General features: G+C 38.3%; 3 protein-coding genes across 10 annotated transcripts; 2 read left to right on the top strand and 1 right to left on the bottom strand.

The window, feature by feature from the left end:
- Positions 1–37,156: 37,156 nt before the first annotated feature.
- LOC136218434 (uncharacterized) lies at positions 37,157–38,240 on the top strand. Of its 3 annotated transcripts, none has more exons than XM_066005293.1 (6): positions 37,157–37,290; positions 37,351–37,482; positions 37,547–37,609; positions 37,712–37,728; positions 37,817–37,870; positions 37,940–38,240. In XM_066005293.1, the coding sequence occupies exons 2-6, from the start codon at positions 37,378–37,380 to the stop codon at positions 38,061–38,063; spliced, it is 363 nt and encodes a 120-aa protein (XP_065861365.1). In that variant the 5' UTR covers positions 37,157–37,290; positions 37,351–37,377; the 3' UTR covers positions 38,064–38,240. The 3 variants fall into 3 exon arrangements, with proteins under 3 accessions (XP_065861365.1, XP_065861363.1, XP_065861364.1); XM_066005291.1 differs by having other exon boundaries at positions 37,169–37,290; positions 37,681–37,728; XM_066005292.1 differs by lacking the exon at positions 37,157–37,290 and having other exon boundaries at positions 37,336–37,482; positions 37,681–37,728.
- Positions 38,241–39,412: 1,172 nt separating this feature from the next.
- On the bottom strand, positions 39,413–43,786 carry LOC136218433 (RNA-binding KH domain-containing protein RCF3). 5 transcript variants are annotated; one of them, XR_010683793.1, is made up of 9 exons: positions 43,051–43,786; positions 42,218–42,619; positions 41,854–42,108; positions 41,505–41,768; positions 41,292–41,359; positions 41,056–41,123; positions 40,089–40,211; positions 39,959–39,996; positions 39,413–39,461 (listed from the first exon to the last, which is right to left on the bottom strand). XR_010683793.1 is itself a non-coding variant. In XM_066005290.1 (7 exons), exons 1-6 carry the CDS (start codon positions 43,633–43,635, stop codon positions 41,078–41,080), a joined length of 1,620 nt encoding a protein of 539 aa, XP_065861362.1. In that variant the 5' UTR covers positions 43,636–43,786; the 3' UTR covers positions 40,427–40,880; positions 41,056–41,077. The 5 variants fall into 5 exon arrangements, 2 of the variants coding, with proteins under 2 accessions (XP_065861362.1, XP_065861361.1); XR_010683792.1 differs by having other exon boundaries at positions 39,413–39,467; XR_010683791.1 differs by having other exon boundaries at positions 39,413–39,996.
- A 9,142-nt stretch (positions 43,787–52,928) lies between these two features.
- LOC136218436 (uncharacterized) lies at positions 52,929–55,690 on the top strand. 2 transcript variants are annotated; one of them, XM_066005294.1, is made up of 6 exons: positions 52,929–53,299; positions 53,372–53,470; positions 53,555–53,773; positions 54,145–54,241; positions 54,996–55,058; positions 55,147–55,688. In XM_066005294.1, exons 1-6 carry the CDS (start codon positions 53,042–53,044, stop codon positions 55,338–55,340), a joined length of 930 nt encoding a protein of 309 aa, XP_065861366.1. In that variant the 5' UTR covers positions 52,929–53,041; the 3' UTR covers positions 55,341–55,688. The 2 variants fall into 2 exon arrangements, with proteins under 2 accessions (XP_065861366.1, XP_065861367.1); XM_066005295.1 differs by having other exon boundaries at positions 53,161–53,299; positions 53,361–53,470; positions 55,147–55,690.
- The last annotated feature ends 16,399 nt before the right edge of the window (positions 55,691–72,089 follow it).

Below are 72,089 nucleotides of genomic sequence, written 5' to 3' on the forward strand. Positions count from 1 at the left end.
ATTTCTTCTTTTCCTTTTGAATTTCCTATATATATATATGTTTTGAAAGTGCTTTGGTTGGGTGAATTTGGGTTTAATTCATTAATTGTTGTAATTATATTCAAATGAAGGTTAATTGAGTGAAAAAGGGAAAATAAAACACAAAAAGAGAGTTCAAGTTGCTTATTTAAATTAAAGCTTTTCTAGATATTCCTAAAGTGTAAATAAAAGGTTTTTTTTATCATTTTAAACCATTTCCGAAATATCATGTGTTAAAACCTTAATTCGTTCCAACGACGGATTAAGCGAACCTTGTCATTAAAATCGTTTTCATTGTAAATAATAGAGTTTTGAATCGTTTTCCTAACTAAACGGGTTGGTACAAAAATAAATGGACTTGTATGCTTAATCACGTTTTTGGGTTAAAACTTTTTGCTCAACGTTTTCAAACGCTCGAGTCGTTCCAACGGCGATTCAAGTGAACATCATGTAAATTAATGGGGTGTTGAAACATACTTAAATCGTTCCAACGCCGATTGAGGTACGAACCAGGTAAATAAACTCTTTTTTGGGAGTGAGATTAATTTAGATTTAATGAATAACTTAAGACACAATTCATGTTGTAAATAAATCAATTCGTTCTTCTATCTCCCTCTTTCCTCCATATACTCTAAATTCATGTAAATGGGTGATTCTTTACTAATATGGCTTTCAATAATATATGCTCAAAACGGTTTTCAAAACGAGAAAGAAAAGGTTTCAAATGAATTTTAAACTTAAAGAAATATGTGATTAGTCCGTTAGCGCCTAACATGCTAAGTAGGAGGCCGATGGTTCATAACCGGGCGATGTCGGGGTGCCTAGTAGCCTTTCTCCGGAAAGGAGCTAGCCTTCTCGGCTCGTACCTAAGTTTTCTGAACCCTCACCGGTCTCCCGCAAGGGATCGGTGTTCATTTCCCATTCGTGGGTGGCGACTCTTCCATACTCCGAGCTCCGGCCCTGCCGAGCAGCTTGATTCCGCGATTGGTTGCTTTCGGTGCCAATCACAGCATCTGTCGTCAATGGTGTCCACCCCCCGGTCCGCCTGGGCGAGGCCGCATCACCTACAAGTGGCGACTCTACTGGGGAAGCGAGAAATTTGATTCCGGAAGGCGTGTATTAAGCCCATAACGGGGACGGATCGTATTATTTCTTTTCGTATACATTCATAAGCATTATTGTAAACCTTTTGGGTAATTTCTGCAAAACCTCTATTGAGAGTCCATTCGTCGCTCGAAAGAGGCTAGTGTAAGTTCCCCCTTGCAGTAAGGTGCCAAAGGGTCCCCATCCATTCGTTAGGGGCGAATTTGTGCGGTCCTGTGAGGTCCCGCGATCAGCCGTGTCAGCATATAGTAGCCTTAGAAGTTGCCATAGGATTACCCGTTACTATTTTTGACATGATGAATGAATCAATTCATGTTTTCAAATTGCCATGATACATGTCTAATCCTGAAATATATAAAGAAAATGAAACGATACGTTAATATATACTCTTAAACCGATATATAAACTACCCCAAAGCATCGAAACGATTCGAACTAAAGACGACTTAGTCATCTCGTATGAATGAAATTGTGCGACCTGCCTGGTCCCTTTCCGTGTCCCGAAGAAGGCACATGTTCAGGAAATACGTTGTGACATAAGCACGTATTAGTACAAATTGGTTTGGTATTAAGGATAGTTATATCTCGATTCAAAAGACTATATTAACGGTAGCCGTTATTCACATTCTTTAAATACGTTGGGATAAAGCGAGATTATGACAAAACGAAAACGAAGAACATTTCTTTTTTGAACGACCCTGTTGTAACGTAAAGAGTTTCATAAATGTGGCCCATCCCTTCTGAATAAAAAACGAGCTCTTACGTTACACCTTGCGTTATTCTAAGGAGAAATGGACTTATCAGCAAAAGTGACTAAAGAATAAAAGAAAATAAAAACGACCAAAATCATTCCGTATCTACGATATATGTCAATCCCGAGAGTAGTTAAAGAAAATGAACCAATGTCGTTAAATACGTGCCTCGAACTGGTATATACGCCGTTTAAAAATCACGAAGCCGAATTAAGCTAAGAAACCGCATAATTGCACCATATGGACGAAACTGTGGGTTTGATTAATGGCTCGATCATTTCGACCATTATCAAAACTACAAGAAATATGGCATGATCTGCGTGTTTGCTTAGTTCGTGCCTAAATGAAAAAGAACGGTAATATCCCTGCTTCGAATAAGCATGCGATTAAATGAAACGTTGATTTTCTATAACCACGCTAGGATGATATATCCCGTAAATTGGAAGAAATAAAGAGTTGTAACTAGCCGCAAGATTATCGTGCGCTCAAATAAGACTCGCCGTCTTTTCACGTAGCTAAAACGAGCAAGCGGATTTTGACGCTAGAAACAAACACATTACGCGATGAGTCCATTCCCTAAAATAAAATCCAAAAGTGATATCTTCACTAAACAAACACGTGGTTACGTCTCTCGATAGATCCAAAAGAACTCGTCGTAATCCAAAAATCAAGATACGAACCCACGCGAATAAAAGGGGAACAAATCATTGCCCATAACGAACGATTGAACCAAAAGAATAACTCGTACCACGTCTAAAATCCGAGATACGCTCAAAGGGTGTCAAAACCCGAACTAATGCGTCTCGTGAAATAACGAAAGACGAGTTATTCGAAAGGACAATCCATTTGGTCGATATCTTAGTCACTAAACGCTGATGCGTTAAAACGAATTATATTGTTTGATGAATGATTTATTTCTCCGCAATAATCGATGACATCACGCGTCCCCTGGACCGCAATGTGAGCCCCAAACCAAAATCCTAGGAAAGAGACTTGGACCATCGAGTGTGTGGAGGAATAAGGGTGGAAGAGAGATGTTTTGATACGTGCAATTAGACTGGCGTTTGTTCTTCTTATCTTATATATTCGTAAATAAATAAACGCACACACCACGAATCATGCATATAAAATCATGCATACATACTAATGGATACCGTTCACGCAGACTTCATCATTAAGCGGTTGTGGTTCCGTGAGAGTAGTCGGCTAGTCAGACAGTTCGACCAGTTGCAGATTGTGAGTTCCAAACCATCACAGTTAGTAGTTGTGGCTTCTGAATCATCTTCGTCCGAGTCATCTCACTCATCGATCAGTATGTCTATGACAGAGGAGAAAATAGCTGGTCTAGAGATATGGGTGGACAACATCAAGGGTCAACTAGCTGCAATTTCGGTCCAGGTGGCTGAGCTTACAATGAAGGGTAACAAAAGTGGCAGTGAACCAGCTGGGAACATTGTGAACACCGGTCCCCGTTTTGGGGGTAACTATCAGGATTGTATAACAAGCAGTTTGGGAAAGAGAAAGCAAAGGGAGGTGAATGGAAACCACACATCACACCGGAAGTGTGAGACCCACGTGGAGTTCAGACTCCCTGACATGAAGAAGTTTGATGGAACTGGGGATCCTACTGCCCATGTGAACCAATATGTGGCCTCGATGAAACACATAATCCTGACTGAGGAACAGATCCTAGGGCTGTTCAGTGCTTATCTGGAAGGAGCGGCCCTCGTGTGGTTTCATGCATTGCCGCTGGGAACGAAGAGAAATTGGAAAGAACTGGCGAAGGCATTCATCACCCAATATAGCTTCAACACTACGTTTGAGGTTACTTTGAGGGAGCTAGAGAGCACCAAGCAGCAGGCTGGGGAGTCCTTGTCCGATTTTGTGAGTAGGTGGAGAGCTAAGGTGGTAATTATGGAACAAAAGCCGTTGGAGCAGGATCAGATCCGGGTGGTAATCGACAATACTTTGCCATATGTTAAGAATAAGCTGCGGTGTATGCCATTCACCGATTTTAATCAGATATATAGCTACGCTTTGACAGTTGAGGGGGATCAAGAGCCGAATAAAGCTTATACCAAGTGGACGAAGTCTGGATATAGTGCTGGAGGGCCAAGTACTAATGTAGAACCTACCGCGGTAAAGGTGCTTGAACTCAATACTATCAAGAAAAGGCAGTTCACCCAGTTTGATCAGACTTATGCAAAAGTTTTCGAACGATTGCAGAAAAATGAGTTATTGAAAGCTCTTACTCCCAAGAACAAGACAGGACCCACACCACGGATGATAACCAATGGGTATTGCGAGTTCCATAGTAACTACGGGCACACCATTGAAAATTGTGAGAGGCTAAAGCATGAGATCTAGGATCTGATTGATAAAAAGAAAATAGTCGACCCATCGTCAGCAAGCCCTCCCTCTAAGCACAATCCATCGCCTAGTCATAGGGTGAGCGCAATTGGATCTGGGTTGGAGGAGAGCTTTGTGGTGGAATCATTCTGTGAATTTAAGGAAGAGCTTTTGAGTTCCGAAGACAAGTTAAATGTGGGAAATGGATTGCATGTATCCGTCTTAGGAGAAGGACTAATAGAGGAAGTGATAAATAACGAAGGAAAATCCGAAGAGGTGTCATCTTAGAGGGCCAGGCCCGTGTTGAGTTTGTTCAGTGGGGTAGAAGATCCCGAAGCCTATTTGTTCGGATATGTGCGCACTATGTTTAGAGAGCCACACAAGGTGAAAGATGTCGCTCCATGGTTTTATCTATCGCTAGTGGGCGAACCGTCGAGGTGGTTTCAGTCGCTACCTGAATCAACTAAGCATGATTGTTCACTGATGTCAAGCTTGTTGTTGATGAAGTATAGAAAATCCAAAGCACAGGTGATGAAACATAGCGCGATGAAAATTGGGCCTATCAGCCGCCCGTTGCCAACTGTCAGCAAGTATAATAAAGGTAAGGACCCCATGGAGCACCTGCATTTTTTATCTGTCCGCTATGGGTCCCCTGGACTTCGAAGAGGAGGAAATTACGAGCTTGTTTTGCAACTCATTGACAGGAGAGTCACTGGTATGGTACATGTCTCTTCCAATGCATGTTAAAACGGATTGGGCAGAAATGACTAAGAGGTTCATCAAGAAGTACACTACATGGGGACGCCCAGAGGAAATGCCTGAGTCACCCGATGAGGAGACACCGGAGGCGGTATTAACCATGGCTAAGTACAAGGGAGATGAGAACCCCATCGACCACGTAAACCATTTCCGGACCCACGTGTATGACGCAGGACTCTATTAAAGTGAGTTGGTTCAACATTTTCCAAAGACACTCACAAGAGAAGCTTTGATATGGCACCGAATGCTCTCGGGGAAGACAAAAGGGGATTGGGGATCCCTCATGGAGGCCTTTATACGGAGATATGAGACATACATTCCGTGGACAGGGTCGTTGGAGGATTTAGAAAGGATCAAGCAGTTTCCCGAGGAAGCATTCGTGGATTACACAAGAAGATGGAGGTTCAAGTATGCCTCATGTCAGGTCGCTTTGAGCGATCAAGAGCAACTTATGTGCATTCGAAAGGGGGCTATTCCACTTGTGGCAAAGAGGTTGAGCATGGTGTTCTTGAAAAATTAGGATCAATTGATAGGCTGGGCTCGGTATGGATCGTCGGACCCTTCCTATATAAATCCGAACGTCCCTCACATGATGGATCTGATGGTCGTGGATATTTGGGGAAGTTCCTCAGACGAGGAAGGTATCAATCAAAGAGCTCCAATCAATATCTGGGATGAGTCTGATGAAGAGCCGGAAATTTTTGTTATGATGAGGTCAGACCAAGTGGCCGAAGGAAAGATCCTGCCAGGATTTGAGATCTTCAATGATGTTACCAACTGGGGCAAAGGAAAGACAAGCTGCTTCATAGAGGAGATCATGATGCTAGACCTGAATGCTGAGGAGCAAGTTATCACCACATAGGCAACCGTGGGAGCAGTGGATGAACCAAGCACCCCCAAGGCCCATGAGAACCCCGAGAACCTCGATGATGACAACTATATTACCACTTTGTTTGAATCCGATGATGTACTCACCAAAACTATCAATGAAATGAATTCTGATTTTGCTTACTTGCTTAATGTTGATTCTGATCATTCCATGCATTCTCATTCATATAACATGCCTACATTTGAAATCAATACAATAGGAATGTCAAATTTCAATCTTGGCACGGATGAAAATCCTAAACTTATACAAATTGCTCAAGAATTAACTATTGAAGAGAGGAAAGAATTTGAGAGAATAATTAAAAAATACGAAATAGTGTTTGCTTGGACGTACGAAGACATGCCAGGAATTGATAAATCCATCGTAGCTCACCGCATTCCGACATACCCCGATGCTAAACCCGTAAAGCAAAAGCTCCGACGCATGAGGCCAGAATGGGCGGATAAGATCAGAGAAGAGGTGAAGAAACAGTTAGAGGCAGGTTTTATCGAAGTGATCGACTATCCTCCTTGGGTCGCAAATGTAGTGCCAATCGCAAAGAAGGATGGTAAAGTACGAATGTGCGTCGATTACAGAGATCTTAACAAGGTTTGCCCCAAAGATGAGTTTGCGCTGCCTCACATCGATGTATTGATTGACAGTGCAACATCAAGTGTCTTACACGCAAATGTGGATGGTTTCATGGTCTACATACAGGTTCAGATGGCCGAGAAACACAAAGCAAAGACCTCGTTCACTACTAAGTGGGGGACATACTGCTATAGAGTGATGCCATTTGGTTTGAAAAATGCTGGGGCAACTTATCAACGAATGGCTACGTCACTGTTCCATAATATGATACACAAGGAAGTGGAGGTTTATGTGGAGGATATGATGGTCAAGTCGGATATAAGAGAAGGGCATTTCGTAGCACTTGAGAAATTTTTGGCCCGAATCACAGAATTCAAGCTAAGGTTAAACCCGAAGAAGTGCTTCTTTGGTGTTTCATCGGGGAAGATCCTAGGCTATATAATCAGTAACAAGGGGATTGAGGTGGATCCCAACAAAGTGAAGGCCATACAGGAAATGCCAGCACTGAAGAATAAGAAAGAAGTAAGAGGATTCTTGGGGCAGGTTCAGTACATCAGTCGATTCATAGCAAAACTCACCACGATCTGCGAACCAATCTTTAAACTGTTACGAAAAGATCAACCCACGGTTTGGAACGATAAGCGCCAGTAAGCGTTGGAAAGTTTCCGGACCTATTTGACCAATCCATCGGTTTTGAGGCTGCCTAAACTCGGAAAACCACTTCTCCTCTATGTAGCGATCGAGGAGCGATCAATTGGAGCAATGCTGGCCCAGGAAGGGGACACCGATGTGGAGCATGCGGTGTATTATCTGAGTAAGAAGTTCCTAGAATATGAGCTTAAGTATAACATGATCAAAAAGACATGCGTGGAAGTAGTATGGCTAACAAAGAGGCTGCGACACTATTTTCAGTCTTACAAAGTGATCATCATTTCCCGGATGGATCCCGTGAAGTATCTGTACCGAACTCTATCCCTAACAGGGAAGCTAGCCCAATGGTTGTTGTTATTGTCCGAATTCGACATCGAATATGTAACGAAGAAGGTTATCAAGGGGAGGGCCGTAGCAGAATTTCTGGCCAATCAGCCTCTAAATGCGGAAGAGGAGGAGATAAACTATGATTTCCCCGACGAGCACTTGAACGCAATAGAAGTTATACCGTGGAAAATGTTCTTTGATGGAGCGGTTAACTCAAATGGAGCCGGGGTAGGAGTGCTGCTTATCTCACCAGAAGGAGAAAGGATCCCAATGGCAAAGAAGTTGTCATTCCCTCTCACTAATAATATGGCCGAGTATGAAGCGTGCATCTACGGGTTAGAGTCGTTAGCAGCACTCGGAGCATAGTGTGTTGAAATCTGGGGCGACTCAAAGCTGATTATCGAACAAGCACAGGGAAATTGGGAAGTAAGGGGAGAAAGGTTGCGCCCATACCTAGACCAGCTAGGGGGGTTGGCACAGAGGTTCAGCGAGTGCCGCTTTTATCATATTCCTCGAGCGCAGAACCAAGCGGCGAACGCTTTGGCCACCTTGGTGTCGGTATGGGATAATCCTCGGAACCTTGCCTTAAAGACGTTGGTGCTGAGGAGGTCTCACAAACTATGCTGTAAAGATGTAATGTTGTTAGGAGCAGATGGAAAGCCTTGGTATTTCGATATCGTGAACTTCATGAAAAGTGGAACGTATCCGGCAGAATCAGAACTTAGGGATCAGGCTGTGATCAGAAGGTTAGCTCAGCGATTCGTCATCCACAACGATTTGCTTTACAAAAGGCACAACGATGGGTTACAATTGAGATGCTTAGACGAGGGAGAAGCTCATGAAGCGATGGAGTCAGTGCACTCGGGAATTTGTGGAGCCCATATGGGGGGAGCGGTGTTAGCAAAGAAAATCATAAGGAAAGGCTTCTATTGGCTCACCATGGAAAGAGATTGCAACGAACATGCGAAGAAATGCCGTGATTGTCAAATCCACGGGGATTATAATCACCTGCTAGCTATGGAACTACATGTGTTGGCACCCGTTTGGCCGTTTGCAGCTTGGGGCATTGACATCATCGACGAGGTGAGGCCTAATGCGTCAAACGGACACAAGTTCATCGCAGTTGCCATTGATTACTTCACCAAGTGGGTAGAGGAAGAATCGTTTAGTAAGTTGGGACACAAGCAGATGAGGAAGTTTATTGAAAAGCATCTAATCACCAGGTTCGGGGTGCCTCACCACATGATCACGGATAATGGGGTCCAGTTTCAGGGAGAAGTGAAAAGTCTTTTTCAGAAATATGGTATTGAACATCATAGATCTTCTCCATACTGCCCACAAGCTAATGGGGCAGTGGAGGCGGCAAACAAGAACCTTGGGGATTCTCATAAAGACCATGGAATCACATCGGAATTGGCACGAGCAGCTTCCACTTGCTTTGTGGGCCTATCGCACGACTATTAGAACTTCAACTGGGGCAACGCCGTTCTCCTTGGTATATGGGGCAGAAGCAGTTCTTCCGATTGAGATTAAAAAGCGATCGCTGAGAATCGCGGTAGAAGCAGAGATTCCCGAAGCAGAATGGGTGAAGAAGCGGTATGAACAGTTGGCATTGGTCGACGAGAAGAGGATGGATGCCCTTTACCATGTGCAGCTGTATCAAAGGAGGATGGCCCGAGCCTTCAACAAAAAGGTTAAGGTTAGTCCTATCAGAGAGGGAGACATGGTGCTGAAACAGATCCGGATGACGCACACTGACCCTAGGGGCAAGTTTAGGCCAAACTGGGAAGGATCGTTTTTCATGAAGAAGATCCTAAGCAAAGGGGCGGTGAAGCTAACTACTATGGACGGCATGGAGTTCTCCGAACCTACCAATCTGGATAGGCTTAAGAAATACTTTTCGTAAAAAAAAAAGAAAAAAGAAAGAAAAATTCCTCATAGATTGAAAACCCGTAAAGGGCGATCTATGCAACAATAAGGGACATCCCAATGGGTGAAAACCCGAGAGGGCGCTCATTTGAAAATTCCGGGATAATAAAATGAGAGTTGAAAAAATGCTGGGATCTGAAAATCGAAAAAAGGCGGGTCCTGGTAACAGTAGTTATATCTTGAGCAATTACAAAAATAATGTATAATTGGCTAAGCATTTCTGTTATTTGTAAATAAATAAAGGCATGAATATATTTGAAGAGAATGATTGGAATCGTTATAATCGACTGAATGCATTGTATTATGAATCATGAGTTATACATTTCCTATCTCTTTCACATAAAAAGCTTATACCTCTATCTACCCCTCTCCCTACATACAAAGTATACATCGGAGTAATGCTAATAAAAGAAAGCTACAAGGCATGATAATGGTGAGCTCATCAAGGAGGGAACGATCCAAAGTCCCAGAAGTCCTCAAAGGCCCTCATATGTGAGGCCCGCTCCGCTGCCAAGGTCTCCTCGGCGATCCGGCGCCCCTCCTCAGCTACACGGCGGCCCTCGGTCTCAGCGCGCATCCGCTCCGTCCAGATAGCATCCCTCTCTCGATATACATGTCCAACCCGAGCATCGGCGTCTCGCTGCAACTCGCTGAATCTCTGATCATTAGCGTGAAGATCACTCTGCAAAAAGAAAAAAAGAAAAACAACACCAAAACAGACAACAACAGAAGTCATACATACATACGTGCATCACATGCATACATTTCACTACACTATAACAGAATAAGAATACTCACCAGGTGGCTAGCACAACGCAGGTTGAGCTGCTCTCGCAAATAATCAGACAATCCCACAAAGTCGGTGCACGTCTCCCTCGAGGTATGAAGGGCATCAGGGGGGTCGAACGGCACCATCGAGGTAAAAACTGGAGGGGCTGCCTCAACGCCGGAGTAGGCCACGCCCGACTCACCATAACGAACCACCGAATACTCTCTCCCTGAGGTCGGGAAAGATGCGCCAAGGTAGAGCTGCTCTGGTCGGGCAGCGCCCGAGGACTCGCCTGCATAAGATGAAGGCTCGCTCGCAGATGTCCGGGCCCGGGTACCATCGAAGAAATCCGACGTTCGAGCGCTCCTCAAGGAACCCTCCTACTAACAAAGGCAAAATGAATACCCCCAACTATCTCGTAAATAAAGAATAAATAAGTCAAGCACTCACCGGGACCTCCTCTAGGCCAAAGACCTCAGCGACGGCCGCCGTTGAGAACACGTCCTCCGCCGGATCAACATCCATCGCTATCTCAGGAGGGTCCATCGAAGTCAAAAGCGTTGATAAATAGCGAGTGCGACCCCCTGCATGGTCCCATACGCCCCGGGGCACTAATCGGCGAACCAGATCACGACGTATGTCCCGCAGAGGCAGGATCCTCACCGCAAACATGGACACGGGGATCTCGCCTGGAGTCCAATGTGTGGCGTCAACCCCAGTGAAACTCCGATCGCCCAAATACCACACGTGCACGCACGGGCCGGTAAGTACACACTGGTGCCTCTAGATGCGAGTGACATATGCGTAGTCAGGACCGAAGTCAAGGTCATCCCATCCGAAGGAGATCTGAAACGTAAGGAAAATCAGATAAGAACGAACAAAAATCCAGCATAGTCAGGCGACGTTCACCTGTCCCAAGCTCCGTGTGTCAATCCGTGATAGGAATCGCGCCACTGTCCACCTCCTCTCGACGGTCAAGTCAAAGTCCCTCCACCTCGCCATAAGCGGAAGCGCAGCCCCGCGCGGACTGCTCCCGCGGGCGCTCGGGAGAATCCTCCTCTCATAGGCCCAAACCTGCTCATAAAAACCGGAGTCAGAAACGGAAATCATGAAAAAAATAAAAGACAAGCCAGGGATAGAAAACGCACCAGGAGGGCGAATGTGTAACCACCGAAGTCCTTGTGTGTCCGGCAAGTCAAATCCAGGAATTGGTAAAGGTACGCCAAGCTAGCTCCAGCCCAATCGTACGAGGACACCACATCTAAGTCACGGAAGGCCTGGATGAGACCATCATGTATGGTCCCGCTCTTGGTGCGAAAAACCGTCTCACCTAAGGCATACAGGAGGAAACTACGGGTGGCCCGGTCTGTATCGTCTCGATCACAAAAGTCCCGACGACTCAGCAGGCTGTAGGTGGTGATGAACTTCGCCGATGTAGACCCGGCACCTGTGAAGACTCCGAGGCCAATCAATGTGGCCACCTCATCAGGGTCGACCCTGGGACGCACCATATCGTAGCAAAGAGGGACTGGAGTACCACTTCCTCGTAATCCGGTCAGTAGGGAAAATTCGCGGGGCGAGATCGTCATCTCTCCGAACAGAAGGTGAAAGGTGTGAGTCGAATCCACCCACCTCTCACAAAGGGCGTGCAAGTCGCGCTTGTCGCACACACCGTTGGCACGGGGCAGCGCCAGAATAAAGGGCTCGAAACCCAACCCTCGCACACGGGCTCTAACCGCCGTGGGAAGCAAGGCATACCAGGAGTGGATGCCCTCAGTAGATCCAGTAACGCCGATAATCTAGAAGGAACGGTACAAGTGAGAGATGGACTGAGCCAAAGTCATTATTCCTTAAGTGCCTCACTTCTGATAGAAATTCATTTTACATAGTCGTTCTTTAAATTTCGTCTAAATTTAACCTAGCAAGTTCTCGTTGTTAAGATGGTCATTCTCTAGAGTTTCGTCCATAGGGTCATTCGTTTAGAGTTTAATTTGATTCATTATTCTTTGGGATTCCACTCTCCCGCGTGCTTGCGAAGAGCTTAGGCCTATACAAGTTTTTAAGGATGTTTTAGTATTATTCACATTTTTACTATTCACGTGCATTATTCATGTTTTTACTATTCATGTGCACTATTCACGTTTTTACTATTTACGCGCACTTTTCACGTGCACAATTCACGTTTTTACTATTCACGTGCAATATTCACATTTTTACTATTCATGTGCACTATTCACGTTTTTACTGTTGGTATGCATTGTTCGCATTTTTACTATTCACATGTATATAGTTCACATTCTTTCCAAAAATCGTAAAGTATTGCTCACATGCATAAGAGTTCGTGTTTTCTAACTAAAAGGCTTATAACCAGTTTTAAGGGTTAACATGCAAATAACGTTCAAATGGGGTTGCTGAAGTCTAGAAGTCTTCACAAGTAAAAATAAGGAGGTACTTACTCGGTTAACGTTGGTCTGACTGAGGTGAGAATCAGGGTTCTGGAAAGGAACCACTCTAGCCAAGTCCTCGAAAACCGCCTCCATACCCTTTGTGTCATCGTATCTACTCGATCCCATCACGAGAATACTCTAATGTTAGTGAGAGAGAGAGAAGAAGAGAGAGAAGGTGTGGGGTTGGAAATGAACCCCACCGCCTTTTATAGGAAGAGGAAATGGCATATCCGTAATAATGAAAAAGGTACGACGTGACATAAAGGTAAAAAGTAAATAATCAATTACCGAGTGCACAGACCTCCGATCTGCAGTCCGTTTCAGCCTGCGTTTCTGCCAGGCGGTGGCCAATACCCCAAGGGGATGACTCTAGACGACAGCCGAAATTTATAGAACAGTGGCGCCAGTTAAAATACAGACAATAGTCAACAGAAAAATAATTTTTAGTCTAAAGTGTTCCAGACGAAAGGATAAGGACATTCCTATCAACAACTCTAGTACACGAGACAGTATCTCCAGTCAAAAATACAGACGACAGTGTCTTAAAAATTGCTAGAGAGAGCCATTTTACCTGCGGTCGATTTAGAGACCAGGGTTGCTAGAGAGAGCCATTTTACCTATGGTCGATGACCAAGGTTGCTAGAGAGAGCCATTTTACCTGCGGTCGATGACCCAAGTTGCTAGAAAGAGCCATTTTACATACGGTCGATTTAGAGACCAGGGTTGCTAGAGAGAGCCATTTTACCTGCGGTCGATGACCCAGGTTGCTAGAGAGAGCCATTTTACCTGCGGTCGATGACCCAGGTTGCTAGAGAGAGCCATTTTACCTGCGGTCGATGATCCAGGTTGCTAGAGAGAGCCATTTTACCTACGGTCGATGACCAAGGTTGCTAGAGAGAGCCTACCTACGGTCGATGATCGGGGTTACTAGAGTGAGCCATTTTACCTACGGTCGATGACCAGGGTTGCCAGAGAGGGCCATTTTACCTGCGGTCGATGACCAGGGATGCTAGAAAGAGCCATTTTACCTACGGTCGATTTAGAGACCAGGGTTGCCAGAGAGGGACATTTTACCTGCGGTCGATGACCAGGATTGCTAGAAAGAGCCATTTTACCTGCGATCGATGACCAGGGTTGCTAGAAAGAGCCATTTTGCATGCGGTCGATTTAGAGGCCAAGGTTGCTAAAGAGAGCCATTTTACCCGCGGTCGATTTAGAGACCAGGGTTGCTAAAAAGAGCCATTTTACCCGCGGTTGATTTAGAGACTAGGGTCCCCAGAAGGAGCGTCTGCCGGCAGCCGATTCAGAGGAAAGGACGGGATAGCCGAAGTGAAGATTGAAGGCAAGATAGGAACTTGCGACATGGAGATCAGGTATCTCTCCTCCCACTCTATATGTGTCTTTTACTTTAATATGTTTTCCATTGCATGTGTCGCATTCGCGAAAAAAGTTTTTTCGAAAAAGCACACACATCACTATCAAAATAGAAAAGTAGGGGCAACTGTACACACCGAGTCGGAGGACCTATGATGAAAATCCATAACAAGACGGTTGAAGCGGTTGATTCCAATAACTTAAACAATAAAAATCATGAAAGGGTCCGGAAGGATTGCGTGTCGTCAAGTGACGACTCGCGAGTACTCAGCGGCGTTGGGCGAGCGCCCAGTGGCAGCCGGCGCGCGCCCGACGGCAGTTGGGCGCGCGTCCAGCAGCGCAGGACGCACGCCCAGCGGCAGCTGGGCGCGCATGCCCAACCTACGTTGGGCGAGCGCCCAACATCCGTTGGGTGGACGCCCAACATCCGTTGGGCGCGCGCCCAACGTTGGTTAGGCGCGCGCGCCCAACAGAAGTTGGGCGTTCACCAAACCAAGGTTGGGCGTTCGCCCAACTGATGTTGGGCGTCCGCCCAACCTGTTTTGGGCGTCGCCCAACTCTCGCCGGGCGACGCCCAATTTTTTTTGGGATCCGTGCCTATAAAAGGCACGGATCTCCATGCATTTAGGAGGGGGATTTCTTGGAGCTTTCTCACTCTAGACATTTTTAGAGAGAGAAAGTCAATTTTTTGGGAGAAAATATTTTTTTTTCCTAAAAAAATCCAAATTTTCTAAAACTTAAATATTTTACCAAAACACCGAAAAATCATAATTCGTGGGATCAACCGACTTCAGCTGTCAATACCGATCTTGAGGTATTATCCGAGGACTAGACTCATTTTATTTATTTATTTTATTTATTCTATTCATTTATTTATTTTTAGGACATAGTTTTATTTATTTATTTAATTATTTATTTATCACGTTTATGTACTTTTCCGCGTTTATTTAATTCCCGTCTCGTATTAAACAAATATTTTTGTTTTAAATAAAAAACCATCGTTTTGACATCCCAACACGAACCGTGACCCAATTTGAGGGTAGTTCGGGATCAAAACGTTGTGATTATAAATTTTAAAAAATATTTCCAAATAACGTTTTGAAATAAAACATCGTTTTAGGAGTCTCCGTTATTGACTATGATCCAATTTTGGTAGTTCGGAGACCCAAAACGATAGAATAGCTTAGATTTAAAGTGTTTGAATAATTCTGAAAAGTTAGGTACTGTTTCTGTAATTCTGCCATTTTCTGTCGCTAAAGGCTGTTTACCGACGGATTTTCCGTCGGTAAACCTGCTGGAACTTTAAAAAGCCCATTTTTGAACATTTTTCTTACCTTTTTGGAATTGATTCTTATATATGTATATATGTAACTATGTAATATGTTTATCAAAATTATTTTTGGGGTATATAACTATTAAATACTAATTATACATCTATTTATTCGTTATTTTGATACCATTTATACTAAATTAGCTTTGGTAAAGTATATGTATATATATGTATAGTTTTTTTTGGGGTTTTGGGATAATCAATTAATAGATGATGTTGGGAGGTATTAAATCTTGGCTTAGAGTTTATTAGGTAAAAACTATTTTGGATTAAAGGTTGTTTTTCTACGAACTTTGTTCATTATTTTACATAATTTTAAATTTGAATAAAAGTATATCATATCTAATAGTATTTTCATCATTATTTTCACCTATTAATATGTATTAGTTTCTCTCTTTAGTTTTAATGGGTATTATTACTCATTTTTATGTATATATATATATTTCAAATGTATTTAGGGTGGGGTTTGGATTTAATTTGTTTATTATTGTAATTGTGTTTAAGTAAGGAGTAAATTGAGTGAAAAAGGGAAAAATAAACCACAAAAGAGATTTTAACTTGATTATTTAAACTAATGGTTTCTAGAGGTTCCTAACGTAATTAAAAGGTTTCTCCTTAATTCTTTATCGTTTTCAAACGATTTCTCAAATATCACGTTTTAAAACCTTAATTCGTTCCAACGACGGATTAAGCGAACCTTATAATTAAAATCGTCTTTTAATTGTAATTAATAGATTTTTGAATTGTTTTCTCAATTAAGCGGTTTTGTACAAAAACTAATGGACTTGTATGCTTAATCACGTTTTTTGTTAAAAGCTTCTTATCTCATATTTTTAAAACGCTCGAGTCGTTCCAACGGCGATTCGAGTTGCTATCATATAAATTAACGGGGTTTTGAAACGTACCTAAATCGTTCCAACGGCGATTAAGGTACGAACCGTGTAAATAAACTCGTTTTTTGGGAATGAGATTAGCTTCGAGTTAGTGTATAGTTTAAGCATAAAATCACACTGTGAATAAATCAATTCTTTCTTCTCCCTCTCTCTCTTATATACTTTCAATTTATGCAAAATGGGTGATTCTTTACTAAAATGGCTTTCAATAACATGCTCAAAACGGTTTTCAAAGTGAGAAATAAAAGGTTTCAAATGAATTTTAAACTTAAAGAAATATGCGATTAGTCCGTTATCGCCTAACACGCTAAGTAGGAGGTCGGTGGTTCATAACCGGGCGATGTCGGGGTGCCTAGTAGCCTTTCTCCAGAAAGGAGCTAGCCTTCTCGGCTCGTACCTAAGTTTCCCGAACCCTCACCGGTCTCCCGCAAGGGATCGGTGTTCATTTCCCATTCGTGGGTGGCGACTCTTCCATACTCCAGGCTCCGGTCCTGCCGAGCAGCTTGATTCCGTGATTGGTTGCTTTTGGCGCCAATCACAGCATTTGTCGTCAACGGTGTCCACCCCCCAGTCCGCCCGGGCGAGGCCGCGGCACCTACAGCAGTCAGTGTGACTGTTGTGGGAAAAGAGGACACACCATAGATGTGTGTTGGTATACTCGGCGGAATGTCCAATGTGACTTCTGCGGAAAGAAATGTCATACCACTAAGGTATGCTGGCAGGCTCAGCACAATCGTGCTGACCAAACTCAACATCACCCTCAAAGGGTAACTTATTGTGACTTTTGTGGTAAAAACGACCACACCATAAATATATGTCGTCACAAATTAAAACATGATGTAGCACCTGTCTATGCTAACCAACGAGGACCCAAAAAGAATTGGGTACCTAAAGATGAATGATTCAAAATGCAGGTGAGCCTGAGGTGCATAGAGAAGTCAAAGCTTTGGTATATTGACAGCGCATGCTCGAGGCACATGACTGGTGATGAAACTCAATTCATCACACTTGAGCTTAAACGAGGTGGAAGTGTAAGCTTCGGAAATAATAAAAAGGGCAAGATAGTCGGTTCAGGTACTATCGGAGGTAACCCTACTATTGAGTCAGTCTCCTTAGTCAGGGGTCTCAAATATAACCTATTGAGTGTAGCTCAGCTGTGTGACAATGGTAGAAAGGTTGTATTTGATGCCACTGAGTGTCGGATACTCGAGGGAAAAACAAACAATTTGATTTTAACTGCCCCTCGTGTTGATAATGTATACATGTTGAGTTTAGAAAAGAATTTTTCAAAAAATATATGCTTAGTGTCAAAGGAGGACAACTCCTAGCTATGGCATAGGAGACTTGGTCATGTAAGCATGGACCTCCTTGCCAAACTAGCAAGAAAGCAATTAGTTGAGGGATTGCCCAAACTTATATTTGAGAAAGATTAATTATGTAATGCTTGTCAGCAAGGTAAACAAACTAAAAAGTCTTTTCAAAATAAAAATATTGTCTCAACCAAACGCCCATTGGAATTACTACATTTGGACCTTTTCGGACCTGTCCAGCCACTCAGCTTGGGCGGTAAGAAATTTTCCTTAGTCATTGTAGACGATTTCTCTAGGTATACTTGGATCATCTTGCTGAGCAGCAAGGATGAAACATTTGAGATGTTTTTCACATTAGTCAAAAGACTTGAAACTGACAAAGACCTAAAAGTAGCTCATATTAGAAGTGATAATGGCGGAGAATTCAAGAACCAACAGTTTGACGAATTCTATGAAGTCAGTGGCATTGACCATAATTTTTCTGCTCCTAGGACTCCTCAACAAAATGGGGTTGTTGAAAGGAAGAACAAAACATTAGTCGAAATTGTTAGGACAATGCTGAGTGAAAATAGGCTTCCAAAGTATTTCTGGGGTGAAGCTGTCCACACAGCATGCTATATACTAAATAGGGCTTTAGTTAGACCTATACTCAAGATAACCCCTTATGAACTTTGGAAAGGACGAAAGCCCAACATTGGCTACTTTCGTTCCTTTGGGTGTAAATGTTTTATACTCAACACAAAAGAAAACCTTGCTAAATTCGATGCTAAAGCTGACGAAGCTATCTTTCTAGGGTACTCAACTAACAGTAAAGCATATAGGGTGTATAATAAACGAACTCAGGTTGTAGAAGAGTTTGTACATGTTGAGTTCGACGAAACTGACCCTGCAGGAAAGAAAACCTCAGTCTGCCGAAGATGACCCAAGCTCAGCTTCCGCTGACCAAAATGGAGCCGCTGAGTCGTCACCACAAGGACTGACCAAAGGTAAACACGAACCCGAAATTACCTTTGCTGACCAATCTACTCCTGCAGATATTGTAGAAACACCTATTCCAAACAACTCAACATTACCTAAAGAAGTCAAAATTCCAAGAGGACACTCGGAGAAGTCCATTCTTGATGCTGCTGAAAACAAGCTGATGACGAGAGATCAGCTTAGAAAATATCTCAAGAATGTTGCGTTCGTCTCAATCTATGAACCAAAGAACTTCACCGATGCTGAGCACGATGAATTCTGGATCAATGCTATGCAAGAAGAGCTTGATCAATTCAAAAGAAATGAGGTATGGGATTTAGTACCAAAACCTAGGAATCAAAAGACCATAGGAACTAAGTGGGTCTTTAGAAACAAATTAGATGAGCAAGGCAATGTAGTTAGAAACAAAGCCCGACTTGTAGCCCAAGGCTATAGTCAGCAAGAGGGCATTGACAATGGTGAGACCTTTGCACCCGTTGCTAGGTTAGAGGCTATACGTATATTATGTGCATATGCTAGTTTCATGAATTTCAAACTATACCAAATGGATGTCAAAAGTTCTTTTCTTAATGGATTTATAAACGAAGAGGTATATGTTAGTCAGCCTCTTGGGTTTGAAGATTCAAAATTTCCAAACCACGTTTATAAACTCAAAAAGGCCCTGTACGGCTTGAAACAAGCACCACGTGCTTGGTATGAGAGGTTGACCAATTTCCTGCTGACCAGGAACTATGTCAGGGGCAAAGCTGACACAACCTTGTTCATTAAGAAAAAGGGTAAAAATACCCTGCTCGCACAAATTTACGTAGATGATATAATCTTTGGTGCTACTGACGAATCTATGTGCAAAGAATTTAGTAAACAAATGCAAACTGAGTTTGAGATGTCAATGATGGGAGAACTCAACTTCTTCCTTGGACTTCAAATCAAGCAAGGGAAGAATGGCATCTTTATTAGTCAGTCTAAGTACGCCAAAGAAATGTTAAAGAAATTCGATATGGAAGAATGCAAGCCCATATCTACCCCAATGGGTACTGACACTGTCCTTTGTGCTGACGAGAAAGGTAAGTTGGTAGATAGTAAATTATATCGAGGTATGATTGACTCTCTACTCTATCTTACTACTAGTAGACCTGATATTCAGTACTCAGTATGTTATTGCGCAAGATATCAAGCTGACCCCAGGGAATCTCACCTTATAGCTGTAAAAAGAATTTTCAGATATTTGTAGAGCTCAGTTAATGCAGGTTTATGGTATCCAAATATAAATGCCTTCACACTCATTGGATACACTGATTCTGACTATGGACGAGATAAGCTAGAGCGTAAGAGTACTTCAGGAGGGTGTCACTTCCTTGGAAGCTGTCTAGTATCTTAGTTCAGCAAGAAGCAATCATCAGTGGCCCTGTCAACAACTGAAGCTGAGTACATTGCTGCTGGAAGCTGTGTGGCTCAAGTCCTATGGATAAGCAACAGCTTGAGGATTATGGTGTAAAAACAGAAACAATAGAAGCCAAATGTGACAACAAGAGTGCCATTGACTTATCCAAAAATCCAATCCAACACAGCAGAATGAAGCATGTCAGCATAAAGCAACACTTCATAAGGGATCATGTACTCAAGGGTGAGATCAAGCTGACCTACGTTCCTATAGATGAACAGCTATCGGTATGTCTAATCCTCTTCACTAAAATTCTATGTTTAAATTGAATGTTGAGTGATTACCATGTTGAGTGATTTATGCTAAATTAGTAACTATTGCATGCTGAGCTAAATATGAAGTATAACACTCTATGCTGAGTAGACATACATACTGAGTGATTAACATAAGCTGAGTTACTAAGCCTAACGAAATTCTTCTACGTAAAACTGACTATTCAGAATGTCAAACGTTTAGAACTCCAGATACTGAGTAAATCCACATGCACAATTAATGCTAGCACGCATATTAAATAGCCACCTAGGATGATGTAGGCGTAATAATTAGAAAACACATGCACCGATTGTGTCATAAATGCCAGAATAATTGTCGATTGATTATCTCGAGGTCAAACCGCCACTTCAACGTATCAGATCAACTCAACACCTCTATAAATAGTGGACGAATTCCCACTCATACCCCTTTACACTTGCAAATTCTGGCATTCAATCTCTCTCTCTCTCTCTCTCTCTTGAATCCCAAAATCTCTCTAAAATCCTTAGGAAAATCATGTCTGATTCTCAAAACATCTCCGGTGCCGATTACGACCAAAATCGCTCCGATGAAAACCCTCCATCTCCTGCTCAGCAAGACTATGATGAGACTTCTATTGAGTCTCAAGGACATGGTCAGCATGACCAAGCCAAGGTCAATACTCCGAGCAAGAACCCTCAAGCTGACCTAGCAACCTCTTCGAAAAAGAAGAAAGAGAAGAAAGACAAGCAACCTAAGGAAAAGGAATTTCTTCAGGTTTACAACTGTGTAAAGAATTGTGAGGTACTTCGTTATCGGTGGTTCTCCCCAAGTTTTGTAACAGCTGAGCAACCGTTCTGTGAGTGGATCTCCAAAAACGGGTGGTCAGAATTCTTTTCTATCTCCGGTAGAACTTACCCTTGGCTAGTAAGGGAATTCTATTCGAATCTCAAAGTGGATAAGGACAACGCTGACCATCTAGTCACCAAGGTCACAGGCAAGGACATCACGATAACTCCATCCTATCTAACAACTTTGCTAAAGATGTCGAACAAAGGTAAAGAATTCAGAACCACAAACGCCAAACTTGACTACCCCGTTGAATTTTGTAAGCCCAAGGACCACAAGGGAGAAATAGACAGCACGTGTATGGGCCAGAATCAAAAAATGGCTCATTACATCCTGACCAACTTCATATTTCCTAAGGTCAACTCCGCCTCATCAGCCACAAATTTCGAGCAAAACTTTATCTGGCACATGCTGACCTACCAACCACTCAATATGCCCGTCTTTCTCGTCGGTGCATTCCAACGGAGTACTGGGAAACTCAGGATGGGCTCCCTTATCATAAGAATTCTTGAGGACCATCAGGTAAGCACGGTTGGTGAAGCTGAGTCATGGGGAACTGAAATCACAACGGCATTGCTGTTTGGGTTAGCATACAACCAACCCCTTAAGTCTAAGAAAGGAAAGGGGGTTATTGAGGAGACTGTGGAAGAAGTTAATGCTGAGGAAGAAGCACAGGATGTGCCGACCAAGAAAGGAAAGACAGTGGTGGTAAGCAATGAACCCGCTGATCGCACTAGGCAGGATAAAAAGAGGAAAGATGCCCAAACCTCTTCCAAAGACATTAACTCAGCTCCGAAGAAAATTCGGTTTGTATCACGTGGGAAGAAAGTTGATACTGAGCAAGGTCGGGAGGAACCTGTGTCAGCAGAAAAACAGAAAAGGCCAGTAGAGACTGAAGAAGAAAGTGAGGAAACCCCTGAGCAACCTTTGCAAAAGAAGAGGAAACCTTCTGGGTTAAAACCGATTGATGCACCTCCTCTAGAATTTTTAGTCTCTGAAGACTCACACTTTGTAAGAAGTCAAGAGATTGATCTTGAGAAAACCCCTACTGACCAGGAAGACGAATTGGGAAATGATGGAGGTCAGTTTAATGTTGAGCCAAGTAAGGATGGTGATGCTGGGCAAAACCAAACAGTTGATGCTGAGCAGGTTGAGAATCCAATTGTGCCAAGTAAGACAGTTGATGCTGAGTCCACAGAGAAAGACAAAGCTGTGGGAGATCTCAATGCTGACCTAGGGCTAAACTCCTCGTTTGAGTCTCTTGACTCCATTCCTGCTGATCCCTCTCCTCCAACTAATTAGAACAACACTGGCAAAAGACTCAAACGAAAGGCTAAAAAATCTCCAGTTATTGACCTTCTGGATGATTCTCCGCTAAGGGAACCAATCTCTGACCTTACCACACTCCAGTTCCAGTTCTTCAACACCGTCATTGAACCAACCTTGGACCAAATCAAGAAAAAGCAAGCCTCTGTTTCTCGGGCTGAGGAACAAGCCGACCCCAAAGCTCCAAAAGGTTCTGTTTCTGCCGAGCAACAGCTCGAAGTTCCTGCTGCTCAAGATCAAGAGTTAGTAAAGGAAAATCCTGCTCAGGTCAGCACTGAACTACCTCATCCTTCTGAAACCAGTCAGCTTCAGATTGATCCTGAGCAAGTTAATATCTCTGCCGATCCACCTTTTCCTATGTCTTTATCACAGAATGATAACCAGTCAGTTCCATCTGGTAATCTGAATAAAAGCCCAGCTACTGACCAAGCTGGCACATCCAAGTCTGGACAGCATAATACTCCTCCTCCATCCGGTCCTATTCCAATTCCGGCCTTTGAACCACAACATGATGAATCTTATGCTTACCTGCATACGACTGAGTCTGGACGAAGAATCATTGACTCAGCTCAAGCCTTAATTCAGGATATTCATCAATCTAATGCTGATGCTGCTGGGTCTGTCAATATTGAGCCAACTCAACTCTCTTCTGTCACTCAGCTTTTGACTGAAATCAAGGGTCTTAAGGATCTAATGAGTGTCATGACATCCTTTCAATCTCAACAACCCACGCAAGAATCTATCGAGAAGAATGAATTAATTCCGGTGCGGAACACTACCGGATGGCCAATGTGTGTGGACTTTAGGAAATTGAACGACGCCACGAGGAAGGATCATTTTTCTCTTCCGTTCATTGATCAGATGATTGAACGCATGGCAGGTAAGTTTTTCTTCTGTTGTGTGGATGGGTATTCGGGCTACATGCAAATATCAATGGATCCTGACGATCAGGAAAAGACCACTTTCATCTGCCCTTTTGGGACATTTGCATATAGACGGATGCCCTTTGGGTTATGCAATGCACCTGCTACGTTTCAGAGGTGCATGACAGCTATATTTTCTGATATGATAGAAGAGTTCATGGAGGTCTTTATGGATGACTTTTCTATTTTTGGGACGACTTTCGTTAGCTGATTGCATAACTTGGGATTAATGCTGCAACGGTGTGAGGAAACTGACTTAGCCTAAACTGGAAAAAATGTCAGTTTATGGTCACTGAATGTATAGTTTTAGGACATAAGGTATCACGAAAAGGTATTGAGGTAGACCCTGCTGAAATTGAGGTCATTGAAAAACTACCTCCCCCTTCCAGTGTCAAAGCAGTTAGGAGTTTTTTAGGCCATGCTGGTTTTTATAGACGGTTCATTAAGGATTTTTCTAAAATTGCCAGGCCTATGACCCAATTGTTGTTGAAGGATGCCAATTTTGTTTTCACACCTGAATGTCTTGAATCTTTTAACACCTTAAAGGATAAATTGACTAAAGCTCCCATAATGGTTAGTCCCGATTGGGATTTACCATTCGAGCTAATGTGTGATGCCAGTGACACAACTGTAGGTGCATGCTTAGGGCAGAAGGTGGGTAAAATTTGCCAACCAATTTCTTATGCTAGTAAGACCCTTAATGATGCTCAAGTAAATTATACTACCACAAAAAAGGAGCTATTAGCTGTGATTTTTGCACTTGACAAGTTTCGTTCATATTTAGTGCTTTCAAAAGTTATTGTTTACACTGACCATGCTGCATTGAGGTATTTGTTTTCTAAACAGGATGACAAACCTAGACTCCTTAGGTGGATCCTGTTGCTGCAGGAGTTCGATCTGAAGATACGAGATAAGAAAGGAGTAGAGAATGTGGTTGCTGATCATCTCTCCAGATTAGAACAAGAGGAGGTGGATGTCGAAACGAATGCAGACATCCAAGAGACATTTCCTGATGAACACTTGTTGTCAATAAGACATGTCCCTTGGTTCGTTGATTTTGCTAACTTCCTTGTAGGAAAATTGATCCCTCCGGAGTTCTCCTACCAGTAGAGGAGAAAATTCCTGCACGACGCAAAGCAGTACTTTTGGGACGATCCTTACCTATTTAAAGTTTGTGGCGACAACATCATCCACCAGTGCATTCCTGAAGAGGAGATTGCCTCTGTCCTCGCATTCTGTCATTCTAAAGAGGTAGGCGGCCACCATGGTGTGGATAGAATGGCAGTTAAGGTACTCCAGAGTGGGCTCTATTGGCCTACCATCTTCCATGACGCTTTTGATTTTGTTAAAAACTGTGATAAATGTCAACGAACTGGTAACATTTCACAGAGACATGCCATGCCTATGAAACCAGTTTTAGTCTGTGAAATCTTTGATGTTTGGGGGATAGACTTCATGGGTCCTTTCCCGAAGTCGCTCAATAATGAGTACATCCTTATAGCCGTGGACTACGTCTCTAAATGGGTTGAGGCTGTAGCCTTGCCTAGTAATGATGCATGGGCTGTCATCCGATTCTTGCAAAAGAATATTTTCACACGGTTTGGCACCCCCCGCACCATTATTAGCGATGGGGGTCTCACTTTTGCAACCAGGCTTTTAAACAGGTCCTGCATAAATACGGGGTCACCCATAAAGTGGCCACCCCGTATCACCCCCAAACCAGTGGCCAAGTTGAAGTTTCTAATAGAGAGATCAAAGCCATCCTGGAAAAAACTGTGAATTCATCTAGAAATAATTAGTCTCTCAAATTAGATGATGCCTTGTGGGCATACAGGACCGCGTTTAAAACGCCAATTGGCATGTCCCCATTCAGGCTAGTTTACGGTAAGGCATGCCATCTTCCTGTAGAACTCAAGCATAGAGCCTATTGGGCTACACGTTTTCTAAATTTTGATACAAGAGTTGCAGGAGAGAAACGGTTACTGCAGTTGGATGCCTTAGAAGAGTTCAGGCTTGGTGCCTATGAGAGTTCACGAATCTACAAGGCGAGGGCAAAAGATGGCACGACAAGAGAATAATCAAACGTCACTTTGAGGTAGGGGATAAGGTGCTGCTATATAACTCCAGGCAGCGATTATTCCCTGGTAAGCTGAAGTCGAGGTGGTATGGACCGTTTGAGGTAACCCAGTTATTCTCTTCCGGAGCAGTTGAGATCACGAACGGCCGCACTCCCCCGTTCAAGGTCAATGGGCAGCGTCTGAAAATTTATGAAGATGAATTGGGTGCAGTGGAGACACTACGTTACATAGACGCCCCATGAGGGAGTTTCTCCTATCCTACATCTTTTCTTTCACTTAGTGTTCGATTTCATAAATATGCATCTTTGGAATTACATGCATGATTTAATGTGGGGAGGAGACAATAGGATAGGACATTATGTACATGTACAATTGCATTGTGTTTCTGTTTTGTGGTATGTTTGTATGTCATAGGTCTGTTTTCAAGTTTTAGGATTTCTGAGATTTTGCTTTCATTGCTTGTAGTAGTTAGAAATAAAAAATCCTAGGCAGTTGATTTCGATGCATCTAGTAATCCTGACATGACGATTGAAATTGTGCCCTAAAAGTCTGAAAGCTCAGTTGAAATTGATGCATGCAAAAACTTGTGAACAACATTTGAGTCTCCAAAGAGTGTCATTTAACAAAGATTGACATGGAACGATTCGTTAGGTGAGGCTAGGATTGTTACAATTAACCCCTAAAGTGCGAGTTAGAGCCAAAAGATCAATATTTTAGACTCATTTTTAGGAACAATTGATCTCTTTGGTGTGGGATAGAGTTATCGTCATTATATTCATAGGAATTGCATCCAATACTGGTTGAATGTTGTGTTATAATTGAACTTGAAATGATTAGGCAATCTAGGTATAGCCCTTTGTGAACTTAGCCTCATCTTTGATTAGCCAAAATCCCTTACCAATTCAACTAGATAAGCCCCTTTGAGCCGTATTCTCCCCTCTTCTTTGATCAACCGAGTACAAGCCCTTAGCCTTCATAAATATCCTTTCTCACCCTAGTTAATTGACTCAATACCGGTTAGCAAAATACTTGGGCACATATCCTTCGAACTTCCGTTAGCTATAACTAAAAGGTTGTCATTCTATATAGAAGAAGTAACCCGCTCAATTGACCTTTCGTCCCCTCTACTCTCTAAAAAAATATATAAATTCCCATGGTTCGAAACTAGAGCCAAATAAATTGTAGGGGAAAGGATGGAAGGTGTACTTCAGTTGCTTCCCGAACTAAAAACAAAACAACCTTGAGCTTTTATCTCGCACACAGCGGAAAAGGTGCCAATTTGCCAAATTCTAGCTAGTTGAGTCATTAACTTTATGTCTAAATTCCCTTTTTCCTACCCTCAAACCTTTGGCCTTTGTTACAACCCTGTAAGACCTATAATCTTGTTTAATTGTGATGCTAATTTCGACCGGATGGATGATGAAATCCCAACATGACCATTTTGTGCAATAAACTGTCGAGCGTTTACCATATGCATATTTTCCCTAAACACTTGAGTGTAAGAGCGACCACCTGTGAGTTAGCAATCCTAGTTCTTGCCTTTCGATCTTGTAAAGTGTTGGTTGATACAATTACTTGATCAATTTTGGAGATTATTTTGAGGTTCACTTCGTTTTTAATTGCAACTTTAGTAGTCTGAAACCGTATGGATAATAAAGGTGCAATGGATCCTCGTCCGTGTACGGGAGCTATTTGTTGATTTTTCACTGCTTTTGATTCTTTCTTGCTTGAGGACAAGCAAGATTCAAGTGTGGGGAGGTTGATAGCTCCCATTTGTATAGGGTTTTTAGACCCCTTTTAGTTCATTCTCGCTTTATTTCCCTTCAGTTTTGTTATCATTTTGTTGGCTTTTGGTTAAAATCAGTAATTTCCATTATTTATGGCATTTTCTCTATTTTCAGGTGTTTTTAGAACTATTCGAGCATTTCCGAACCATCCTCGTGCCATTTGGAGCATGTCCGAACAATTCGGGGGTCGATAGAGCAAACTCTGGAAGCCCAAGGACCAGAACAGACCACTTCTGGAGGGAAATGCCACCTCTCAGCGCCTGTCTCGCCGAGACAGGGCGTGTCTCGTCGAGATAGGCCCTCGTCTCGTCGAGACACAGCCTGTCTCGACGAGACGAGCCGGACCGATGGTTCCTAAAGGGAACCATCGCGCGATGTCTCGACGAGACGCCCAGTGTCTCGTTGAGACACCCTCCCGTCTCGCCAAGACACCTCTTGTCTCAACGAGACGAGACGCTGGGAAGTAATATCCCAGCGTCTTCTTACCTCCAAAGCATAAATCTTTGCCTGGAAAATGCCAAAACTACCCCTAACAAAGCCTAGAATATAAATAGAACATTACATCTTCTTTGTTAGGGTTCCAAGTTTTTTTTTTTACTTTTCCTTGCTTCTTTCTTTCTTTGTATCAGTTTTCACCATTAGATTTGTTTAGATTGTAATTGATTTGAGTTTCTTGGAGACGGGAAGAGGAGGTTCTCCCCAATTTGTAATCAGAATCAGACAGAATCGGGTTTTATATTTCTAACTCCTTGGATTGTCTCTTACTGTTCATTTATTCAAATTAATGGAGATTTTAGTTGACGAATTGTGTTTAAATTGTTTGGTGAGTTCGATTATGAACTAACCCCCATCCCTCTTAGGATGGGGATGAGATTGATTGGTTGATAATGTATGATTAGTGATTTAATGTATGGATTAATCCCAATTGATTAGATTGTGCATGCTTAATGTCCTATATTTATCAGGAATAGGATCGTGGCTAGAGTGAGAATTGCTGATGATCAACTAGCCTGAAAGATTTGAACCTAATGCCTAGAATCTGACAATTATAGGATCATAGATGGGTAGTAACCTGACCAAGGACCTACCTAATCCGAATTAGCATGATCTGACCTCGCTAGAGACCACTAGGAGTGCGGTTCAGTGGCTAGGCTACGGCTTGGGCCTCGATCACACAGAACCTAATGTTTTCATGCCCTAGGTTGTTCACCTAATCAAGCCATCAACCGCCTGCATGTTAATAGGCTGCATGTGATTGACCATATCTATGCAGTTAACTAGGTGATTACCGTCAATCGTCCTTTGGATATACATCTTAATCCAGCACATCATACGTTGTTTCCAATTAAGAGCATCCCCATCCTAGGTTGTTTAATCAATAGAATCAAATCCTCCTTCTTCATTTGCTTTCATCTTTCATTTTTGGAATTTATCTCTTTCAACATCTACCCTCAATATCCAACTTTCCGAATAATTGCACCCTTTTCCTTAGACCGATTAGTTGTCGCAAATAGTCCTTGTGGTTTGATCTTGTGCTTAAGCAGTATACTACTTGTTGCGATAGGATACACTTGTCCTATTTATTTTTATACATTTTACGAGCATCACTAGGCTCATCTGAATTAGATCTTGGAAGGTCTAGAATTGAACTAAGTCAGTATAGGCATGTCTTAATTTTTACTCGATTAAATCTTAGAAGGTTTAGAGTTAAGTTAAGTCAATAGATGCAACCCTTACGGGGGAGTAACTTTAGAAGCATAAAAATAATTTCAATCATGGGGAATCTCAATGCTGAGTTCCATTAATTAAATATTTTGCCAACATCAAAATGGGAGAGTTTGTTGAAACACATTTCCACATGATTTTGATTTGACAAAATTATTTAAGTTAATCCATGATTAAGAGGCAATTAAATTTAAGTGCTTTAATTTAATTGCACTAATATGTTTGTTCAATGTTAAGTATAAGTATAAATGAAAACAGAATCAAAAAGTAAGACAGGACGAAGTCAGCATGAGAACACAGCACAAGCTGAGTGAAGTGAACTTAGCATGATAGAAGAAAAGTCATCTTCAGAATAAATACTTAAAGATGAAGCTGGCCAAAGAAGCTGAGTGGAACGCAACTCAGTATCAAAGAAGAGAAGTCTTCCTCTAAACTAATGCTTGCAGACGAAGCTGACCACGGAAGCTGAGTAAGAATATGACTCAGAAACAAAGAACAAAAGCAACGTCAACACAGTCAAGCTGAGTGTTCGTCAAGACAGCACGAATGATCCGTTTGCTAGAAGACAAGATCCGACAACTGTCTGCACAAATAATAGAAACCTTGGAATTATGCATAGAGTCAATCTCGAGATGCATGGGTCAACTGTCCGTTAGCTAAAAGACAAACTGGCACTAGAAGACACACCTACGGGAAGAAGACAAACCTGACGCCTGTGAATTTCAGACGACAGAATTGGCCTGCAAATCTGAAGCTGACCAAAACAATGACGCAATAGATCTGTTTGAATCCAACGGATAATTCCAGATTTAAATCATTAGAGCTTCAGACTTCAACTATAAAAGGACAAGTTCATTCTTGGATCCTTTGCTGATTGCCGAACCAGGATAAGTCGTGCTGAGTAATTTCTAACTCTCTCTCAATATATCTATTTATGTGTTGCTTGATTAAATTGCTCAGGATATAAATTATAAAAGCTGACACTGAGTAATCTTGGTGCTGAGTTGGAAGCTGACCTCAAGTGTTAATTCCCAACTCACAAGTAAAACAGTTCTAGTCAGCATCTGACTAAAGCTGTCTTACATCTCTCGGCCGTGCTGACCTAAACTAAGTTAAGTAAATTAAAGAATTGATTAAGTCAGCATAATTAAGCGAACAAGTTACATTAGTTCCTAACCCCCCTTGGAACTAATCACACAGGACCAACAAATGTTACTTCAGTACATGATTTTGCTTCACATTTTATGAAAACTGCGAAGTAAACATCATTCTACGAAGTAGTATTTACCTTCGCAGGCTTTGCAGTTTGCAAAAAATACGAAGTAAAATCATATACTCAATAAGGATTACCTTGGGAAAAATGTACAAAATAATAAAAAAACGGAGTGCCAAGTTGGCAAACTTAGAAAGAATCAAAGAGAAAAACGAAGCGAGAAAGAAGAAAGAGTAAGAAATTTCTAAGTGGTTATATATATATGAAGGGAATTTTGGGAAAGTCACAAATATATAGTCTAGATAGGTAATGGTTTGGGTAATTGGTCTAAACATGTAAATGAGCCTCCCGTTTGACCCAATTTTGTAATTTTGTTTGATAACTGTGATTCTTTAATTACTTTAATTATTGATTTAAGTTAAACATTATCAACTAATATTTTTTTATAGTCGGTACTTATTTTTAGTTCATGTCCATAAGATGTGGCTAAGTTTTAGGCTGACCGCCACAAACCTACCGCAACCCTCCTTTGTCCGGGTTTGAGACCGCCTGTAAATGCCAACAAGTGACCCTCACAAGCGAAGTTAATTGATTGTAAGGTGATCCCTAGTGAGAGTACGACAACCCAACATAGAGTAGTGGTGCTTGATTTTCGAAGTAGGAGATGTATAAGAAAACGAAAACCATAAGTGGAGACTAAAATTAAGTGGTGGAAACTGCAAGAGGAGCACCAACAAAAATTTGTGGATGAGATGGCCACAAAAGATATTTGGACTTGTAATATGAATTTAGATATAGATTCAGTATGGACTAAGATGGAGCATGGTATAAGGGAAGTAGCGAATGAAGTTCTAGGGGAATCTAAAGGTAGCATGCCACAGGGTAAAGACACATCTTAGTGGACAGAAGAAGTTTGACAAGCAATAAAGAGTAAGCGAGAATCCTATAAAATATTGGGAAAATGCAGAAGTGATGAGAACTACGAAAAGTACAAATAGACTAAAAGGGAAGCAAAGAAGGTCATATGAGATGCTAGAGCAAGGTGAATCAGGATCTGTATACAAGATTGGATATGAAGGAAGGCGAAAATACATATATAGAATTGCTCGGATGAGAGATAGGAAGATGCGAGATCTCGTAAAAGTTAAATGTGTGAAGGATGTGGACCAAAAAGTCCTAGTTGGAGCTAAAGATATCAAGGAACGATGGAAGTCCTATTTTGATGGCTTATTTAATGGAGATCACAGACAATATGTTGGAGATATAAGTATCCCTCACAATATGATAAATCGTGACTGCATGCAGAGAATTCAAAAGGGTGAAGTCAAAATGGCATTAAATAAGATGAGATTAAAGAAAGCAATAAGACCTGATGGCATCCATATTGAGATTTGGAGATGTTTGGAAGAGAGAGGAATCGAATGGTTGACGACGTTCTTCAACAAGATTTAGAGAAACAATAAGATGCCATTAGAATGGAGGAAAAGTAGCATAATCCCTTTGTATAAGAACAAAGGCTATGTCTAAGATTGTGCCATCGAGGAATCAAATTAATGAGTCACAATATGAAACTTTGGGAGCGAGTGATCGAACAAAGGCTAAGGAGGGCGCTGAAGATCTCGGAAAACCAGTTTGGCTTTATGCCGGAAAGATCAACTATGGAGGCCATCCATCTAATGAGACAATTAATGGAGCACTATCGAAATAAGAAGAAAGACTTGCATATGGTTTTCATTGACTTGGAGAAGGCATATGATAAGGTACCAAGGGAAGTACTTTGATAGGCCTTAGTAAGGAAAGACATTTCGTGAAAATATATTGACATCATAAAGGACATGTATGAGGGAGCGTGCATGAGTGTACGTACTAGTGTTGGGAAGATTGAAGAGTTCCCTATTATGATTGGAGTGCATCAAGGTTCGCACTTAGCCCATTTCTTTTTGCCATAATTATAGATGAATTAACGAGTTCACTCTAAAATGGTATCTTATGGTGCATGTTGTTTGCAGATGATATTGTGTTGGTTGATGAGACGAAAGAAGGTGTGGAGAGGAAATTGGAACTATGGAGACAAACTTTGGAATCTAGAGGCTTTAAGTTGAGCCGAAGTAAGACGAAATATTTGGAATGTAAGTTTAGCGACAATAGGAGTAAGGAGGCAGGGACAATCACCCTGGATGGGAGAGTTGTCTAGGTTCGGATTGCTTCCGGTATTTAGGGTCTATTATTCAAACGGATGGAGAAGTGGACAGAGATGTTGCTCATAAGATTAAATCTGGTTGGTTGAAGTGGAAGAGTGCTACGAGTTTCCTTTGTGACCCCGACATGCCTAATATATTGAAGGGAAAATTCTACCAAATGGCAATTAGACCTGCATTGTTATATGGTACAGAGTGTTGGGTAGTGAAACACTGTCAAATTCATAAGATGTTGGTGGTGAAGATGCGTATGTTGAGATGGATGTGTGGTCATACGAGAAATGATTAGGTGAGTAATGAAATAATTAGGATAAAAGTAGGGGTTACATCTATTGAGAATAAAATGAGGGAAAATCGACTAAGGTGGTTTGGCAATGCAAGACGAAGAGCGCTTGATGCGCCGGTTAGGAGGACTGAAGAGTGGCAAAGGGATGCAATGGTAAGGATAGGGGAAGACCTAAGCAAACTTGGAAGAGGGTGATAGAGAGTTATATGAGTTTATTGGGGATTGAGAAAAATATGGTAATTGATAGGATGGAATGGAAGGAGAGAATTTATGTCGGTGACACGACTTGATTTCATGGTTTTGTATGATGGTTCATATTAGCCGACCGGGATTAAAGCTTTGTTGTTGTTGTTGTTGGTACTTATTTTTTGTATGTATCAAATAGTTACATATTTAATATTTTCATCACTTATAATATTCAACACTTAATTTTCAGTTTTATCAAACCGTGCGTTAGTTTTTCACTCATGCTTTTCCGCTTCAACAAATATGGTGCATTCTCCTTAAGAAAGCATGATTTACATGGGTTTAAATCAGTTATAGTTGTTGAAAAGTTGTGTTTCACATCAGGAAAAAAAATCATGGATCTTGGTCGATACAGTTCTGATATGGCTCAATAAAGTATCGACAAAATTGTAACGTCTCGAGAAAGCAGGAATCCACATTAGATTGGGAGTATTTTCTTTGGGTAAATTTCATCAATGGTGTACATCCTTTGTCTCATTTCACACTTTGGTGTACAATCTTCAATTTGTCTCACTAATATGTACGACCTTATAGGTGACCTCCCATTTTGGTGTACAGCCGGTAAAAATGACCGGTCAACGTTTGGTCAACGCGCCAAGTCATCATTTTCATTAGTAAAGTGGGACCTATAAATTAAAAAATAAATCTATTTTAATCATTTTACTCTTTTACCCTTATTCCTCCATCTCTTCATCTTCTTCTCTTTATTTCTTTCTCACTCTTTAAATTTCTTTCTCTCTCTAACTCATCTCTCTCTAACATCTAACATGATCTGAGAATGAAATTGATTCTTAATAGTGCAAAAGATTGAACTCTAATTAAGTTTTGGTATTAGGACTAAATTGAATAGATCTGAAAACAACTGAGTAAATGCATAATATGGAAAAATAAAATTAAAATATTGATAGCAGATCTCTGCATCTGCATCACCATTTTCATTTGTATATATATAATTTCATATTTAAAAAAAAACATGTTTCTGAGCAATCATAGCACAATGGGCAGCAACATTATCTTCCTCGACACCAATCTCATTTGACCAATATCGATTACGAGACCTTATCTCTACATAATACTGTCAAGGTAAATTAATTAATTAAATTATTATGAATGGTTTTGAATGAATGGATGAATTAGAGAGAGAGGTGAGGTATATAATGAGAAAGTGAAAAGATGCAAATCAAAGGATGCAACGTGATTGAGAACAACTTGAAGAATCAGCTCACGGTTGTAGAAAACAATGCTATAAAGGAGTATGTGAATGAGTTGCAGAGATAATTAACTTCAAAGTTGAGAAGCTCAAGGAAAATTTGAGGACTGGACCTATGGAGGCCATCAAGAGAAAAAAAAATCAACTGAAAATCGAGAGGGTTCAACTGCGAATTGATGAAGAATAATTCGTAGTTGAGAAAAGCCATTCGATGGATAAAGTGGAGGCCTTTGGTTTTCACTAGAGATGTTGATTATGTGAGAGATGTTAGAGAGAAAAGTTAGAATGAGAAAGAAATTTAAAGAGAGAGAAAGAAATTTGAAGATTGAGAAATAAATAGAGAGAAGAAGATGAAGAGATTGAGGGATAAGGGTAAAAAAGTAAAATGATTAAAATTGACTTATTTTTTAATTTGTGGGTCTAATTTTACTAATAAAAATAATGAGTTGGCGCGTTGACCAAGTGTTGACCGGTCATTTTTACCGGTTGTACACTAAAGTGGGAGGTCACCTATAAAGTTGTACATATTAGTGAGACAAATTGAAGGCTGTACACCAAAGTGTGAAATGAGACAAATGTTGTACACCATTGATGAAATTTAGCCTATTTTCTTTCATAATTTGTTAACTGAAACCGTATCTCCAACCATCACGTGATACTAAAAAACTAGTATTGAATTTGTTTGTTTATTCTCCACTACTTTCTTGTAATATATGTCTTTGATCTTCTTTATAACTTTACCGACTTTGGAATATAATTCTAATCATTCCTTAAATAAAATTAGGGAAAAGTACAAAAATAAACCTTGTGGTTTGGCCAATTTTCGAAGTGCACCTCTGTGGTTTAAAAGTTTGTAAGTCGGTGCCTTGAACTTCATTCCGTTAGCAAAGAGGGGTAAAATTGACTAACGGTGTTAAAAGTCAAAGGGAAAATAGTTAATTTGGTCCTTATATTTAATAATTTTATAAATTAAGCATCCTTATTATCTAACTATCACAAACAAACCCCAAAATAAAAAATAAAAATTCAATTATACCATCTTCTCCATTACTCTTTAATTTTTTTCTTTCTCTCTCATATTTTCTAATTTTTCTCTCTCTAAAATCAAGTTTCTCTCTAATTTTTCTAATTTTTCTCTCTCTAAAATCAAGTTTCTCTCTAATTTACCCTTTAATTTTTCATGGGTTAAGATGCAAAAATACCCCTAACGTTTTGGATCAGGAGCAATTTTACCCCTAACGTCTAAAACGGTGCAATTTTGCCCCTAACGTTTGTAGCCAAGAGCAATTTTACCCCTAACGTTGGTAATTTGGGTCAATTTCAGACACTATTATAAAACACAGATATTTTTGTTCATTATTTGTACCAATTGCATATCAATTCATTCTAAAAAAAGTATTTCATGTTTTTTATAATTTAATAATAGAATTGGAGATTAATATTTATAAATTCGGTGAATTTTTTATTTTTTTTTGTCTAATTCGTACAAAAGACAGTATATTTTTTATTATTTTTTTTATTTTTTTCACATCCCAACATATGTTTATGATTTGTTACTGATAAAATGATGCACATGTGAAGTGTAGATGATAAGATTCATGACCGAAAAGACAGTTTGATGAATTATTTCTGAAATTGACCCAAATTACCAACGTTAGGGGTAAAATTGCTCTTGACTACAAACGTTGGGGGCAAAATTGCACCGTTTTAGACGTTAGGGGTAAAATTGCTCCTGACCCAAAACGTTAAGGGTATTTTTGCACCTTAACCCATTTTTCATTAAACTTCCGTTTTCTAGATTAACTACAATTTGAAGTCCTTAAATAACATTAATCCTATTTGACTTTTTGCAACCCTAATCCAACATCCATTCAATTCAATTAAATTTCACAGAGCACACCAATGGCAGTAAGCATCAGAGACTACCAGCTTGAAAACGAGACACTATCTCTACGACATCACCTTCTACACCAACCAGATCCACACTCTTCTCACCCATTCTCCTTCCCTCGTCGACCAATGGCTCACCGAAACCCACCAAATTCATCAACTCGACCCCTCAAAACCTTCCACAGTCGGCCTCGACGTCGAATGGCGTCCCAATTTCAGCCGCAACATCGACAATCCAATCGCAATTCTACAGCTCTGTGTCGGCCACAGATGCCTCATATTTCAGATCATGCATTCCCCGTTCGTCCCGCAATCTCTGAAAGACTTCCTGACGAATAAGAATGGGGATTATGTGTTCGTCGGGGTAGGGATTGAGAATGATGTTGAGAAGATGTTGGAGGATTATGATTTCAATAGCTATATCAATTAGTTTCTGGATGGATTATGTTTTCTCCAGAAATTCCTCATGAACATGTATCTGAATTCTCAAGATGGCTACTGATTGTGATTTTTGAGGTGATATAAAAGGAACTGTGATTCCAGAGAGAGGAAAATTAGAAAAGATGAGAGAGAAATAAAAAAATTAAAGAGTGAAACTTAAGTTTAGAGAGAGAAAAATTAAAAAAGATGAGAGAGAAATAAAAAAATTAAAAAGTAATGGAGAAGATGGTATAATTGAATTTTTATTTTTTATTTTGGGGTTTGTTTGTGATAGTTAGATAATAAGGATGCTTAATTTATAAAATTATTAAATATAAGGATCAAATTAACTATTTTTCCTTTGATTTTTAACACCGTTAGTCAATTTTACCCCTCTTTGCTAACGGAATGAAGTTCAAGGCACCGACCTGCAAACTTTTAAACCACAGGGGTGCACTTCGAAAATGGGCCAAACCACAAGGTTTATTTTTGTACTTTTCCCATAAAATTAATTAAAATATAAATTTATTTATGCTCCAACAGAAATTGTTATGTTAATATTTCGAAAAACTGAAATAAATAAATAAAAATAAAAGGGATAACGATATTAATTCAAGCTAGGTTTGACCCGACCTAATCAGGTTTTACACTTAATTATTTTGTTCAAATTCAGCCCAACCCAATCCAATCCGCACTATATTTATATCAGGCTGAGGTCGGACTGGAACAGCGGGTCCATGCACAAGTCTATTCCAAACAGTATAATATGAAGAGTTCTCTTATAAATTATTACTACCTCTTTACATTTGCTCCATAGAAACTCTTCCCTTATTAATTCCTGGCAAAATGGTAAAATCAGTTAAAATGGAATATTATATAGATAAGAGAATAATTGAAAAGAAACATAAAAATCTTTCATAGATTGTAAATGTAGTGTAGGCCTATAAGAAAAAAAAGCAAGCTTCCAGTCTTATTATTCTTGTGTGCGTTATTCTTAGGCTTGGCCTGCGAGGCATCAGGTACCAATACATGTTTTTACTTTTTCAAGTTATTTATGTGACTAACTCCTTCCTTCCTAGGACTATTCTTTTTCAAAGTTGAGGAGGATGTCCAGCATAACGATTGATGTTGCTGTTGCTGATGATAATCATTTCTTCAAAGAGGGCAAAGATTGCGCTGAAAATGAAAATCCCATGCTTTCACATCAGGAGGTAAATTTCAAGTTTCTTTTCTCATTTTCAATCTATATTTATATTTATATATTCTTTGTTTTAGGAGGAAGTGATTAAGAAAAGATACGGAGGGATACTACCCAAGAAGAAGCCACTCATATCCAAGGTTATTTATTTTATTTTATTTGTATAGGATTAAGAATGAATTTTTTTTAATCCAAAGTAAATTGTATGCAGGATCACGAACATGCCTTCTTTGATTCTGCAGATTGGGCATTGGGAAAGGTCACTCTTCAATTTCAATTTAGTGTTTGTTTTTATGACTCTTGCCTCATTAATATTCTCAGTTTTGTCTGATTTGATGATAACACAGCAAGGAGCAGAAAAGCCGAAAGCACCGCCTGAAGCACTCCGCCCAAAATTGCAGGTACTGCTTTCAAATTTTGAATGATAGTGGTGTAGCTGTTGACAAGGGTTTGCATTGATTTGCTATCAGCCCACACCGCAACAGCAACTGCGTTCCAGGAGATCAGCTTATGCTCCACCACACCAATGTCAATGTGATTGTGATTGTGATCCATTTTGTAAACCAGTTGATCATGAGGATGAAAACAGCATAATACTAGTTCATGCTGATGATAACATTGCTGCTCAAAACCATACTGTAGAGGGTGATAACCCCATTTACAATAGCTAAGAGCTCTTGCTCACTTTTCTTTTTTTCTTCTTCTCAATACCACTTCACCCATACCATTTGCTTAATCAAAATTGCATATTTTGTTTGTTCCCTTGCTAAAGATCATCAAGATGAATATTTAAGGAAATCAAGTATGCGTCAATTATGAGAAACGCAAAACTCAAATATAATTAGACAAAAAAAGCAAAAAAAAAAAAAAAAAAAAAAAAAAGTAGTTAAGAACATTAAATCCCTTAAACTAGAAATATGACGTTTAAGTCCTAATATATGCACCCTCCATTTTTTTTTATTATATGTTGTTTTAGGTTTTTTAATTTGTTTTTTTTTATATGTCGTTTTATATTATCAATACACTTTTTGAAATATTTTCTCAATTTTACCCTTATTTAGGGTAAGAAAGAGAAATTTAGTATTAATACAAATAATCCTAATTAAACCATACAAATCAAGAGAGAATGTTTACATAGAAAGTAGAAATTTAGGAGAAAGATATTAAGAATAAATTAATCATTTAACAATGTAATTAGTGTTGCATTGATCTTGATAAAACCCTTAAACGACATACTATATATATATATATATAAAGAAAAAAAACCCGGAGGAAGTACTATACATGCTTTAATTGGAAGATAAATCATCTAAAAAGTGTCTAACCAGCTCAAGCCAATTAATTAATTCTACTAAAAATATACATATGCAGGATATAGGTGCTATTAGTGCTTCTCAACTTCCAAGTACAAATGCTCCTCAATTTGTTAATTCCCAAGCCCTGAAATGCTCCCTCCTAGGAAAAAAAGGATAGAAGAAAATATTCCAAAAGCTCCTACTCTCTCACACAAACAACACCCTTTTTATAAGCACTCTCTGACTCACACAAACAACACATTCTTTCTAGATTTTTCCTTGCCTTGTCTTGCCTTGCTCCATAGGCAATTACCCCCCTACTCTGACCTAGAGGTTACCGCATTGAAGATATACACCAACCTTACTGTCTTCGTCTTCCTCTTAGATGATTTATTAATCAAAAGCAAATTCAAAACAATTCTCTTTTTCTTTTTTTTTATCCACCCAAGTAATTGAAAATAATCTAACGTTAGCGACATCAGTTAAATGCGAACTACAGTTGTATTTCACGTTGACATTGAGACAGGCGGGTAGGGAATTATTGTGCGAATTGCCAGACATGTGAACTCACTACATTTGATGAACATAGTTACAAATACAAGCATCCTCTCCTCTCCACGATTTAATTTTCTAACACAAAAGCACATATGACAATATAAGCATCCAGGTAGGAAATAAATTCCTCTTCGTATTACTCCTGCACCTTCAAAATCAAACATAATAACATATATTGTGGCAAATTCAATATAGACACAAACACACAGGACACATGAAATGCAGAACCCACCATAAATCAAAGACAACTTCCTATTACGCTTGGATCTAATTCCAAATCATACCCTGAAAGACACACCATTTCATGCTTACCAAGAGCAATTAAGTGGCATAAACCATAGTGAACAAGCCAATTAAGACACTACAAATAATGAGCACTTGAAACTATAATGACTCAATAGGCTCTTTGATGACTCAATAGGCTCTTTGAGCCCTTATTTTTCACTTCCCTCTCAAAACGTGATAGAAGAATAGAAATGTTCTGCCTGCTGTCGTGATGAGTTTCAAGACCATGAGAAAAGAAAATGAAAACTCTTCCACCTTTACATTCCCACCTCAAAATGTTGGCCCATAAATAATCAATATATACTTAGGTCACTGAAAATGCAGCTCAGCAACTACTAGTTGCAGAAAACATACCTTTCTTGCGATGCCAAGAAAGCCATGATACATCAAACCTGCCAATGTTTAATTCCAGAGAAAAACTTAAAACACCCACTCAGGGCCTACAGGTAGAAATAAGAAAATGGAATATAGAAAACAAGCCTACCCATCCAAATGAATTTATCTCCAGCGTTCCGACAGTCTGCATCATCTCAAAGGGGACTATGCACAACTACCTCCTAGGCAAACCATCCCCCATTGCGATTTCCCCAAAGCTTAAGAAACAAACCTGAACACATACCATGACTAAGATACATGCCTTAAAAGCGATTTTCAGCATCAGAACAATCTCATAAGATTGACAATAATTCATATTCACAAAAAGAAAAATGGAAATCATATTCTAAAGAAACGGGTCTAAACGGTCAGTTGGTTCCCTTTCATTTAAAAGGGTAACAAGAAGCTAAAGGTGTTCACAGGAAAGAAACAAATAAAAATAGCAAGTTGAAATCAAAGAATTCCTGCACATCTGATAAGATGATGGTGGAGTGCAACTCATATTACAATGGCCTAAGGTATCCAAAGCTCTACTGCCTACTCTCAATCCACACAAAGATTGAAAATATAAAAAAGTAGAAGCTAGAAGAATTTAGTCATACAAGCTAATTCTCTCATAAAATAGAAGAGAAAAGTCAAGGCTTCGAATCACATAGTTTCTACAAAGGAATACATATTATTGTTTTTACATACATGCGTGCTAAGGTCAATATGACCACTTAGAGCACAAGAACAAAGAGCTTGACGTGTGAAGGTCCACAAGTGATTGATTGGTGATTTGCATCATCAAATCATGTAGGTCACCCTAAAGAAAGCACCAAGGGCAGAGGGCTGGCTTCAGGATTTAGTCTGAGGGGCTTCATCAAAAGGGCAGAGGGCTGGCTTCAGGATTTGTAGGTCACTGCTGTTTAGATTGTAGAGAGAAGGCAAAAAGGTGTATTAGAATTCTAAAACTAGGATGGCTGGGATACACATCATCAGCATGTTATAGTCTCCTCTTCATCAAAATATAACATAAAATTCGCATGCTTATAGAATAGAAAGCCTTGCTGCAAGAGGAAAATAAATTTTTCTACCTGCTGGCCACAGAATAGGAGACTAATATCCATGGTGTTTTCTTTGAGTAACTTTTTGACCAGATAACCTGGTAAGAGAAGCTAAAATGTAAGGCCTGGAAGATATCATCAAACCAAGAAGAAAAAGATAGCAAAATACATGATGCTCTAGAGAATCTAAAAAGAGAAAAGAACAAACAATAAATAGACAGACATGTCATTAAGCACAAAAAATTGAAAAGCCTAAAACTCCTTACCTTGCTGAACCACTGGAACGACCAGGAGAGTAGCTACCATATGCTCCGTAACCACTTTCACCACCACTCTGGTTTGTGAGAAACACAAAAAATTATCAATAAGGAATATAAGTGATCTGCGTCTATACTCAGGTCAATAACATCAAAATATGAAGCCAACCGATATGGATAAGAAATTTACAAAATAAGGAGAGGAGAGGATGTTAAGCTCACCAATGAACTACCATTATTTCCGTAACTATCACTTGGCGCACCATCACGTGAACTGTAACCACCACCAGAAGAGTATCCACGTCCACGGGATTGATTATCACGGTTTCCATATTTCTGACCATCTAGCATGTCCACTGACATAGGAATATATGGAACAGTCTGTGGAAAAGCAGTCAACGCTCCATCCCTTCCAAATAAATTGGCTTTCAACCTCAGAATGACATGTAAGAGGGCATTGCTAGCAACATCATGGCTTCCAGTGATCTGATCCAAATAAAAAACATAATCTGTGAATTATAGAGGTTGCGCATGGAAAGAACTACATACTACATAAATTATGATTACATACCTGCACCATCTCGTCATCCTCAGCAGCAACCTTGGGAAGATTATCTTCTGAGATTATCCGTATGCTTGCCCTTGTTACATTCCTCATCTCAGAAATAATAGCCCCCCCTTTACCCATAAGGCATCCAATCTGTGATCGTGGAACAAGAAGACGGGTGGTGATCACAGAATCACCTGATTCCCTCTCAGTTTTCTCACTGCATCGTGGTTGTAAGCGCATTGCTGCATTGAGTGTTGGAGATTGGTCTTCAGAAAACTGTAAGAGCAAGTTCTTGGTTCAGCAGTACTATGGGACTACATCTATGCTATGATATAGGATTGTAATCCATAGATAGAATTATTGACGAGTGCAAAATCATTCTCACCTCCTTTGCTGATATAAATATAATGCAATCATCTCCTTCGGCACCTGAACTATCAACTTTAATGGATGCCCTAGATTCCTGACGAATTTGCTTGATTGCAGCACCACATTTCCCAATCACACCTCCAATATTTCCAATGGGACACACCATTCGAAGAGAGAACTCTTTAGCAGAAGCTTCATCTCTCTGATCAGAGAAATAAGATGAAGACCAGCCACCTTTGTAATTTCCATAAAGACCCATTAGAGGGGCACCAGAACTAGCAGTTACAAACATGCCACCAGATTGATACATGTTGCTTGAAGAAGACAAAAGCATATGCTGTGATCGGGATGGATTCTCATGAAGGCGAGAAGCCACTTGATAAAGAGCCTTTTTAACAATGGCAGGTTCTCCGATAATCTGAGACCATGTTAAAAAGAACATTCCAAGCAATGAATTAGAAGAGCCTATATCAGAAGAGTATCCACGTCCACACTATATATAGTTAACAAATATATTATTTTTTGGTCAAGAGTATTTGCAGGAGCTAGACATGATCTCAAATTCTCAATACCCCCACCTGCAATTACTGCAGGTGTACCAATTGATAGCATGCATAATTGCATATAATGCTGAGATAGAATTCATTAGTGATTAAAATAACCCAATAAATTTATGCTTGAATTCTCAATAACTCGGAAAAAAGAATGCAGTGCAAATGAAGTATATAGCACAAACACATGTATAAGTGGCACCATCCGAAAAGGATTCCATTTCTGATGAAATGTTTAAAACCAAGCTTCTTGTTAGCTGTAATCTTACTATATATGGAACAAGAGAGAAAAAAGCACCTGGAGAAGCTCATCATTACTCAAAGCCAAAGGAGGCAGACGTTCATCCTTCATAATACGAATCTGAGCACGCGTCTCGCTCCTTATGTTCTGAATAACCTGTCCACCTTTACCAATGACACAACCAATCTGATCTGAAGGAACAAGCATCCTAACAGTAACCTGTTGAGGCTCTCCGAATTCATCATCTTCATCATTATCAGGAGGCAAGTCCTCTGCAATAATCCTATCATGAACCATGAAAAGAGCATCTTGAGCAGGCGAAATAAACTCGCCAGTATCTCCGAACAGATTAGTCTCCTCGCTAGTGCTATAAATAGTTACAATGCGCTCATCAAACCCTGGCATAGCCTCGCTTATTCTAATATTCGATTTAGAATCAGACCTCAGTTGCTTGGCTATCTCTCCACCTCGTCCAATTATACTCCCAATCTTCCTCAGCGGACATAAATACCGATACACGGTGTCTTCGTTCCCAATCGTATGCGGCTGGTCACCGTCTTCTCCGGGGTTCCTCCGCTTGCCTCCGCCGTAATCAGACTGAGAATTGGATCTCTTGCCGTAGTCATTCCTCTGGCCAGCCATAGCTAGATTTACGGATCTGGAAATAGATTAATGTATGGATCGAGAAACAGAAGAAAAAGAAGATGATGATGATGATGCAGGCGTACTCTTGGCGGTGTGCGCGTGTATGAGAGAGTGTGTAAAGATGGACTATATTAATTTTGACTTCTCGCTGTGTTAGTTTCAGTGTGATCGGTCTGTCGTGTGTATCTATTATTATTATTATTATTATTATTATTATTATTATTATTATTATGAGTGTACATCGGTGCGGTTTAAACTAAATACCAATGGTTTTTCAGTTTGGTTTTTTTGATAAGTCGATTTGCCGTCAACTTTTTCATATATAAGGAAGCCTTAGTTCATTTATAAGATCATCATTTACTCCAATTGTAAAATATTCTTTGTGTAATAAAAGTTAGGGTTTTCTAAACCCTTCTCTCTTTCTAAAGTATAGGGGTGTCAATGGGGCGGGGAAAAATCGAAAACCGTGGGGATCCGAACCGACAGGATCGGGAAAAAACCGAATGGATGTGGGGCTGGGGGCGGGGAAAATTTTAACCCCGAACATTAAAATTGGGCGGGGTTGGGTATTACTATCCCTGAACCACGGGGATCCGCAAACCAACCCCGAAAAACCGATCGTAAAATCCCAAACAATAAAATAAAATTATATATATATATATATATATAAGATAATTAGTATTTAAATGTGATTAAAAAAAGAATCAATATTCATCAAAAAAAAAAAAAAATTATCAGTATTGTGATAAGTTAACTAATACTATTATCTACATCTACAACAATTTAATTTTATTTTATTACTGCTCTTAGTATATCACATTTATATAGATATATCAGTACTGAATACTGAGTTTTTTAGTATATCATTACTTTAATTTTGTTTTGTTGCTACTCTGGGTACATGTATTTAGATATATCAGTACTGAATGCTGACTTTTTTTATTATATCAGTACTAATACTGAATGTTAAGTTTTTTTTATTATATCAGTACTTTAATTTTGTTTTATTGCTGCTCTAAAGTTATATTTTATAATTTCATTTTATTGATGTTCTAAATTGATATTTTATACCAATAACACGTAGTGAATTTTAAATTTGGGGGATTGAGTAATTTTTTAATTTGGGATTTTTTTAAAAATTTTATTTGGGGATTGGGGATTTCCCGAAACCCGTGAAGAACCGTACGGGCGGGTGTGGATGCTAAAAATCCCCGAATATTTTTTTGAGATTCCCCGAAACCGCCCTCGAAAATATTAAGGGCGGAATGGGGGATGCAAAACCGCCCCCGCCCCGCCCCGTTGCCACCCCTACTAAAGTACTTTCTTAATTTAGGCCCCGTTTGTTTGGGGGAAAATATTGTGTTCTGGAAAATTTTATACTGGGAAAATATTGTGCATGAAAATAAAATATTTTCCTGTGTTTGGCAACCACACTGGAAAATATTTTCCGGTGTTTGGCTATAACACTGGAAAATATTTTTCAACCACTAAATATAGATGTTCTATATTGTTTTTTATTTTCAATTGTATATTAAAACACAAAAAAATATGTAAAGACGTGGAAAACTGTGAAAACGTAAAAAAATAGAAAAAAATGTACAAAAACTCATGAAAACAAGAAAATGTAAAAAAACACGAAACACAAAAAACGTGAAAAGATGTGGAAAACACGAAAACGCTAAAAACACGAAAACATGCAAAAATATGAAAAACAGAAAAACATGAAAAAACGCAAAAAAAATTATAAAAATTTATTAAAAACACAAAAAGTGAAAAAATGCGAAAATTACGAAAAGTAAAAAAAATATTAAAAACATGGAAAAAAGTTGAAAAACACAAAAATGTGAAAAAAAAATGAATATAAAAACACGAAAGCATTTTTTCACATTTTCGATATTTTTTGTATGTTTTCTCGTGTTATCAACGCTATAATGTTTTCTTGCACTTTTTCTTCTTTTTTGTGTTTTCACATTTAGCTTTTCGGTTTTCGGTTTTTCCCTTTTTCACGTTATTTTTTATGATTTTCGTATTTTTCACGTTTTTGTGTTTTTTACATTTTCGTGTTTTGTTTGCATTTTTCGTTTTTTCATGTTTATCATGTTTTTCACGTATTGTCACGTTTTTGTGTTTTAGCATTTTTTGCGTTTTCGTGTTTTTCGTATTTTGTCACTTTTTTGTGTTCATGTTTTGTGCCTTTTCAAGTGTTTGTTTTTTTTCCCGTTTTTGTATTTTTCGCATTTGTTCACATTTTCATGTTTTTTGCGAGTTTTTTTTGTTATATTCTTGTGTTTTGTAACGTTTTCATATTATTTATATTTTTCATGTTTCATATTTTTACATTTTTTAACGTTTTTCCAATATTTCTCTGAACGCTTATATTTGGGGAAAATGTTTTACCCTTTTGAAAAGGGTAAAACATTTTCTCTTATTTATTCCTTGCTTTTCCATTGACTTGCAACTTATTTTCCTTTGACTTATTTTCCTGTCCAAGCAAACACTGAAAAATTGGGAAAATATTTTCCTGCAAAATATTTTCCCCCAAACAAACGGGGCGTTAGTTTAGTCATATCATATCTTAGATAATGATCCTAGTTTTTGGTCTCCTTGCAATAAAAGAACCATGTCGTGGCCATTAAAGGTGTAAGAGGCCTTCGTTGGTAGTATGAAAATATTTTGCAAGTATTTCAAATTATGGCTTAATATATCACCAGTCCATAATACCATAATAGTAGATTGACTTCCTGAACTTTATAAGTGTCTCACTAGTTCCATAAACTTGCTTATTTCGTATCATCAGCTGCCTGAACTTGCTTATTCTGTAACAACTAAATATAAAAACCATAATACTAACTCGGATTAAGATTCAAAAATACCCCTAATGTTTTGGGTCAGGAGTAATTTTACCCCTAACATCTAAAATGGTGCAATTTTACCTCTAACGTAGAAGCCAATAGCAATTTTACCCTTAACATTGATAAATTGAGTTAATTTGAGAAAGGGTTAATATACATATTTGCCCTTGTATTATTACGGAAAAACAGATATACCCTTATATCAAATAAACTCACAAATATACCTCAAATTTTTCAAAAACAAACATATATATACCCTAATCTAACTGACTATCAACATGACATAAACGGCATGCCACGATCAAATCCTTCAACATCTTCTATCTCACACAAAAAAAAAACTCTCATTCATCATCTCATGACACTTGTACCACTTTGAAAAAAAAAAAAAGTCAATTATTATTTCTACAATATGTTCATAAAAAAAGAGGGGAAGACAGAATCACCATGTCCACCATCTCTGTCGATATGCACTGGGGAGGCAGTAGAGATTTTCCGGCCGGAAGAATTTGGCGGCTGTCATCGGAATGGATTCAAGCAAAGATGGAATGAAGAAAAATTTCAGAAATTTTGAAGTGTTTTATTCACTGATGAGGGAGAAATATTTTCTTGGAAAAATGGTAGAAAGTCTTCTGCTCTCTTTTATTTTAATTTCTTGAAACATGGTCAAACTTCAAATTAACAGTAGCTATAACAGGATCTCAAAAGAGATGATCTTCTAAACAACATCAGATCGACTTCAGCCGGCTAAGGGGTAGTAAGGGACTAAGATATCTCAGCTCATCTCTTTCTCTCTCTCTCTATATTCTTGGCTTTCTCTCTCTAAAATCTGCGAGGAGATATTCAATGGTGAAATGGAAGTCTACAGCTGGATGAGCATGGAAAACGATGAGATATTCAATGGTGAAACGGAGGAAAAGCTGAGAGTGGAGAGGTGATAGAAGAAGAACGGAGGTCTAGTGTTCCTAGATGCTTCTACTGCTGCCATTTTTATCAGTTTATCAATTAATTTTTAATTTAATTTTTTATATGATTTTTATTAGTTTATCAATTAGGGGTATGCCTTATATCAAATTAAAAGGATACTATGTTTATGCCACATCACATGTCTGTTAGATTAGGGTATATTTGTTTATTTTTTAAAAAATTCAAGAATATATTTGTGAGTTTATTTGATATAAGGGTATATTTGTTTTTCCGTGATAATACAAGGGCAAATATGTGTATTAACCCATTTGAGAAATAATTCATCAAATTTATCTTCTCGGTCATGAATCTTATCATATACACTTCACACATGCGTTATTTTATCAATAACAAATCACAAACATATGTTGGGATGTGAAAAAGAATAAAAAAAATATACTGACTTTTGTACGAATTGGAAAAAAAAATAAAAAATTCACCAAATTTATAAATTTGCTCCTGGCTACTAATGTTAGGGGTAAAGTTGCCCCATTTTAGACGTTAGAGGTAAAATTACTCCTGATCCAAAATGTTAAGGATATTTTTGCACCTTAATCCGAGTTAGTATTATGATTTTTGTATTTAGTTGTTTACGGAATAAGCAAGTTTAGGGAGCTGGTGAGACATTTGCAAAGTTCAGAGAGCTAATAAATTTTTATGGGCAAGTTTAGGGAGCTGGTGCTACGAAATAAGCAAGTTTAAGGAGCTGGTGAGACACATGCAAAGTTCAGGGAGCCAATCTACTATTATAGACAAGTTCAAGGAGCTGGTGATGTATTAGACCATTTTTTATTGTTGAGGTAAATTTAATGATGAAAAATTGTGATTTTTATTTATTATTTTTATTTTTAATTAAATTCAATTTGTTCGGTTTAAAACTCAACCACACCGAATATTTCGGTTTTATATGTTATTCAGATCGGTGTCGGTATGAATTATTTTGGTAATTTTGGTATTCGATTTTTTCGGTTCGGTTTTGAACCGATACACACTCCTAGTATCTATTAGATATGATCACGATTCACAAGACCGTTGGTCCTTTCAATTCGTTTTTATGCATTAAGTTTATACATATATATTTAAAAACTTATTTTGTCACCAATTAAGATTGGTTTGAACAATGTTATCAGAACCGGACCGGATATCAAACCAGATTTGTAACTGGATCACGGGTCACTTGATCGGACCGGATGACTCGGATTGATTGGACCGAATGGCGTTATAAATAAATAATATTTATATATTAAATATATAATTATTTTTATAAATTATATATAGTCAAAACAAATTATAAACAACTTTTGGTTTGTTATTTTTGTCAACTTAAAGGTTAAATATATAACGGAGAAATGAAGTTTAGAATAACTTAAAATATATCAACGTATAAAATGCCGAGATCTTTTTAACGGTATATTATAAACTCAAAACGGACAAGTGATTAATGAGAAATTGATACTCAAAGTGAACTACTTGAAATGGGTTGGAAAATAAAATAAAAGTTAGCATTCTCGTTTCACGTAGGAAATAAATGAGAATTTTAACTAGTTTATAAGTAAATAGAGTTTATAAGCCTTTAAACAATTACTATGGAAAAGACTCTCTCACGCGCAGGGGATGCATTTAAAGCACAATCGGTTTAGGGACGCACCCGCACGATCTGGGCAACACGAATGCTACACCGAAATGAGGTCCTTTAAACTCGCCTACTTTTACTAAATTTATGTTTAATTAAAAAAATCATTTAAAACAACTTCTAATTTCTTTCTTCTTTAAATGATTTTGTGATAATTAAACATGTATATTTGTTATTTGTATTGATTTATATTACATATTTTGAGCTGTTTTTTTAAAGCTACTTTTTTGACTGATTCTCGCCTATTCTTTTTAGTTAAATAGTCAAAAGCAATATCCCATATCGTTAGTATAGATTTGATAGCGCTTAGGCCACATGGTTAAACACAATTGCTGGGCCACGTGATTTGCCATTTAATTAAAAACAAAGTTTACTTTTTAAAAATAATGATAAAAAAACAGGGTTGCACCGGTTTTTGGTTCAACTCCGATTTAGTCCGGTTCGTTGATTACTCAAGAAACCAGTACCAATCGACCGGAAACCTAGTCGATTTCTGGTTGGACTGATTGAACCCGACAGTCCGGTCTGAGTTTTATAACAGTGGATTTCAATATTTAAAGGTTTCAAATTGTTTAAATTAGATCTCAAGTTCGAGTTTTAGTGTACCCAAAAAACTTTAATTGGGAGAGAATCCACCTAAAAAGTGTCCGGTGATCCTTGAACCGGGAAATCGGATAAACTAAAAAAAAACTCATTTTGGTTTAAACTCGATTAAGTCTACACTTAAAATAGATTGGGTTTAAAATTTGTCAAAAGCCCGATCACAACCTGTCTCGACTTACCTTTATATTATATGCATTTTATATAATTTTTTTTATTACCTTTATCTATTTATTTTTAAGGATGTTTATTGCCTTTATTTGATTTTATTATTTGATTAAATATATTTTTTTGTTATATAACATAATTTTTGTTGAATTTTATTGAATTTTTAACTAAATTAAAAAAACTTGTTACATTTTTATTGTTTAATTAACTTTTTTAATATAAATATATATTTATTGGACGGACTAGGCTAAGCTTGGAAATCAGTTTTCTTATCTTGTCTTATCTCTGCCCGAGCAGGTGTAAAAATAATACGGGATGGCTATACTTGAACAAAATAATTTAGTATAACACCTTATTGGACCAGGCCAACCCGAGCCCGGTCCATGAACAAGTCTAGTATCTATACACATGAATGCGTAAAAGAATTGTTAAATTGAACTTGCTCAATTTTTTTCCGTATACATACGTGTTATCATCTGAGTGACCCAGAACCAATTTTTTACGTACCAATGTAAAACTTCTCAAAATTAAGCTAGATTTGGACTACAAAAGTAAGATTGTGTCGTTTTGAACAAAGTTAGAGAAATTTAACCACTATGAACCTTAATTTGGTAAAAACAGGAGACCGAAACCACCTAAAATAGAGGTAGTTCTAATGGCTGTGGAGGCTGGAAACCATCCACAGTAGGGGTGGTTCCGGCGAGGTCCTAGGCCCCTCTAGACCCCTATCCCTACCCCTGGTTAAAAACGTGCCTATATCACTGTAGACAAAAGGACAATAAATTTAACTAGCTCTAAGGTTCAGGAATTTGGGTCCTTTTACTATGATGTTGTCAATATCTACAAACTTCGGTATAGACAGCCGAATTTAGACTCACAATATAAACCGAGTATATGTTTGGACTTTTGAATGATTTAATTCAATTAAACAGAAGCATAAACAGACAGATAAAAAGTCAATTGGAATCAATACTGAAATTATATTAAATATGGAAAATAATGTGTCACGGTTATAACCAACTCAGAATTCATAGTAAAGATCTCAAAGCTAACAAAGACTAAGAGAGTAGAAATCCCCTTTTGGAACATGTCGACTCAAGCAGTCATCTTTCTGAGATTAGAGGAGGGGATTTGAGAATCCTTGAAGATGAGATGGAAGAAGATTCATGGTGCTTTAATGGCAGATGGAGGAATTGAGGATGAATTCCCAAAGGTTAAAGAGTTTTTGCAATTGACAGTTGATGCTCAATAATGAAATCTAAAATTACAGATAACTAGGTTAAAAACTATGAACTATGAACTATTGATGGATAGTTTGTATGGTGTCTTGGGAATGAACACCCAAGATCTTTAAATAGGCAACGTTATAGGAATTCAAAATATTCAAAACAAACTGAATCCCATTTAAAAGGGGGATTGAACCAGACAACTAAGACTGGTTCGCAGGTCCAACTCACCGAGCTGGACCTGCTAGTTGGTGAAAGCCAGCCCTACTGTCCAATGCGCCGAGCTGGAGGCAAGATTGACTTTGCCAGCCAAAGCAAGGGCCAGGTCGCCGAGCTGGCCTATAAGAGGTCTCTAAATGTGAATTTTCTTCTTCAAATGTCTTGGACGGTCTTGTCACTTCCCTATTGACCTGTAAACATCACACTAAAACTCCAAAATCATTAGTCATAAGGCTAAATTGATTTACCAAACTAAGTCTCTAAGTACATAATTGACTTATATTGATATTTGGTAAATCAATTAATCCAAAAATTTTAAGGAAAATTTAGGTGAACACTTAACTTAGCATTATTTTATTCAAAATGACATAAATAAGACATAAAAGTCCTAAAAGGAAACTAAGAGCTCAATAGTTGACAAAAGTGAAATAAAGTGTACAAAACTAATGTTAACTTATTGGAAATTAGTATAAAAACATCCCAAAAACCGTACTAAAAGATAGAGGTTTTTCATCCCTATCAATTGATGAGATTTGGAATATTTTTGTTCCACCCCCTTATCGCACTACTTTCTACTTGAATATCTTTACTAATTGGTTAGTCTATAACTTGAACTCTGGTTTTGTTTTTCCTAATGTCCAGTGGCTGATTCTTTATTGTAAAGACCTTGTGGTGGTTGTGAAAGTGGCAGAATGAGTTCGTTTTTAAGGGACTACTCATTGTCGTTTCCAAGTTCAAATTGTTTTTACTAAGGCTAAAGAGTGAATGTATGTTTTCTCTTTCCTTTATAGTAATGACAAATGATTTAGTACTATCATTTGGATAAAATGGGACCGTCCAGATAACAGTCAGATCAAGTTGAACATGATGGCGCCTAAAAGAGCAACCCGCGCTTGGCCGCTATGGAGGGGTAGGGGGCCTCCTAAGAGATTGGGAACGTACTTGGCTTAGGGGTTTCACTATGAGTACTAGGGTATGATCAATTACTTTAGCTGAAATATGAAATCTTTTTTTATGGTCTTAACTTAGCTTGAAATAAGATTGTTCGGAACTTGATTGTTGAGCTTAACTCCTGGATAGTTGTGGATTATATGAGTGGATTTGCACCACCTTTATGATTAGACCATTCGACATTATAAACTTATCCAGGGATTGAAATATTATATTTGTGGACTCTTATCAAGAGAGAAACAAATCAGCTGACTAGATGACAAACTAGGTGCGCATGAAATCTTTTTTTTTTGGATTATCACGAGTCTAGTGTACCTTCTATAAACATTTATGATATCTTATCAGCTCAATTAAATTGGGTCTATCAGCAAATTGATCCACGTAGCTGGGTTTTTTGTTGTTACTTTTTGTTTTTCTTATTTTACTACGCATTTAGCCTTCTTTTTATAACTAGAAAAATATATATAATTTTAAACGAGTTTAAAACAACTTATGTCAATCTAATATAATAAGAATCTTTTGATTCAATTTTGTTTGCTTTTTTTTGGAAAAAAAAACGAAAAAGGGAATAAATCAACAACCTTAAGTTTATAGGGTAAGTTATTCAAAACAAGTTCATGAATAACGAAAAGCAATCGTTTTTTTTTTTTTTTTTTGTGTGTGTCCAAGCAAAGCACTGTGCCATGTATTCGGCCTAAATAAATTCACCATTTATACAACTGAAATAATCGAGTTTCTTCCCCTTCGTTTCACTTAATCAAAATTAGAGATCAATAGATTCTTCAAGGATGATAATTTCATCTTTTTCCTCATATGTCCTTCCTTTAAACCTCAAGAACACACTATCTTCTTATTCTCGTGATAAAGCTTCAATATCCATAACTCCTCCCTTTAATCAGGTAATTAAGCACGGAGCATTGCAAAGAAGTTGCAGTATTAGTGACTCAGAACCGCTGAGATTCTGCCCCTGCGGAAGGAGGCATTTTCTTCAAGCTGCGGCAGCAACTTTTCTTTCAGCATCACCCGCAAATGCTTCTGATTATAAGGTATATCTCATCTAACATTTTTTTTATATATTATGGGCTTGATAGAATTTCATACTCTCAGTCCTATTGTAGGCAATATTGAATAGAGTTCATCCACCAAAACCAGATTGGTACGAGGAATTTTATGCATCAGTGTTGGATTCCGGAAGCATGAAATCCTATGAGGCAGAGGTTAGTGAGGCTTTTGAACTAATTTGCTTCTTTTTTTTTTTCCGCTCAAATTTCTTGGCTTCCAATTTGATGTTATTTGGCAAGATTTCAGCGTACAAGTCACAGCTTTTTAGTAATTTGAGGGGGAAAGCAAAGAAAGTATTGGAGATTGGCATTGGAACTGGTCCTAATCTGAAATACTATGCCGGTGATGCTGATGTGGAGGTGTTTGGTGTTGATCCAAATGGGAAGATGGAAAAATATGCGCATGAAGCAGCCAAGGCTGCTGGTCTACTGCCTGCAAATTTCAATTTTATACAAGCTGTACGTTCGTTTCACCTTTTTCATTACAAAATTTGTTCAACTTGATGTTCAATGAGGAAAAGAAACAGATAAATTATTATTTTCTATGGCAATCGGAAATGTGATCCATTTATGTCTTGTAAGGTAAAGAAAGTATATATGCATTTCTTGAATAATATAAAGCGATAATGCATCTTACAACTTTTTAGTTGGCGGAGTCAAACAAAAGATTCATAGCCATTGTCTAATTCATATGCTACCATCTTCTTTGATTCCTTTACCCTACCCAGTCTCTTTTCTATTAGGCTTTTTGATTTAGTTCAAATTTTTGTTGTAATTTTGATAAAGAGTGTTTATTCATTGCTTAATTTCAAGGTATTGCTCATATCCAGGTTGGGGAGGCTATACCATTAAATGATGCTTCAGTTGATGCAGTTATTGGAACTCTCGTACTATGCTCGGTGGCTGATGTCAATCAGACATTGCAAGGTGAACTGTTTCTGCTATATAGTATTTTTTTAATCTGAATTCAATTATATTATAATAGAATTACTTGAGTTTCTACTATTTATTGTTGATTTCTTTTTTCCCATGAAATAATTTGCTTGCTGTTTCTCATGCATAGTCTATGTACGTATTAAAATATATAGGGAACAAGTACGTTAAGATTTTTAGCGGTAGTGATGAAGAATCTGATAGACTAGTACTTGGTGGTATACTCCTACTGAGGATGTTATTGTTGCTGTAATCTAGGAAGAGCATCCAAATTTACCTGTAGACAGATAAGATGTAATCAGAGCTGTAACCCTGTGTTATGACATTCAAAAAACACGCCAAATTAAAGAGACTTTAGTCCCAAATCAGAAATACTCAGACATTCTTGCCCCCGTGCATGTGATGTGTATACACAATTGCTGCTTCATCAATTTCTTTATCCTTAGTGTTTTTGTATCTGGTTTTGGAATTAATTTTGAGTACATGGGCAGAAATTTGTTGAAAACATTTTTAACTTTCCATCTATAAGTTTGATATCCAAAGGAACCTTGTTTTGTGAACCCCAGTAGCAATTGTAAGGTTCAGTGGGAAGTAAAAAACAACAAAATCCCCCTCAAAATAAGTTGTTGGTTGAGTCACATTAGATGTAGTTATGCCAGTTTGTGAATCATATATTTACAATTACCCTCTGAACCTAAATGGTTTCTTGAAATGATGGCGATGAATGTCTGAAATTGTTGGTCTCCAGAGGTGAAGAGGGTGCTGAGGCCAGGTGGGGCTTACGTATTTGTGGAGCATGTAGCAGCAAAAGGTATAGATGTTAATATAACAAGTTGTGGAGAAGGTAGAATTATGTGATGTGATTATGTAAGTAATGTTTGGGTGGGAATGAGATGCAGATGGAACATTGCTTAGGTTTGTGCAGAATGTGGTCGATCCTTTGCAGCAGACACTTGCTGATGGCTGCCACTTAACCAGGGAAACGGGGAAGAAAATATTCGAAGCTGGCTTCTCAACTCTTGATTTGAACACAGCTTTCCTCTCTAATGCTGCCTTTATAAACCCTCAAGTCTATGGAATAGCTACTAGGTGAAACTAATGATTGTTTTAATATTATTATTCATACAAACCTCTAAAACTTCCACATATATATAATAACACCTAAACTATTATGTAACTGTCGTTCAAAATATGAAATACTACTTTTAAAACAAAAATAATTTCTAAATATCAAACTAACAATTTTACTCAATGTAGTGAACCGAAACCAAATTGATATTCCAAACATGTTTTCAAGTTTGTTGACTTCTTCTAGTAATCTCTGTTATAACAAACTTATGTCAAACTAATTAAGGTTGATTTGAGTATCGGGAATGGAGTTGCTGGTGCCTTGCCTAACCACAACCTTTCGTGACACTGCAATGGTGGGATTCATTGCCTAATTTTTGTAATGTTTTTATTTATGATGATTTATGTTTGATATAATTGCTTAGTTTTAGTTTTCTTTTTTCTATGAATCGTTTTTCTTTATTTTAATAAATTCGGGTTGGGGTTTGGGGTTGCTTGCTGGGAGTATCAACCTCGTTGGGATGTTTAGTGGTTTCCCTCCTCTCTTGTTCACCCAGCTTTTATTAAAAAAAAAAAAATTAAGATTGATTTGATTAGTTAAGAATTTCAAGTTGTTTAATCTTTAGATTACTTAGTTCGAGTTTGAATGGATACATCAAATTTTAATGAGAGGGCATAGTCTGACCTTACAAATTATGAGACCTAGGAAGAAATTATAAATTATGGTGCTCTAGATTTAGTGGTCTGCCCTTAGGATCGTTGAGCCTAAATAGTCTTATATTATAGAGAAGAAAAAATAGTGGAATCAATGTTATATAATAAAAAATTAATACTAATTGTAGGATCCAATAATTGGATTTTTTTTTTTTTTTTTTTTTATGAAGTTAATAATTGGATCCTTAAAATAAATAAATATAGGATCCAACAGTATAATAATATATAGTATTTTAAAGGGAATTGAATATCTAATCTTTAATTTCACTTAATTTTTTTACTTCTTAATGTAATAATATAGTTCTTAATTTCCTTTCAAAAAAAAAAATAATGCTTAATTTAAAAAATTAAATTAATATATAATTAATAATGTTTTAAAAAATATAATGAATAATAGATAAATACAAACTTAATGGAAACCTGAAAAATGTTTTGGGCCTTTAATTTTCAAAGGCTCTAGCCGCATGTTTTAGTGGCCTTCCCTTATGGCCAACACTGGAAAAATATGGATTTAAACAAGAGAAAATTACGTGAAAAAAAACATATATCAATTTGTTATTACAATTTATCTCAAAAAAAAAAAAAATTGTTGTTACAATTAACAACGGATCAAATACATGAATATCATAATTAAGTACAAAATTACAATTTATGTCATTATTCTCTATATATTATGATTTTATACCATAATTTAAAAATTCTAGACTCCAATTAATAAATCATAAACTTTAGAAAATATATTCTAGATTTCTAATTTATAAATTTTAATTTTTAAAATATATTAAAAGTACTGATTTTGCTAATTTGACATAGTTGTAAATAATTTTTGAAAGATGAATTTCTGTGTAATTTTCACATTAACAAAGGTGGTTTTATTTGCTTTATCAATGCATTAACTTTTATTTTATTTTGTCAAACTAAAACAGTTAAAAAGAATATTTTAAAATTAATCATCTCAATCATCTCCTAATTTGGCCTACTTTTTACCGGGTAAATTACACCCATGACCACTGAACTGTACCCATTTTCACATTATGGCCACTGAACTTCATTTCTATCCAGTATGGCCACTGAACTTTACACTTTTTAACACCGGTAGCCACTCAATTTTAACTAACTTCTCAAAATGACCGTTAACGATTGTTAACAACTTCAAAATGAAAATATTCAATAATTAAAGTTGTTCAGAACGATATTTACCATGAACCCACATTTTTTATTTTCAAAAATCACATTTTTTTTTGAGCTTTCTCTCTCTAAAAATTCACTTTCTCTTTCCTAACCAAACAACACCTAAATGACCTCAAAACAAAAAATTTCAAGAATTAAAGTTCCTTAGAATATTATTAACGCTTTGAAATTTTTATTTTTAGCCGCCAACGGTCGTTTTGAGGCGTTAAGTGGCCACCGGTGTTAAAAAGTGTAAAATTCAGTGGCCATACCGGGAAGAAATGAAATTCAGTGACCATAATATGAAAATGGATAAAGTTCAGTGGCCATGGGTGTAAGTTACCCACTTCTTACCTCTTCACCTCGCTTTATCCATGGAGTCTCCAATTCGTGTCATATTTAGTAAGAATCAACCCAATCACCAAAAATGAAAACCACAAATTTAGGTAATCTATTGAATCTTTTCTAGAAAAAAAAACCAAAAGACTCTAGAAACGGTAGCCAACAATTTCACTCAAGGACCCCTTATCTACAGTGTCTGCAATTATCTAAGAGAAACTATATAAGTTATGTGATTCTAGCAAATTCTATGTGCACAATGGCATACATGCCAGACACCATTTCTAAAGGATATTGAATTCGTGACCTATACCGTATGAATTTCTAAAATAATACGTTGAGTACATGATTTTACTTCGCATTTTTCGCATTTTGCGAAGCCTGCGAAGACAATACTACTTAAGAATAATAAATTTACTTCACATTTTTCGAATGTTTCACAAAATGCAAAGTGGTATATAACATTAAAATGCGAAGTGGTATATAACATTAAAATGCGAAGCATGCGAAGATAATACTATTCGCAGAATGACTTTTTTTCGCATTTTGCGTAGTAAAAATCGTGTCCTTAAGTAGTATTATTTTCGCAAGCTTCACAAAATGCGAAGTGGTATATAACATTAAAATCATAACAACAAGAGTACACCAATAATTCTAACATTAAAATCAGAACATTAGTAAAATTTACAACAAGATTGCAACAATAATTCAAACCCTAAACCCCAGGAATGTGCTTCTAGGCTTTACAGAAACAAGAAAAATCGGCGGCGTCATACAAAATCAATGACCTTTGAGATGATAATGATGCTTTTTCTTTTCTTTTCAGAAGCAAGAAAAATCGGCAGGTTCATCATTTTCGTCACATCCCAATCACCCTCACTATGATTGATGCCTTTGTATTCAAGATAAACGGATCACTATGATTGATGCTTTTGTATTCGACCTTCAAAAAAATTCAACTCATTTTAGGGAAAAATGAAAGAAACGCTTCGCAAAAAGAGAATATGCGAAGTCTGCGAAGAAAAAGACACCGAAAAAATAAAAGAAACACTTCGCAAAATAAGTTTGCGTCACATTTTGCGAAGTCTGCGAAGAGAATATCACCTAGAAAATGATGATTTTGCTTCACAAAAAGCGATTCTGCGAAGCCTGCGAAGAGAAAAACCATCATTTTCCAAGTGATTTTCTGTTTGTAGACTTCGCAAAATGTGACGCGAACTCATTTTGTGAAGCAATTTCTAGAAAAGATGAAGATAAAACGGTAGATACTTACCTTATTTTCGCATTTTGCCATTGAAATCGACAATAAACATATGATAAACGCAGAAGAACGTCGAATAACGATGCTTTCGATTCGCACAAGAAGAAAGAAATCAAGAGACGAACATGAAATAAGAAGATGAAGAACCATCCTTCATAAAAACAGAGAGATAAAGAGTGGAAGAAGAGACATGATGATGAAGAAAATGGAGGTGATTCCGCAAAATATAAAGGAAGGGGGAAGATGAACCGATACACAGGAAGGAGGAGATGGAAGGTTGAAACTGTGGGGGAAGATGAAAGGTTTGGGGTATTTTGAGAAAATCACAAATATATAGTCTAGATATGTACTAGGTTGAGTAATTGGTCTAAATATGTAAATGGATCTCCCATTTGATCCAATTTCGTAAATTTTTCTACATTTTATTATCTAATTAGAAAACCTAATATAGTTAGGGTTCTAATTAACTAAACCTAATGGGATTAGGATTGAATAATTAAAAGACTATAAATACACCCCCTAGTAGAGAAATTTCAGACAACACATCTAGAGGAATAGGATTTCCTTCTCGCCCCTCATTCGACAAATTATCTCTTACGTTCATTTGTTTCTTAATTTGTGTGGACACTGTTAGAGGCAATCTACACTTGGTTGCTAATTTTGGTTGATTACTAACATTTCAATTTTATTTTTGTTTGTGTTCGTGATTGATGTGATATCCATGTGGGCACCTCGTTTGCAATGATAGCTAGTTCGTCAACCAAGGTACATATGTTTAATCCCTATTTATATGAAATAATGATTAACGAATCTTGGAAAAAGGGAAATAGATAAAATTTTATATTTCCGTTGCGCCTAGACTTGTCTAATTTCCCTTCATTAGAGGCTTCATCTTCCTTCAATTAAAGGAACCTTTGAGATAGATTAGAATCCTACATTCCAAAGAATTCCTCTCACGACAAAAGACTACTTAATGGGACACGGACATTCTCAACTAATAAGGATTCATAATTGGTGAAAGACTTAACCTAAAAAACCTATATATAGACATGTATATGTAAGAAATAGATTAGGGTTACAGAAAAAACCGATTGGAAATTGAGAACAGAAATCGAACTGTGCCGTGGCGGATGCCACTGCCTTGAAAGCGATTTCGGCAGACCGAGGTGCAATCTGTAATTCCGGTCGCTCCCCAAGGTTAACATAGAAACCTTGAAACTTGTGCACTCAAAGTCGAAGATGATGGAACAGCAAGAGTGTATTTTAATTGCCCAGAAAGTTTGATTCAAGAGATTAAAAGAAAAAACTGTATCTTCAAAGTAGTTGTATTTATAGGCTTCAGAAATACGAACGTTAGAACGTCGTTAGAACGTGGAGTAAGACCAAAAGAAAAATAAGGTTCCGATTTTGACTAAATAAAATGTTGAAGAAAAATTCAAAGAAGTTGAAACGGATAAAAATAAAAATAAAATTCAGGCCCAGTTCCGTCGGGCGGGTGTCGCACGAACAAGTGAGCGAGCGTGCACGTGTGGTATATTTGCTAAAAACCACTTAACACAATTTAAAGGCTTCTAAAGTCCAATTCTATATATACCCACTCAAACCTTTGTAAGTTTCCTATGTGGGATTGTGAAAGTGCTCTTGAAAGCAAAGTCCCTAAAGACAAATATACCCCCCACTTCAAAGCCATTTTATTTAATCACCAAAGTCATTTATTCTAACAATAGACATGTATAGACACAAGATCCGATACGTTAACGGTTAACTCACAACTAGTCCATAATGTTCAATCATTCCTAAATCATAAACTGACTTAGGCATTTGAGCGGGTTCGTTGGACTTCTGTTCTGTCTGATCTTCGATTGTATTTTACAGGTCGATACGAAGGAAGATTATCAAGACGTTTTGAACATGTAAGACAAATTGAGGTACATGGTTATCAACTAGTTAAAGTTTAGCATTTAATTTTTAATTTTAGTTTAGGAAAGAATTCCTAATGTTCGTATTGGACTTAAAGCCATATCCTAAGACAGGAAAAGACCAAGGTTAATCCAGGAAAAAGAATTAGTAACAGGGACCATTCTTGATCCTCTTTTAATTTGGAGAGGCATGTGGTATGTTAGGTCGAAGGTAGACAATAGCACATTCATCGTAGGCAACTTTGGTTTTCCTCATTCTCACATGAAAATGAAAAAGAAAAAGAAATACTAGTCTAGTCATCAAATTTATCTATAACCTTATCATTGCCTAAGCAACACCATTAATGTCAACATCTACTAAATGAATGAATTCATGGCCACTTGCACGGATTATCTTTCTGCTGTAATTCGAATGTTTGTTTCCAACCTACTTAATGAGTTCCATGTGAAGGATGGCCCCCCTTTTTTTACTGCTAGGGAAAGGGAAAGGGAAGGAACTCCATTTTCTACCCCTAATTTATCATCCTCAACATCCATGTTCATGGATTTAACTCAATCTCTTCATATATTCTACAATTATTCCAATAATTCTTAGTTTTTCACTATTTAATGCACAAGATCCGACTAAAATACATCCATGGTTCTTCAACTATAGCAGTACTAATACTATTAGTATCATCTTTAAACTTCATTTTATACGATGAAAAAACTCCTTGATATTTGACTTCTTCTCGAAATGTTGACATGCGATAGGGTGAGCCCCCCATGTAAACTCCTAAGCCAAAATCACTTTCTTTTAATACAAAAGTGGAAAGTTTATGATGTTCTAATAATGAAGATAGAGATTGTAAATTACGTGTTTTATAGGTATACGATGGTGTAGAAATACTGTTATGGTTTTGGGTTCAAGGGAATGCTTACAGTTTAAGTCCTTAAGGATGCTTTCATGGTGGGTCTTCCAAAGCAAGATCAACCTTTGGGGGAATTGGGTTCGAACATTTGACGTGAGGGGAAGTTAATGACCCTATCTTTTTCACTTATCTCGAAAAATTAATGTCATTCACTGGGATGTTAATTTCTACTGTTTGGTAGAGATAAATATTACTTGGCAGTAGAAAGGTGTACTGACTTAGGCCTAGTCATAAGACATCTTTAGTGAAACTCAAATATAACGAGGAAAAGGCACCAAGATGTGGCTATGAATTTGCGGCCCTATTATATAAGTAACATATCCTATAAGAAAGGAGCATCAGTCGAGTACAAAACACCACATGATCGATGGAAATGCAAGGATCACTGAAAAAATGGAGCCTCAGAAAATTTGAAATGTCAAGAAAACCTCAATGTTTATTGTGATGAGGGTTGTTAAATTGTAAGATTATCTAGATATAAGAGTCATTGAGTCCGTTGTGCACCACAGAGCCTACGCCACCCCAAAAGACTTTAGATTCTCTTTTAGGGAGGTCGAGGTCCATCCAGCAGGGACTGTTGGCCCTAAGGCATGGGCCTTGCAGTCGCCCTCTACTTGGGGGCCGTCCCTCATGACTCCTTAGGAGGGGGCCGTTGGCCCTTATGTTTTTTGTAGCCATCGGCCCATTCCCTCTTTTTGGAAATTCGAGCCCTTATAAATAAGGCTCTCAACTCCAAGTTGAGGATGAGAAAGTTTAGATTGAAGAGAGATTTTAGAGAGAGAGAGAGAAAGAAATAAAAAGAAAGAAAAGTCTAGAGAGAGAAAGTCCCCAAAACTCCATAAAGACATTTCACTCTAACTTGAGACGCGAGATGTCATAGATCTACAGAATTTCAACAGAGATTCGAATAGTGTTCTAAAAATCGGCAAAGGTGGCCGCCTAGGCGGGGATTTTTAGAACACCATCCTGATTTTCATTAATCGGGCGGCATAAATCGGTTGGCCGATTTTTGGCCTCCTAAGCGGTCTCAGGCAGGTCTAGACGGCTCCCAAGAGGTCCTAGGGCCTTTTTGAAAAAAAATGTTCCTTAAATTTTATGTCAATTTTTTTAATTTTAAAAAAGTATTAAATAACAAAAAAACAAAAAAAAATCTTAAACTATTAAATTTATTTTATTTTGACACATTTTGTTATAAATGCTATTTTATTGATTTATTTGTTATTTTTTTAAAAACATTAATGTAAATAATATTAAAATATGTATGTTTTCTATCCTAAATATTTTATTCTCCAACAATAAGTAATTCAGTGAAGCTCCCGTTACCTCGTTCTAGGGTTTTGCCGCCTCTACCCTAACTTGGGGTCTAAGTTTTCGCTTCCTCCACCCTTCCTGTACCTTGGTGATAATCCTGCATTCCTAATCCCAATTCCCAGCTAAAATCCGACCCAGCATATACCATTACCTGCGCACAATCACCAATTCCAGTGTTTTTGATCCCTCAAACCTTCGCCCAAAAAACCAACACAAGATCCTCACGAAGCAATATCTTCACGATCAGATGGATCACATTGCACGCAACTGCCTCCAGCTATCGCTGGAAGACGAAGATGTGGCCCCGGTTGTTATCCCAGAAAACGCCCCCATGCCTGATTATGACCTGCGATGGAGCTACATTGGTAGATTTATCACAGACAAACCAATAAATATCGAAGGTATGAAAGTTACCCTATCTCGTCTATGGAAACCAACAGGTGGTATGTCGGTTGTAGAAGTAGGAGGCGATCGAATGCTGTTCCAGTTTAATCATGTTTTCGACATGAATGGGGTTTTAAATGGAGGACCATGGTCTTTCGAAAACAAGTTGCTTGTTATAAAAAGAATCTCCAGTAATGAAGAGATTCTTGGTAGAGAGTTGAATGATGTAGCTTTCTGGGTTCAGCTCCATGACCTACCCATCGGGTACCGTACTGAGAAGATCGCAGTCGCGTGTGGGAGTTCGATTGGACCAGTTTTACGAACGGACCCCAGAGATTATACGGAAGCATTCCATGGCTTCCTCCGGGTCCAGGTCAGTATGGATATCAGATTGCCGTTGAAAAGAAGAACAAAGCTAGGAAAATCAGCAAACGACTGGTTCTGGGTGAATTTCCAGTATGAACGCATCCCCCACTTTTGTTTTTACTGCGGTCTACTAGGCCATAATGCTCGGGACTGCACCCCCTTTAGAGCATTGAATGATCCTGATCTCCCCACCATTTATGGCCCATTCCTAAGAGCGACTCCGAGACGGTTCAGTCAGAATGTTTCCCCATGGCTATGCAGCTCCCCGCTATTGATATCCCAGCCAAGACCAGAACTGACTGTTCAGGCTGCGACAAAGGCTATCCAACAGGCTCAAGAAAAACTTAAAGAAGTGGTGGAAAAAGAGGATGTGGTTCAGGTGATCTCAGATATAAAGAGGAAAAGATGTGAGCAGGGTGATTCAGATAATTGTGATATGGAGGGTGTTACCAGTGAAACAGAGATATCGACAGGCCCAGAAGAAGGGGCCAGCCGGAAGCCATGAAAATACTCAGTTGGAACTGTCGGGGCGTGGGTAACCCCAATACAGTTCGAGAGCTCCGGGAGCTCATCTTCACCCACAAACCTTCAATGGTGTTTTTAATGGAAACAATGATCAGGAAAGATGCAGTTTTACAGCTTAAAGATAGTCTCGGTTTTGATAGAGCTTTTGCCTCCAATAACAGTCGTGGAGGTGGGGGCGTTGCTATGTTTTGGTCGTCCGAGGTGACAGTTGAGCTGGTCAAGTTTAGCTCTAATTTTATTGATGTATCAGTGTCTATGGTTAACTTGCCAAAATGGAGATTCACGGGTTTTTATGGCTACCCTGAACGAAATAGACGAATGGCCTCCTGACAGTGCATGAAAGACTTGTACCGAATCTCAAATCTACCATGGTTGATGATTGGGGATTTCAACGACTTGCTTTATTCATATGATAAGAGAGGGGGACGCGGCCATCCGGTAGCATTATTATCAGGCTTCGCGGACACATTAGCACAGTGCGGGCTTTCTGATATCCAATGGAGAGGTTACCCATTCACGTGGCGGCGCATAAGGAACGAACAGGTGCAGTTGGAGGAAAAACTGGATAGAGGAGTCGCCTCTCAATCCAGGCTGGATATTTTCCCCGAAGCAGCGGTTCAAAACTTGGTAGTCACACAGTCTGATCACTCGGCTCTCCTTCTCTCAACAGTATCCACAAGACTGCCAATGAGCATGTTGTTTAGATATGAGAATGCGTGGGGGAGTGAAGAAGGTTGTCGGGAAATTATCTGACAGCAATGGGAGGGTCCGGTGTCAGACAGTTGCTCAGATAAATTGGAAAGATGCCGTGAATCCCTACAGCGTTGGGGAACAGAACAAAGGAAAATGTTCAGGGGAAGAACGAACTTACTGAAACGCCGTTTAGAGCAGCTACGCGGGTCTGATGACGCTTTGGAAATACAAACGGTGAGTAGAGAACTGGATGAGATCAGATTAGCACAGGAAAAATACTGGAAACAAAGGTCTAAATCGAAATGGCTATAGGTAGGGGACTCCAATTCGCGTTATTTCCATGCCACGGCCCGTGCGCGTAGGAAAAAGAATGATTTTGGTTCGATGGTTTCGCCATCTGGCGCCCAGATATCATGGGGAAACGGTCTGGAGGAGGCTATTCAGAGTCATTTTCGGGAGTTATTTACCACGGCCGGTACAGAGGGCTTGGAAGTTGTGGAATTGATTAATAAGCAGATTACGACCCAGCAAAAGGAATGTCTGCAGAGAGATTATGTAACATCCCTAAAACCCTAACATATACATCTTCCCACATTCATATATGTTTTCATGATTGAATACATACATTTTAGATTCATCGCATTGTCATTAGAAGTTTCATATGCATAATGCGATTACCGTGCGATTAGTGTATCGTTAAGATGTAACGATTGGTTAATTGAGTTAGGACTTAAATGAATGAATGAATGAATTCATATGTCCTAAATTGATTAAGTTACACTTTAGGAGGGCTGAATTTGAGGTTTGTGAGCAAGCACGAGGTGTCACCCCAATATTAAGACAAAATACACCTCTTCATTTGCCAAATGATGTGCACAACTCATTCTTTATCTATTCCAGCCACAATTTCGACCAAAGCTTCAGCAAAACCTTCCTTGTTCATACCCTAAACCTCTCCAAAGAAAACTCTTCCAATTTCTTCCAGTTTCGAGTCAAACAAGTCAAGTTAGGAAGCATACTAGGTGATAGACACGAGTTGAAGGTTAGTATGTTGTTTTAGCTTGTTTTCTATGAGTTTGAGATTCTGAAATACCTAGGTATGATCATAGGATTTGTTGTGGATGAGTTGTGATGGAGTTTGTTGAGTTTTGGTGTTGTTTAAAGTGGTTATAGGCTGTCCAAATGAAAGATATGTATCAAGTGCCTTAAATAGAAATCTAGGGTACTGCTTTCAGTCATTTTGGAGCATGTTTTTCATATTGATATTCTTCGAATTTGAAGATACATAAAGAATAACATATGTTGCTATATGTGTTATGAAACCCTCTGTAAAATATGGGACTTTAATTCCATATATAGATGAAGAAAACCTAGATGGAACATGACTACCTCGAAATTGAATGTCATGTGAGGCAGCCATGTTGATGTAGCATTTTGAGGATCTTAAAGTCCGAATTGGAGAAAGTTTCTTTATACAAAAGTGTTCCTAAATACTTGAAGTATATATCTGTAAAAGGATTTGGCAATACATTGTGTTTATTGTGAGCTAGGTTGAGTGAATTATGGTAGATGCAAATCTGAATAGTCTGTTTCTTGGCTGGAAACAGGACCGAATCATTTTGCATGCCATATATTGTGTAGAAGTGATATTAAAGTGAATTTTGGATATGTTATACCCATATATGTCTAGTTTCAGTAGGTTCAAGAATCAGGGCATTTGGATTAATATAGAGAAAGTTATGGCAGAATGTGTGCAAGTAGGTCATATGATGATCTAAGACAAAAGGATTAGATTGCATGAACTTTGTGGCATTAGTGTCTTGTAAATCATATAGCATTCCTTAGTTTCTATTTTCATTAAGTTTATGTTAAGTCTAATTGTATCAATGTTATGTGACATTAGGAGGGCAAGGTGCAATTGAACGCACACCCGATCGTGTTGAATAGATCGAACCAAGTGCGACGGTAAGCATATTGCTTATATATGTGTATGACTGTCTTGTGCCTTGTGACTTGTTGAGTGTGAGATGTGGTTGAATCTGATGTGAATGATGTGGATAATGTTTGAGTGTTTATGATACGTCATGATTGATAAGAAAGTGTTATGATTGAGTATGTTGCAGTGTGATGCGTAAATACGGCATGTTAAGCCTTGTGCACATACTGGAACTGAATAATGGTTGGATTATAAATGAATATGAGCTTGCTTAGATGGATATGTGAAATGGTCCAAGTTGAGAGTGCTATCCGAATATTGTGAGCCGGAAGCACATGTGTTGAGATATATGAGTACGTGAGTGAGTGTAACTCCTCCGTAGCACAGATGATTGTATTCCGAATTTAGTGAGCCGGAATACAGATTGGGCCCAAGGACCATTTTATATATATTGTCTAAGTACAGCAAGGCCTTTCTAAAATAAGTATTACTATTCTAAATGAATAAATTCTAACTTGGTACTGATGACCTATTTTGGTTTGTGCTCTTTACATTACTTGTATATACATATATGTGTAATATGTTTATTGAGTAGGCAGCTCACCCCTTGCCAACAGATTTTACAGGTTAGGTGGAGTTCTTCTTGCTTAAGGTCGCGCCAGCAGTGTCAGTCCATTCTCATCTAGGCATTTTGGAGTCTTGTGAATGTACTTTTGTTTTGTAAATCCTCTGTGTAGGATAATGACTTAAACGTGCGAACCAAGTGCGACGGTAAGCATATTGCTTATATATGTGTATGACTGTCTTGTGCCTTGTGACTTGTTGAGTGTGAGATGTGGTTGAATCTGATGTGAATGATGTGGATAATGTTTGAGTGTTTATGATACGTCATGATTGATAAGAAAGTGTTATGATTGAGTATGTTGCAGTGTGATGCGTAAATACGGCATGTTAAGCCTTGTGCACATACTGGAACTGAATAATGGTTGGATTATAAATGAATATGAGCTTAGATGAAGAAAACCTAGATGGAACATGACTACCTCGAAATTGAATGTCATGTGAGGCAGCCATGTTGATGTAGCATTTTGAGGATCTTAAATTCCGAATTGGAGAAAGTTTCTTTATACAAAAGTGTTCCTAAATACTTGAAGTATATGTCTGTAAAAGGATTTGGCAATCCATTGTGTTTATTGTGAGCTAGGTTGAGTGAATTATGGTAGATGCAAATCTGAATAGTCTGTTTCTTGGCTGGAAACAGGACCGAATCATTTTGCATGCCATATATTGTGTAGAAGTGATATTAAAGTGAATTTTGGATATGTTATACCCATATATGTCTAGTTTCAGTAGGTTCAAGAATCAGGGCATTTGGATTAATATAGAGAAAGTTATGGCAGAATGTGTGCAAGTAGGTCATATGATGATCTAAGACAAAAGGATTAGATTGCATGAACTTTGTGGCATTAGTGTCTTGTAAATCATATAGCATTCCTTAGTTTCTATTTTCATTAAGTTTATGTTAAGTCTAATTGTATCAATGTTATGTGACATTAGGAGGGCAAGGTGCAATTGAACGCACACCCGATCGTGTTGAATAGATCGAACCAAGTGCGACGGTAAGCATATTGCTTATATATGTGTATGACTGTCTTGTGCCTTGTGACTTGTTGAGTGTGAGATGTGGTTGAATCTGATGTGAATGATGTGGATAATGTTTGAGTGTTTATGATACGTCATGATTGATAAGAAAGTGTTATGATTGAGTATGTTGCAGTGTGATGCGTAAATACGGCATGTTAAGCCTTGTGCACATACTGGAACTGAATAATGGTTGGATTATAAATGAATATGAGCTTGCTTAGATGGATATGTGAAATGGTCCAAGTTGAGAGTGCTATCCGAATATTGTGAGCCGGAAGCACATGTGTTGAGATATATGAGTACGTGAGTGAGTGTAACTCCTCCGTAGCACAGATGATTGTATTCCGAATTTAGTGAGCCGGAATACAGATTGGGCCCAAGGACCATTTTATATATATTGTCTAAGTACAGCAAGGCCTTTCTAAAATAAGTATTACTATTCTAAATGAATAAATTCTAACTTGGTACTGATGACCTATTTTGGTTTGTGCTCTTTACATTACTTGTATATACATATATGTGTAATATGTTTATTGAGTAGGCAGCTCACCCCTTGCCAACAGATTTTACAGGTTAGGTGGAGTTCTTCTTGCTTAAGGTCGCGCCAGCAGTGTCAGTCCATTCTCATCTAGGCATTTTGGAGTCTTGTGAATGTACTTTTGTTTTGTAAATCCTCTGTGTAGGATAATGACTTAAACGTGCGAACCAAGTGCGACGGTAAGCATATTGCTTATATATGTGTATGACTGTCTTGTGCCTTGTGACTTGTTGAGTGTGAGATGTGGTTGAATCTGATGTGAATGATGTGGATAATGTTTGAGTGTTTATGATACGTCATGATTGATAAGAAAGTGTTATGATTGAGTATGTTGCAGTGTGATGCGTAAATACGGCATGTTAAGCCTTGTGCACATACTGGAACTGAATAATGGTTGGATTATAAATGAATATGAGCTTAGATGAAGAAAACCTAGATGGAACATGACTACCTCGAAATTGAATGTCATGTGAGGCAGCCATGTTGATGTAGCATTTTGAGGATCTTAAATTCCGAATTGGAGAAAGTTTCTTTATACAAAAGTGTTCCTAAATACTTGAAGTATATGTCTGTAAAAGGATTTGGCAATCCATTGTGTTTATTGTGAGCTAGGTTGAGTGAATTATGGTAGATGCAAATCTGAATAGTCTGTTTCTTGGCTGGAAACAGGACCGAATCATTTTGCATGCCATATATTGTGTAGAAGTGATATTAAAGTGAATTTTGGATATGTTATACCCATATATGTCTAGTTTCAGTAGGTTCAAGAATCAGGGCATTTGGATTAATATAGAGAAAGTTATGGCAGAATGTGTGCAAGTAGGTCATATGATGATCTAAGACAAAAGGATTAGATTGCATGAACTTTGTGGCATTAGTGTCTTGTAAATCATATAGCATTCCTTAGTTTCTATTTTCATTAAGTTTATGTTAAGTCTAATTGTATCAATGTTATGTGACATTAGGAGGGCAAGGTGCAATTGAACGCACACCCGATCGTGTTGAATAGATCGAACCAAGTGCGACGGTAAGCATATTGCTTATATATGTGTATGACTGTCTTGTGCCTTGTGACTTGTTGAGTGTGAGATGTGGTTGAATCTGATGTGAATGATGTGGATAATGTTTGAGTGTTTATGATACGTCATGATTGATAAGAAAGTGTTATGATTGAGTATGTTGCAGTGTGATGCGTAAATACGGCATGTTAAGCCTTGTGCACATACTGGAACTGAATAATGGTTGGATTATAAATGAATATGAGCTTGCTTAGATGGATATGTGAAATGGTCCAAGTTGAGAGTGCTATCCGAATATTGTGAGCCGGAAGCACATGTGTTGAGATATATGAGTACGTGAGTGAGTGTAACTCCTCCGTAGCACAGATGATTGTATTCCGAATTTAGTGAGCCGGAATACAGATTGGGCCCAAGGACCATTTTATATATATTGTCTAAGTACAGCAAGGCCTTTCTAAAATAAGTATTACTATTCTAAATGAATAAATTCTAACTTGGTACTGATGACCTATTTTGGTTTGTGCTCTTTACATTACTTGTATATACATATATGTGTAATATGTTTATTGAGTAGGCAGCTCACCCCTTGCCAACAGATTTTACAGGTTAGGTGGAGTTCTTCTTGCTTAAGGTCGCACCAGCAGTGTCAGTCCATTCTCATCTAGGCATTTTGGAGTCTTGTGAATGTACTTTTGTTTTGTAAATCCTCTGTGTAGGATAATGACTTAAACGTGCGAACCAAGTGCGACGGTAAGCATATTGCTTATATATGTGTATGACTGTCTTGTGCCTTGTGACTTGTTGAGTGTGAGATGTGGTTGAATCTGATGTGAATGATGTGGATAATGTTTGAGTGTTTATGATACGTCATGATTGATAAGAAAGTGTTATGATTGAGTATGTTGCAGTGTGATGCGTAAATACGGCATGTTAAGCCTTGTGCACATACTGGAACTGAATAATGGTTGGATTATAAATGAATATGAGCTTAGATGAAGAAAACCTAGATGGAACATGACTACCTCGAAATTGAATGTCATGTGAGGCAGCCATGTTGATGTAGCATTTTGAGGATCTTAAATTCCGAATTGGAGAAAGTTTCTTTATACAAAAGTGTTCCTAAATACTTGAAGTATATGTCTGTAAAAGGATTTGGCAATCCATTGTGTTTATTGTGAGCTAGGTTGAGTGAATTATGGTAGATGCAAATCTGAATAGTCTGTTTCTTGGCTGGAAACAGGACCGAATCATTTTGCATGCCATATATTGTGTAGAAGTGATATTAAAGTGAATTTTGGATATGTTATACCCATATATGTCTAGTTTCAGTAGGTTCAAGAATCAGGGCATTTGGATTAATATAGAGAAAGTTATGGCAGAATGTGTGCAAGTAGATCATATGATGATCTAAGACAAAAGGATTAGATTGCATGAACTTTGTGGCATTAGTGTCTTGTAAATCATATAGCATTCCTTAGTTTCTATTTTCATTAAGTTTATGTTAAGTCTAATTGTATCAATGTTATGTGACATTAGGAGGGCAAGGTGCAATTGAACGCACACCCGATCGTGTTGAATAGATCGAACCAAGTGCGACGGTAAGCATATTGCTTATATATGTGTATGACTGTCTTGTGCCTTGTGACTTGTTGAGTGTGAGATGTGGTTGAATCTGATGTGAATGATGTGGATAATGTTTGAGTGTTTATGATACGTCATGATTGATAAGAAAGTGTTATGATTGAGTATGTTGCAGTGTGATGCGTAAATACGGCATGTTAAGCCTTGTGCACATACTGGAACTGAATAATGGTTGGATTATAAATGAATATGAGCTTGCTTAGATGGATATGTGAAATGGTCCAAGTTGAGAGTGCTATCCGAATATTGTGAGCCGGAAGCACATGTGTTGAGATATATGAGTACGTGAGTGAGTGTAACTCCTCCGTAGCACAGATGATTGTATTCCGAATTTAGTGAGCCGGAATACAGATTGGGCCCAAGGACCATTTTATATATATTGTCTAAGTACAGCAAGGCCTTT

The sequence above is a fragment of the Euphorbia lathyris genome, chromosome 2 (genome assembly GCF_963576675.1).
Source record: "Euphorbia lathyris chromosome 2, ddEupLath1.1, whole genome shotgun sequence".
Classification (NCBI taxonomy): Eukaryota; Viridiplantae; Streptophyta; class Magnoliopsida; order Malpighiales; family Euphorbiaceae; genus Euphorbia; species Euphorbia lathyris.

Coding starts and splice junctions, on each gene's coding strand:
- LOC136218433 (XM_066005290.1), bottom strand. CDS start 43,635: ATGGCTGGCCAGAGGAATGACTACGGCAAGAGATCCAATTCTCAGTCT. Junction 41,769..41,853: donor AGGATGACGAGATGGTGCAG/GTATGTAATCAT, acceptor TATTTGGATCAG/ATCACTGGAAGCCATGATGT. Junction 41,360..41,504: donor GAAATAATGGTAGTTCATTG/GTGAGCTTAACA, acceptor CTCACAAACCAG/AGTGGTGGTGAAAGTGGTTA.
- LOC136218434 (XM_066005291.1), top strand. CDS start 37,378: ATGTCCAGCATAACGATTGATGTTGCTGTTGCTGATGATAATCATTTC. Junction 37,610..37,680: donor AGAAGCCACTCATATCCAAG/GTTATTTATTTT, acceptor AATTGTATGCAG/GATCACGAACATGCCTTCTT. Junction 37,871..37,939: donor CACTCCGCCCAAAATTGCAG/GTACTGCTTTCA, acceptor ATTTGCTATCAG/CCCACACCGCAACAGCAACT.
- LOC136218436 (XM_066005294.1), top strand. CDS start 53,042: ATGATAATTTCATCTTTTTCCTCATATGTCCTTCCTTTAAACCTCAAG. Junction 53,300..53,371: donor CAAATGCTTCTGATTATAAG/GTATATCTCATC, acceptor GTCCTATTGTAG/GCAATATTGAATAGAGTTCA. Junction 54,242..54,995: donor TGTCAATCAGACATTGCAAG/GTGAACTGTTTC, acceptor GTTGGTCTCCAG/AGGTGAAGAGGGTGCTGAGG.